This window comes from Pinus tabuliformis, chromosome J (assembly GCF_031772625.1).
Source record: "Pinus tabuliformis cultivar Carrire ecotype Pingquan chromosome J, CPIR1, whole genome shotgun sequence".
NCBI classification, from domain to species: Eukaryota; Viridiplantae; Streptophyta; class Pinopsida; order Pinales; family Pinaceae; genus Pinus; species Pinus tabuliformis.
The window spans coordinates 604,217,244-604,289,332 of NC_142295.1; positions in this window are offsets into that span (position 1 = coordinate 604,217,244).

The following is a 72,089-nucleotide window of genomic DNA, read 5'->3' on the forward strand; positions in this document are numbered from 1 at the left end:
AGGTTACATATGATAAAACTACATGGCCAACTTTGTAAAGAAGAACGAAAAACCCCTCAAGATGATTCAGGACTGGAGAGTACTAGAGAACAAGTTCAAATTTGATAAAACGAGTATGTATCCTATAGCCTCTTTGGCAAACCCCTACAACCATGCACCTGATATGTTATCTAGACTACAAAGGTTACCTAATAATGCTAAGTTTTCCATAGAATGGATTCCTTTGATTGATGCCTATGTTAATTCCCACATTATTAATTGTGCCACCATCCTATCCGATAACTTAGCGACTGTCATCACCAAATATCGACAGAAGAGATCCTCCTCTCCAGAGAACCTTCCTCCATTCTATTTTAGTGCCTACATTATGGACGCCATCTATTTCTGCACTAGATTTCCAATCATGTGTTGGAAATAGACCTTGTAGGACCCCTACCCTATCCATCTCAGCCATAAGCAAATTTTGGAATCCCATTATATACCCCATTTCTATAAAATATGCCATATTGTTATTTTGCCATTGCATCAATTAATTTTCAATAAGAAAGCCCCCAGTTTTTCCCAAGAAGCCACTACATACCTTCTGGCTATCAGCAAATATTTTGTTGAAGAATGGTTCACCTACATTAGGGTTTTTGGTAGCACAACAATCCCATGTGTCCTCCCTTTGTATTTATTTGATAAATTGTTAGCAAGAGAAATAGCCCACAAGACTATGGAAAAAGGCCTGACCAAAGTTCTGAAATAAAGAAAGAAGTTATTATGGCCATATTTTCCTATTAGGTGTCATTCCTTTTCATTAGAACATTTTAATCATGCGATAAAGGAGTCAGTAAGCTTGGAACATCTCGATCTCCATACTTTGCCCAAAAGGAAATTTTATCTAAACAAGATAGCATATAACATCACAACTGCAGTAAAGATTAAGCCTTATAACCATGAAGCTAATAATTTTGGGGACCGTTTACAGTCAAATCAATCCTTCGAACAATCATTTGAATGGGTGAGGAAAAATCCGAGTCCTGGAGATTTTGAGAGCTTTCAAGAGTTTAGAAACAAAAGGCTCAAGGTAATCCCACTACATTTCTTGAAAATCGAGGACAAGCCCACCCCCAGTGTGACTGTTAACAACAAGGGACCTGATTCTCGCACAGAGTATCATGTAGATATAGGGAAAGCATTGAATACAGAGAAATACCAAGACATAGAGACTATTGCATAATCAAGCAGGAAATCAATCGAAAAGCAGGGTATGAGTACCCCACCTAAAGATATTGATTTGGAGATAAAAAGCAGTAGTATGGAGCAGGAGTGGGATCAATTCAATAAGAAACTATAAGACACTCACAAGGTAATAGATGCCTACGAAACTACGGAGTATCAAACTCTTGTGCATGTTCAGAAGAATACAGAGTTTGAACCGATGGATGAGCAAGTGATGACATCTCAGTAAACTGAAATAATCCCCACTCTGACCACATCATAAATTGTCTGGAAGGTGACGGAAATCCATCCTATTGACCTGTTCTACAGCCTATTGCACAAGGCTGTAGTAAGGAGACAGAGGAAAAGGAGAAGGATAGAAACACCCAAACTCCCACCTGGGAATGAGCAAATGGACATAGTTTGGAATGACGTTCCTTCCAACCTAGATGAAAATTTGACTAGATTTTCACAGTTTACAGGAGCATATGCAACTGCTACCATACATAAAGCTACTGAAATATATGTTTTGTTGAAGGAAAAATAATAAAATATTGCACAGCTCGAGTGGCAACTTGAAACAAAGAGGGAAAGTGTGAATGGCAGGTCACTGAGAAGCTAGCCCAATTACAATAGAGCATGGAAGTGATGAAAATAAGCCACAAAGCAGACATTTCGACCAAAAACATGCAACTCCAATACTTGCAACAAGCCATGGAAAGATATAAGGATGTTCCTACTGTTGAGGAATTCATTAAAATAGCAAGAACAATTTTGCCAAAAGATGTCACATATCGCTCCTTATCTGATCTCTAGTGACCAACTAACGGATAAAGTGATTGACCAAAGAACTGAGTTTACTGATCTGAACACAATAATCTTAGAGTTCATCGAATGGAAAGAAATAGAAGAGGGGAGGAAATCCAATCTGCCTTTGGTCGAGGAGACACACAAGGACATTCTTTTCATAGATTGGGACGCAAGGATCAAACAAGATAAAATAGCAGTGGTAAGAGTGGTCGGGGTGTCAAAGAATATATTAAAGGTGGTAAACCATACGTAGTTTGCCACCAACTTGGTGAAAGAAGACAACCTGAAAGAACTACCCAATTTGAATGACTTGCATAACATATGGAAGGAAAGAGCAAAAAATCAAAGGGAAGCAATCGAAAAATTAGCAAAGACTGATTGGGAGTCGTATTGACAATACCTCGTCAAGACACATAGTAAAATCATGACCCTTAACTGCTCTCTCCATTCAACTCAGCGAATGTTGCCACCTCTCACAGATGCAATTTTCACAGGACAGGTCAGAACACAGTTTGGGGCACCTCCTCAAGTCAAACTGATGACCGATATATGCAATTTGAAGGACAAGCTGGCAGACATCAAATCATCATCATAGCCTCTACTCATCAAGCCACTGTTTATTTTTAGAGTTAGTTAACTAGTTATGAGGAAGGTTGTTTGAAACCTCCTCAAATTTTTGTATTATCTATTTTTGAACATTAGTTAGAATAATATTTATACCCTTATCATGCATTTAGAGAAGGGCCTAGAATTTTATCAAAAACATTTGCAAAGAATGCACTATTGTAAGTTTGTGAATGCTTTGGTGAAATTATGGAACATGATCATTTATTTTAAATATCAGACTACTTTCCTTTGTTGATGTACTTTTGTATACTTGGAAGATAATTTGATTTGAAGAAAGGAGTTGATCTATGTCATTAGTCAAATGAGCATAGCTTCACATATATGGTACTTCTATCTTATATGATTAGCCATGTTTTTGTTTAATTAGTGACAACACTTTATTTTCATGAGTTGTATATGAGATATGTTTTTCTGTTAAAGCATTAGTTGCACTATTGTATGATGCCTAGCTGAGATTATCTATTTTCATATTCATATATATATATATATATATATATATATATCATCACATATGTGATATAGTTTATACATTTCTTTGACTAACTATTTATTCAAAGAAATTATTTTTACACATTATCATCTATGTTTTATGCATGATTGATCTTTATTATCAAATGTCAAGCATAGATCTTTGTAGATCGCATATTATACAGAAATACCCAGGTTTATATTAGATTAAGTTAGCTAGATATTTGCATGATAGAATAGGTCATTTGAGTTCTCATTATTCTATTTGCAATCATTTGTAAACCACCCACTCTCATTTTAAAACGCATACTGGGAAGCTGGTCCCATTATCCCTAGTTAGAGCCACCACTTTAAATGGAAAAAGAGTTGTATTAAGGTCCAGACTAGGTGGTTATCCCCCATGTTGGAGTAGCAGAAATCTGAGGCCTCAACAGGGTGATATCTCTCTCATCTTATTAATAAAAGGAAGCATAAGATCATGATGAAAAATCCCTTTCTCTTGATTTATAAAGAGGGTAATGATTGTAATGAGGAGAAGCATCAATTCAAGGGGAGAAAACCCTTGCGATTGAGGTGAAAGGGGAGAAGTTATAGAAAAAGAATAAATTTTAGATAGAGAAGAAGTTTCATATAGGGGGAATTACGAAATAGGGGCAGGTCCAAAACGTTTTACAAAAATTGTCTAAAGGTTGCCATTAATGAAAAGGAGAAGATTGTTGAATATTTTGTTGTCATTGATGTCAAATTTTTGGGGAGACATAGAATGAATACATCCCAATGTTAGTGGAAGACCCAAAGTTAGCGGGATATCCAAATGCATACTCTGATGCAGGTAAATTCTATTTGCGGGCACAAACAATTCCTCTAGCCCGAGAGAGCAGGTCTAGTCGCAAACATACAATCTATGGAATATTTCATTAAGATAGAATCAATTAAGAGGGCCTACCTCTTAGAACGCTATCCTCTTGGTGATGATCATGCTTCCTCGCTCCATCTATCTTTTGTTTCCTTCCTTCACACACCTAAAACAAGAAAACAACAGCAAATAGAAAATGTAATAACATAAAATATTGTATTCAGCCTAATTAACAAGTAAAGGAACATTAAGCCATAAAGATGTAAAATGACACTTCATGTAGGAAATCCATCGATAGTTGCATTTATATAAATAAGAAAGAGATTACAACTGGTGCCTTGAAATTGTTGGTCTCCTCTGACGTATCCAGGTTCCCACACTTCTGCTAGCACTTCATGGATAGCCCTAACAATAGAGGTTTTAATGCCTCTTTCCCTCTAGTCTCAAATCACACCAACACACACTATTCTTCATTAAAAATACACTAGAAAACTTCATACTATAGATGTCTTGTTGATTATTCTAACTCCAAACTAAAACTAGCTTTTTCTTGGGAAAAAGAGAGGTTTATATAGCTTGGATGGATGGGATATGGTTCCCCTTCTCATGGGAGAAGGCCTTATCTCTTGGATTAATTCCATCCTAATAGGGGAAAGGAGCCCAAACTAATCTCCTCGACTCCATCTGGCCTAACCATTTACCAAACTTCTGTTACAAAGCTTCTAGAGCTGGAAGTTTCAGCTCCATATTAAAAAACTTTTCAAAAGAGGATCGACGCGACTGAGAAAGGGCTCAGTCAATCTGATCAACGCTAGGGATAGTTGTAATCACTACATATCAGTATGAGGAGGACACAAGTCATTAGCATTGGTCTTGTAAACTAGGGTAAACAAAAGATTTTTGGGAAGTGATGTGAAAGGGAAGTGTTCTGCTAATGAAGAGGGACACAATGGGAGTTTCTTTGTGATGGGAAAGCATGTAGGTTTCATTGTAGAGGTTCTCCAGGATCATGGAACAGGGAGTATAGGGACAGTGACAAAATGTTGTGTAACAGATGCCCCCTAAAGCATGAAGGCCGAACTAGAGTGAGGAGTGAAATTCTTTACAAGTGCATGTGGGGAACCGGAGTCCGTCATCGGAGAACCTGAAAGCAAGCATAGATACATATACATAACTAAAAACTCTAAATAATAATACATGAATCATGGTATGAATGCAGCCATCCAGAGAATGATCATGTAAATGGATCCACGACATGGGTGCAACCATCCAACAAAAAGGATCATAAAAAACCAAGGTATGGTCGCAACCATACAGTAATGAGAAGGATCACATATAACAACTCATGGTATGGTCGTAGCCATCCATCTGAAAGGGACATGTATATCAACATGACCATGTCACATTGCCTTGCAACCTAGATTTGCACAATCTTAGCCCAGCGTCCTACGCTCCAAACGATCTGATCAAAGTACAAATCCTAGCATGTGAATGAATGTGTTGAAGTCGAACATGCTACGAAGTCGCTTGATTACTGCTCAATGATGTGAACCATTAACAAGCATGAGAGAAGCCACAAATAATGAAAATGGCTCTCAAGGTACTGGAAGCATAGTTCACAGAATGTGAATAAAGGAACTGATGTCGAACACCCATGAAATCACTTGATCGAAAACCAATGACGTGAACTTGTCATTGAGTGTGGAGAAATTGCCATTAGGGCGTGCAGGCTCTAAGGTATTGGATGTGAATCTCTCGGTTAGCTTCCTGGATAATGATATGAATTCAACAAGAAGTGACTGTGTCGAAGGAGGGCCATGATGTATCCCACATCATCGACACGAGACAAAGGAATGCAAATGATTTCAGATGGTACAGAGAATCAAGAGTAAGTGTAACTTCAGAGGGACTAACTCTTGAACATATCGATGACACGATTCTGGAGTTTGCAGCTTTCAGATCCATGGGGTCGGTGGTCATGATGATGTGGCAGAGATAAAATGGAAGGTCAAGTGAATGGCCCAGCCCAGGAAAGTCAATGATGAAGGGAGGATATCCCAAACTGACACAAAATAGAGAGTGTCATGTTCAAGAGTGAGATGCCGACATGACTAATGGGATTTCCAATTTTTCCCCCACGATTTCTGGCAGGTATCCCAATTATTTTTTATCGCAAGCTTGAATGGGATAGCATGTGATTGCACTGAAAGTTCATCCTTTGGACGAATCTGACGTAGTATGTTTAACAAGACCCAGGAAGGAGAAGCTCAAGATCATCATGGCGACGAATCTGATGTCGTTTAATGCTTTAACAAGTCTGAAAAAAGGTTTAACTCAATATCTTTTTCATGTTTAGAGAGTTTGAAAAAGACAGAAAAGAAAACTCCACATGGTCCCTTTTCATACATTTGTGTCTCTGAGCCCAAAAAGGTAGAAGACGATACTTGAGAGAACCTCTTGAGCATTTTTGTCAAGGAGTACCTTTTTCGTAAATAGTTTATCCCAGCCTGAGAAAGGGGTAAACATATACTAGGTAAATGACATTTCACATCCTTTAACGAGTTCAAAATGACAAGAGCTGAGTAATATTTTTGTGTTTAAAAAGTTGGAAAAGAGATAAAAGCAGACCCCCCAATTTTATTTTCCTTAACAAGTCAAAAGGGCAAAATACTTGGCAATCTTTTCATTTGAGTTTTACGAGCCAAGAAAATAGCTTAAACGAGACTCGAGTATCATCATCGACAATTCGCCACCTGTCGCTGCACAAGAAAGGTAAATGCATTATGTAGTTCTGAGGCAAAATAGGTAAGAAAACACTTTAAAACCCAAATATTTTCATAAAAAATGAATAAAAAGGGGAAAAAGTAATTATTTTTTACCATTTACCATTTTACCTTTGTGTGAAGAGCTTTATACCCTTTCGTGCCCTAACTTTTCTGGAGCAGATTGTAGGAGATCCAGGAGGTCATTCTCTGAGTCGTCAGCTGCAGGTAAGAGCGAAGACCTTAAGTTCCATTTTCATATTGTTTTTACCTATTTTTATCCATTTTTTTGATTTCATGGGACTTCAAAGGGACTAACTCTTGAACATATCGACGACACGATTCTAGAGTTTGCAGCTTTCAGATCCATGGGATCGGTGGTCATGATGATGTGGCAGAGATAAAATGGAAGGTCAAGTGAATGGCCCAGCGCAGGAAAGTCAATGATGAAGGGAGGATATCCCAAACTGACACAAAATAGAGAGTGTCATGTTCAAGAGTGAGATGTCGACATGACTAATGGGATTTCCAATTTTTCCCCCATGATTTCTGGCAGGTATCCCAATTATTTTTTATCGCAAGCTTGAAGGGGATAGCATGTGCTTGCACTGTAAGTTCATCCTTTGGACGAATCTGAACTAGTATGTTTAACAAGCCCCAGGAAGGAGAAGCTCAAGTTCATCATGGCAACGAATCTGATGTCGTTTAATGCTTTAACAAGTCTGACAAAGGTTTAACTCAGTAACATTTTCATGTTTAGAGAGTTTGAAAAAGACACGGAAAAGAAAACTCCACATGGTCCCTTTTCGTACATTTGTGTCTCTGAGCCCAAAAAGGTAGAAAACGATACTTGAGAGAACCTCTTGACCATTTCGGTCAAGGAGTACCTTTTTCATAAATATTTTATCCTAGCCTGAGAAAGGGGTAAACATATACTGGGTAAACGACATTTCACATCCTTTAACGATTTCAAAACGATAAGAGCTAAGTAATATTTTTGTGTTTAAAAAGTTGGAAAAGTGATAAATGCAGACCCCCCAATTTTATTTTCCTTAACGAGTCAAAAGGGAAAAATACTTGGCGATCTTTTCATTTGAGTTTTACGAGCCAAGAAAATAGCTTAAACGGGACTTGACTATCATCATCGACAATTCGCCACCTGTCACTGCACAAGAAAGGTAAATGCATTATGTAGTTTTGAGGAAAAATAGGTAAGAAAACACTTTAAAACCCTAATATTTTCATAAAAAATGAATAAAAAGGGGAAAAAGTAATTATTTTTTACCATTTACCATTTTACCTTTGCGTGAAGAGCTTTTTACCCTTTCGTGCCATAACTTTTCTGGAGCAGATTGCAGGAGATCCAGGAGGTCATTCTTTGAGTCGTCAGCTGCAGGTAAGAGCGAAGACCTTAAGCTACATTTTCATATTGCTTTTACCTATTTTTATCCATTTTTTGGATTTCATGGGAAGGATTTGGTGCAAAAATTATGCCCTCGTTCGGCACAATTTCTGGGCATGCATCCGCACCAACTTTGGGTTAAGAAAACTGCCAATCCCGTTGTTGGCGCCAATGCTTTTAAAGCAGTCATGCTGATGCCATGAGAAAAGAAAAAACATGTTTTTTGCTCAATTTGACTACTTGAATCCAAATTTCTCTATCGAAAGATGATCATTGACATGATTAAATGGTTTTTGCAGGAAGAAAACCATTGAAAATGGTGGATTGGAAAGAACGAGAGCATGAGGATATCGATACTCAAGTAATAGCTTATCCAAATTGCTTGGAGGCTTTGAGGAAGTGTGGGATCCTCAAGTTCTTTCTCACATTAGGGATGCGGGCTCAGCCCGAGCTACTATGATACCTCATTAGTCTCTAGGACATAAATCGAGAAATTTTTATCATTGGTGACCAAGAGCTGGAGTTGGAGACTTCAAATATTTATTTCATCACAGGATTGTCCCAGAGAGGGGAACCAGTAAACCTATATGGGTCGAGGCCTATTGGGGGAAGTGTGTCCATGCTACTTGCTGAACATTTCCCAAAAGCTCTCAAATCCAAAACTGGCAAGATCAAGATCATGACTATACATTTTGTGCTCAGAGTGTTACTGTTGACCATCAACAGATTGGCTGGTTCCCAAGTGCCACATGAGACTAACAAGTTGAAGTTTCTGTATGCTATCGAGTGCACAATGCCCACTATTTTTAACTAGGAGGAATCTATGAAAATCAACATGAAGCACCAACTATCAAAAGCTAAGGTGGGAAACCTGAAGCAGTTTTGCTTTGGGTCTGTGCTAGTAACCTTCTTCTTGGATTGTGTTCCCTCTATGGACGGAGGCAATCCCTCTAGCCCTAGAGTGGGTCTAGTCACAAACAAGGACAGATCAATAATAGCTTTCCTTAAATAGTCATAGTTGGAGGCCTACCTCAACCGATGGTCGATGGAGTTCCGTTGAGCTGCTCCATCTTCTGCTTCCTTCTCCTAATGAGTAATCAACCTAAAAAAATGCAAAGGAAAGACAACAAAGCACATAACTGAAACAACAATGATCTATTTACTCACAAAGTCAATAAGTCATGAGCTATCAAGTACATTACATACAAGACATAGGAAAACATCATTGATTGCATTAATAATGAAATAAGAGTAAGCTTACAACCAAAGTCTTGACGTCACAAGCCTTCTCAGAAGGATCCAGCCAGCATGTTCCTCAAGCATTCACTCTTTGAAGATGGATCTCCCAACATACAAGTCTCTCTCACTCACAAGTTTTACACAAGATTAAGTGCACTTCACAACCTTCCTCAAGCTACAGTGGGTCTAGTCACAAACAAGAACAGATCAACAATAGATTTCCTTAAACAGTCATAGTTGGAGGCCTACCTCAACCGGTGGTCGATGGAGTTCCATTGCGCTACTCCAGCTTCCACTTCCTTCTCCTAATGAGTAATCAACCTGAAACAATGCAAAGGAAAGACAACAAAGCACATAACCAGAAAAACAATGATCTATTTACTCACAAAGTCAAGAAGTCATGAGATATCAAGTACATTACATACAAGACATAGGAAAACATCATTGATTGCATTATTAATGAAACAAGAGTAAGCTTACAACCAAATTCTTGACGTCACAAGCCTTCTCAGAAGGATATAGCCAGCATGTTCCTCAAGCATTCACTCGTTGAAGATGGATCTCCCAAAATACAAGTCTCTCTCACTCACAAGTTTTACACAAGATTAAGGGCACTTCGCAACCTTCCTCAAGCTACAGTGGGTCTAGTCACAAACAAGGACAGATCAACAATAGCTTTCCTTAAACAGTCATAGTTGGAGGCCTACCTCAATTGATGGTCAAGGGAGTTCCGTTGCGCTACTCCAGCTTCTGCTTCCTTCTCCAAATGAGTAATCAACCTGAAACAATGCAAAGGAAAGACAACAAAGCACATAACCGGAACAACAATGATATATTTACTCAAAAATTCAAGAAGTCATGAGCTCTCAAGTACATTACATACAACACATAGGAAAACATCATTGATTGCATTAATAATGAAATAAGAGTAAGCTTACAACCAAAGTTTTGACGTCACAAGCCTTCTCAGAAGGATCCAGCCAACATTTTCCTCAAGCATTCACTCTTTGAAGATGGATCTCCTAACATACAAGTCTCTCTCACTCACACGTTTTACTCAAGATTAAGGGCACTTCACAACCTTCCTCAAGCTACAAACAATCCCACACTTTTCACACTCACACCAGCTATCTAGCAAACTCACAAACACTAACATCACTATCAGCAACCATTCCAAAGACCAAGAACTAGCAGCACATAGCAATGGTGAGAGTTTGAATAAGAGAAGGAGTCTCCATGAAAGATGGGAAGGTAAGTTTATCTCCAAGGAAGGTAGCACAAATGATGGAACAACCACGCCAGAGAAAGGAAGGCGACATAAACTATGCCAACAACTAGGCCTGGAGTCATCTGGAAGGTCGACTATTGGAACAAATTCGCCCAATCTAGATCATCGCGGGCATAAAACTGGTCTTCCGCGTTGACATCACTATTGAATAACGTAGCTAGTCAGATCATCGCTCAGGATTACAAGTGACAGTCACGCTAGCACATAAAATCCGACCATCATGGGAATCAGGTGTACTTCCGCGATGGCAGCGCTTCCGGACTATTTTGGGGTGCCCTTCAGCGCATTTATTTAGCCAACAGACGTGATAAGGCAGAAACCTTTGGAAAAGTGGGTCATTTGGCAACATCAGAGAGAATTTGTATAACATGAGCATGTATGACTTGGACACATGACATAGTAGGAAGATTGGAGTGAGGACCGTGAAAAATTACTGTGTAACAGATGCCCCCTAAAGTATGAAGCCCGATAGAGTGGGAGGGGTGAAATGCTTTACGAAACTGACTGAGCTAGAACACCATCTGGAAGAACCTGCACGCAAGTACAACTGATATCTCTAATAATGAAGTACATGTAGTCTAGGCATGGGTGCAGCCATCCAAAAGACATACGAACTAGGTTTGTGGTATGGACGTAGCCATCCAGCTAATGAGACCATGACGATAATAAAGGTATGGTCGTAGCCATCCATCAATGAGTCATGTAATCATAAACCAATCCACGCAGCCCGAACATGTGTAATCTGAGTTTGGGGTCTTGAACCCATCCGATCATAGTACAAATTCTAACATGCGAATAGATGTGTTGAGGTCGAGCATGATAGAAAGTTGCTTGATTATCAGTCAATGATGAAAACTATTAACAAGCACAAGAGAAACCACCAATAATGCCAATGGTTCTCAAGGTACTATCTAGCAAAATCCATGAAGTGTGAAGAAGGAGCTCAAGTCGAACACTCGTGGAATCACCCAATCGACAACCAATGATGAAAGTCGATTGTCGTGTGCGAAGAACTTGCCATTGAGGCATGCAAACTCTAAGGTATTGAAGGGGATCTATAGATCAATCTCCCGGATAATGAGCTGATGTCAACAGGAGACGACCCATCGCAGGAGGGCCATAATGTTTCCCCCATCAATGACAAGAGATAAGGAACAAGTGGCAGACGGTGAAACAGAGTATTAGAGGAGAAGATGAGTGTGTAAACTGTAGAAGGATTATACTCTTGAACATGTCGGCGACACGACTTCGGGGGGGGGGGGCAGCATTCAGGCACCAAGGGATCAGAGGCTCGAAGGAGACGGCATGAATCGGATGGAATGAGGCTAAAATGATAACCTAAACCCACGGAAGGCCAAATGACGATGTATGGATGTCCCAACCCGATAAGAAGTAAAAGTGTCGATGTTCAAGAGTGACTAGCTACCATAGACAATCAATTGATAAACCTACTGTTGAGTCCAACCTAGTAATAGTTCAACGAGCCCTAGGAAGGAGAATCTCGAGTCTCGTCATGGTGATGAGTCCAATATCGTCAGGGTTTAATGGGTCTGACATAGGTAAAACTCGGAGTCTTTTTCATATTTAGAGAGATTGAAAAATACATGGAAAAGAGAACTACAGGGGGGTCCTTTTTCATAGATTTGTGTCTCTCGAGCCCGAAAAAGTATAAAACGATACTCGAAAGAACTGCCTGACCATTACGATCGAGGATTACTTTTCGTAACTAGTGACTTTGACCCGAAAAAGTAGAAAAGTGGGCGGAAGCACATCATTTTGTAACCAATAACGAGCTTGATACGACAAAGGCCCGACAATCTTTTCACGTTTAAACAGTCGAAAAATAGCTTAAAGGTGACCGCCTCTCGTTTCTTTTAATGAGCCAAGAGGAAAACTCGGCTATCTTTTCATTTTTCAAGTCATAAAAGAGCTTAAAGATGACTTTATGGATCAAGTGTATATGAAACTGTCATAACTCTGCTACCTATAGCTCTGCACAAAAACACGTCACACGTAAACCCATTCAAGATAAAATGAACAATATACATAAAAACATAGTTAAAAAGCCAAAATTTGACTGTCCATGTGGAAAAACAATGAGGAAAAACCCACATTTACAAAATATAATTTTTTAATTCCCAAAAATTACTATAAAAAGGGGTTAATCCAACCATTTTACCATATTTATTGTTCATTGTACTATGGAGCACTTTGGAGCACTGAAGTTGGCGAGCGAAATTCAGCCTTGTTCATCCATCATTCACCCTGAAACGTGTTCTAGGTAAGTAGTCCTTGTCCTGTGCTTCAATTCCATACCTTTTTCATGCATTTTGAACCTTGAATGTGTTAATTTGGGCGGGTATATGAACCGAGCTCTGCCACTCGGTCCGCGATGGCTGAAAAAATTAACACGTAGCGTGCTCCGATCATCGCGGAAAATTGGTGTACTTCCACGATGATCGCGAAAAAAATGAACTAGAGACCTCACGTCATCGTGTCTGTTTTTAAAAAAGATGCGATGACGACGCAAACTTATGTTTTTTACAAATTACGCATTGAAATTTGATAACTGAAGCGCTAATTCAATTTCCTTCATCATGAAGGTAATAATGGCGTTTGTTTGGCAAGAGCGAATGCATGATGACATCGATATAGAAGCTTTCGCTGAAGTGGGGTGCCAAAATGCATTATGGGCATGCAGATTGCTCAAATTCTTCCTAACTCTGCATCTCCGATCACAACCTGATTTGCTGGAGCTACTGATTAGGGCCTGGAATCCCACATATGGGAAATTCATCATCCAAGGTTGGGATATTGAGTTTGATGCTACAAACATATATTTTTTGACCGGGTTCTCTCGTCGAGGTGAGAGGCCCATTCTGGAGTTGCAGCGGCCCGAGGGGGATTCCTTAGAGATGCTAATGGCTCAGGTGTGCCCACAGGCATGCAAGACAAGGAGTGGGAAGGTGGCAATCTGAACAGTGGAAAATGTAGTCCTTCGTGCTATGCTTTTCATAGTGACATGGGCAGTGGGCTCCCAAGCCCAACATGAGGCTTCGAAGACCCATCTTCGGCTGGCTCTTGAGTGTCTGAATCCCACCATGTTTAACTGGGCATAGACGGTGACGACAAACATGAAGAGGCAACTCACCAACTGCCATTGAGGAGAGATGAAGCAGTTTGGTTACGGATCCATCATAGTCTCGCTCATGCTGGAGCGGGTGCTGGCACTATAGTTATCGGACATGGATTTGGATTTACCCAGACCACGTGAGACAAGGGCCACACGATGGGCTCACGTCATGCCACGAGGAGGTGGCGGAGGACCAGTGGCATGGGGGACATTGTTCCGAGAGTGTTTGGAGCACCAGACGATCTTCGTGGAGGATTGGCCATCTGCCGGCATGGACTTCCATGGAGATCCTAACATGCAGCTGCCCGCTGGAGAGTAGTGGGATGATGGTGGTAAGACACTTAACCACATTTTTTACATTTTTATTTTTATGATGCTTTTTTATTTTTTTATGTATATGTCCTAATGATGAATGTTATGGTATGCAGATGTAGGACCAGTGAGACCCATCGAGCTGGCTACAGAGGTGCGGAGGGATGCGCAGGGCATTGCAACACTAACCTTGGCTCCTCTAGATGACGGTACGGTGAAGACAGTGGCCCGAAACCTTGAGGGTCTGACGGCAGGGATCCCTGACTACATGGGGATCAAGGAGGTCCCCAAAGCATTCCATATCCACACAGTAGGAGTGGAACCCAGGGTGCACCGCCTATTGATGCGGGTGACACGAGTGGTGGTATGCTTTAGGGAGCATAACCCACTGCAGTAAACACCTAGGTTTTTATTTCCTGCTGGTGATTTTTTGAGAGACATGTGTCTTAGATCTTAGGAGAACATAGACCCTATTGGGACATGTACATTTATTTTTTAGCACCTCGGTGTGCCATGTTAGCCTCTTGCTGCAGCAAGTATTCATCTTTCATGATCGACATTTTTACATGCCAAATATGTCATACTTTGCATGCTGCAACGTTCCATATTTGCTACAGAGGCCAAAAGAATTGTCCATGAGAGTGTGCTAGTCTAAGTGCCACTGCTATGTTCCATTTTTGATGAGTTGATCCATTTTTGATGAGTTTTTCAGTTAAGGGAGGGCCAAACAGCTTAATCTTGGTCTCCCTAGGTTTCAATTTCCTGTTGTAGAATATAGAGAATAATTATCTGTCCAAACAGCTTAATCTTGGCAGATTTGTAGATAGGTAGAGAAACAAGGGTGCTCAACAGCTTAATCTGAGCCCCTGGATGAAATAAGTATAGATGTAGATAGGAGGGCAGTCAAAACAAAAGAAGATAAACAGGGTCTGCAAGTTTAAGTGCACCCAAACCAAAAAGAAGAAAAAACGTTAGGCAAGTAGGCTGGGTAGGTAGTTTTGGTGGTTGCAGAATCATGGCTTGTGACCCATTTCATCTTTTCAAGTGTCATATCTATTCAGATCACAAGTGCAAGGCAATCTTCCCTTGGAGGACTTCAAGTGAGGCATGACTAACTCCCCCTTCTTCTTATTCCCCAAATCATTCACTAACCTCCCCAAAGAGGTCAAGATCTGCCTGATATCTCTTAAGTTTCATCATTTGCCATATCATTGCCTAAGTAACGATCTGCTTTGCTTAAAGATGCTTATATTTCTTATACAAGTCATTTTCCCCTTTAATAGCCTAAGATTTACATACTTAGCGCTCTCTCATCAAATTTCATATTAACTACTAAATTTATTATGTAACTCCCTATCTATCTCCCCTCCCCCTACTAACGCTATGTTAATAACTCCCTTATATACTTATCCCTTCCTATGGTCAAAATATAACCATAAAAATCGCTTGGGAATTACTAAGTTTACTTGAAACTTAGTAATAACCCTCATTTTGCTCAAAAAAGCATCTTCCTAAGGTGTTTGGACTCCTTCCAAAACACAAATACCCCCTTCAAATGCTATCAGACTCATTCTAATGCATCAAGAACCCTTCCAAAGCTTTAAAAGGCCTTTTCCGATCACATTAACCCTCCTCTGATGAGTTTTCCTCTCCTCCGACGCGATCTCGCTGTCGGAGGTCACAACATTCATTCATCGGCCCGCCCCCTTTTATATCTTCCCGATATCACTTCGCCGATGCGATTTCGCGATCGGCAGTCGCAAGGTTTTTCTACCTATATACATACGCCCCCCTCTCATTCGCCGATGCGATATTTCTATCGCATCCGAAATCATATCGCATCACGATCCATTCATTTCCATAATATTTCCCATTATCGCATAGCAGCATGCCTTATCGCCTTTCCAAAATCGGTGATCGCTCCCATCGCATCACCTATATAAAATCCATAGTCCCCTGTCCCCGCCGATTGCCGATCTCCAATTTAATCCCCGCCGTACTCCCACGTCATCCTGCCACATCACCCTGCCACGTCACTACCGCACTGGGACCCACTGCTGATGTCATCACTAAAGGAAGGCGCGAAGGGCACAAATCGCAGTGAAGAGAGACCAGAATGAAAAACTGAGGTAGTTTTTGCGCATCGCTAAGAAAAAATGACCATAATGGAAAGCTTCATATCGCTCGGCCACCAGCAGGCCCGAAAATTCGCAGTTTTAATAGGGTTTCTTCATTTATGTTCGTATTCAAATCGGCCAGTGCCGATAGCATTCCAGAGGCCACGGAAATCATTTGCAGCAGCCATTCTTGCCTTGAAAGGGCAGAAAATGGGCAATTTGATAGTTTCAAGCATATCAGATCAAGAGAAAGTAGCCCAATTTAAGTGTTAAAGAGTATCAGAGGAAAGACGAAGCCTCGATTACATTGAAGAGTATCAGTGAAGCGGCAAAGAGTATCAGATCGAAGCAGGTGAACATTAAAGGCCCCCAAGCAAAGTCAAAGAAAGTGGTGAAGCCATTTAAAGGCTCTTAGATCACAGTTAATGCACATCAAAACCACTCAAGAGCAGGGGATCAAAACCCAAAGCACAGTTATGACCAAATGCCGGCACAGGGCTCTAAGGACATCATAGTTACTCATTTTTTAGGCGGCTGCCCCCGGCGCAACATTAGATAGATATTTTGAAGCATTTATTTCAAGCATATGTTAGGTTAAAGAAACTTATTGCATCAGATCTCTGAGATCTAATTTTTGTAGATATTTTGCTTATAAAAACCACCCTAATTTACTGTTTAAAGGGTTGGTTGGTTGATAATCCTTAGGCTGAACTCGCACTGTATGTTTTGAGAATTTCTGTAATCAAAGACTACTGAAAAGCTTGGAGGATGGACTGTCTGTCGTGTTATTGATGGCTGAAGAGTGAAATATAGAATTCTTGTGCTGCAACATGACTCAATAAGTGTTTTCTACCTTTGTTTTCCATTGATATATGCTCATATCATACATATATCACCATCTAAGTTACAGAAAGAAAGATTAGTTTAGAACTTGCATGGCTGCACTCTATGCTCAATTTTTGTGACTTCTATATGTTTTCTTCTGATTTAGGCATAAATATGAATTGCTCACGGCTCTTATTTGCTCTGTTTCATTCATGTGTGACTGTTATTTAGGAATTCTTGACTGCTCCTAGATATAGTTCACTTGCCTCCCCTCCGTTAAGCTGAATGAAAGATTCTTAGTTGCCTTTCATTCCTTGGACTTCATTTCATCCTTCAACTTAAAAGATTGTTTCACGTGTAGCTATCTTGCTCTATATTCCTCTTGTGACCAAGAAAACGCACCAGTAGCCCATTTCCATGACTCCATGCCCAATGGTTTGAAACTCTCACACTATGCATGACTCCCTACTTGAAAACATCAATCATCCCACCAAAACTTAAACAAAACCACTTAAACTCAATAACTAGCCTAAAATCATCATCAACAAAGCTAAATCATTAAGAGAGAGCCCTCTCTGACTGCAGGTGGGCTAGAACCTACGGTCCAAAGATTGGTTTGTGGTTACCTCGGCCGTATCCCTTAAGGAGCTTTGGGACAACCTGAGTGTTAACATAATGGCGACTCAACTGGGGAAATCCTCAGATAATCTCACAAATCAACGCTAAAGCTCCGCTGGGGAAAATCCTCTGATAATTTCATAGACCAAGTTGGAAAGCTCCGCTGGGAAAGAATCTGACCTTCAAAAGTTTCTTTCTAACCCATTTTTCTTAGAAAGATCCCCAAAAAACAAGTTAGAAGCTGGATCCTAAAAGGAATTCACGTTATACAAGATTAAACCCAGACCCAAATCCACCAGCTATTTTTGAAAATCCAAATTTAATCCCAAGAAACCTCAGGAAATTAGAGCGAAAAGAGGATTTTGCTGATTCTAGTCCTGAGATAGTTCAGCGAAGCTGTTTTCCCACCCCTGTCAAAGTTTTATTTCATTCAACCCCTAGTTCCCCTTGTTCTTTATCCACCTCTCCAAACACCTTTTCCACACCTTCGTTCACTGCGCATACTACCACTACTACTCCTATTATCCCAGTTATTCCAGCTATTCCATTTATCCATGTTGCTCCACTTATACCTGTTAATATGGCTAATAGATATGCACCCCTACAGCTACCTGCTAACCTCAGGGCTATGCCTCAGGATTACCAGACTAAAATAACTTATTTTGATGGCACAAGTGCCTGCACATCCCTTCAGCATACAAAGAAAATGCAGGATTACTTTGAAAGCTATGAGATTGACGATGATGGGGTGAGAATGAAGATTTTTGTCCAAAGTTTGACAAGCGATGTCAGGACTTGGTTTAGAGCACTCCTAGCTAATTCCATAGTACACCCAGAAGCCTTGTACCAGTCATTTATCAACAGATGGGAGAAAAAGAAAGACCCCTTGCACATACTAGCCGAATACGATACAATTAAAAGAGGCCCTCAAGAGTCTGTTTTGGACTATTGTGCAAGATTCAATAATGTCTATAATGCAATACCACAGAACTTAAGGCCTCCACCTGACCTTGCCTTGTATAAATTCCCTGATGGTTTTGACCCAGATATGGCCTACCAGTTAAAAGAAAGAGCCCCTAACAGCCTTGCCGAAATGCAAAATGTGGCTGTCACTGTGGAGGCAAATTTAATCGCCAAAAGAAACAGAGCCAGAACAGAGAGGAGAACGACCTTTAAGGAAGAACCCTCAACCATAGACCAAAATCTGGATGCTCTTATCAGTGGAATGCATAGGCTGGTAGATAGAGTGGACAACGTTGAGAAAAGATCATCATGGGATGGGCAACAAACCAACGCTGTTAGGAACCTGAACTTCAGAAGGAATCAAAACTCAAACGCTGTAAGAGTGAGCCCAGACAGTGAAATAAGGCCTCCTTTCCAAGAAAATTACGCTGAGACATCAACAGCTAATGAGCCTATAGAAGACACTCACATAAACCTAATGGGTTTGAGGAACGAGCAACATGTCTTCTTAACTAAAGAAGACCAAAATAATGATAATATGCATCAATTCCAAAACCAAGAGTCTTTCGACTTTGAACAAGCCTATGACCCAGCCATTTATGAGTTAAACAAGCAATATAACCTAATAACCAGAATGATTGATGTGCCCCAGCCCATCAAACCAAAGGAAAAACATCAGCCCGGTAAAATCAAAGGCAAGGTTGTTATAACAGAACACGTTGAACAATCTGTCCCAAACCTACAGCACGTAACTATAGATGATATAACTATCGAACAACCTTCTAAAAACTAGCCTGTCGTGCCTTTTTCCTCAAAGGAAAATGTGCACAGCATTCCAAAAAGCCTGCCCATAACTGAAAAAATGCAGGCAATCGCGCCCATCACTCATAATTCAAAAGAAAAAGAAAAATCTTCCATCATCAACACCAAGACTCCACTAGAAAAGCCATTTAATTTAGAGGCAGAGATTGGAAAACTTAAGATATCCATCCCCCTCTCAGAACTTGCTAAGCATGATGTTTATAGGAAGCAAATACAAAGATCGATACAAATGCCAGAGGTTAAGGATGATGTAAATATTTTAGATGATACCCCAGAACTGCTCTTTGGCCCAGAAGTCAATGGAAAAACAGTCAATGGAGCATTTTTTCCATTTATATCATTTTGCATATCCATGATAAAATTTTACATAATGTAATGCTTGACTCAGGTGCATCACACAATCTTATGCCCAAAGTGGTAATGGAAAGACTAAACCTTGACATAACGAGGCCATACAAAGATTTATTCTCCTTTGACTCAAGTCAAGTCAAGTGTTTAGGCCTAATCAAAGACTTGTGTGTCTCCTTAGTCCAATATCCCAATAAGACAATCCTCATGGATGTGGTGGTTGCTGACATTCCACCAAAGTATGGCATGCTCCTATCAAGATCTTGGGGGGAAAAACTCCAAGGATCCCTCCAATTAGACCTCTCTTATGCCACTATATCAGTCTTTGGGCAACCAAAAAGACTATATAGAGAAACACTCATGAGATATATGGTGAGTAGCGAGGATAAGCCACAAAACTTCCCCATCTACTCAATCCACACTGATATGGATTCATTTATTTTGTTTAATGATGATAGCTGCCCTTTAACTGATGTCAAGCCTTTGGCTCTAGAACAACAAGCACACATCAATGAAGAATCGGTTGCACATACCCATGAGACGGTCACAACAGCCAATACAACCAGCACACAAGAAGAACCTCCCCAAACACGAGACTCAGGTCCGCCCAATCCTAAAATGACTGAAACTCTTAATGCTAACCACAAGAAAGAAATCACATGGCATTTAGAGTTTGATGGTTCAGTTAATAAGTTAGGAGCAGGGGCAGGTGTGTGGATCCATAACACACATAACAATTATGCACAAGGTCATGCATATAGACTGAATTTCAAATGCACCAACAACATGGCCGAGTATGAGGCACTCCTCCTAGGTCTTAAGCTGCTCAGAGCTTTAGGAGCTGCCAAAGTGTCTATTCTAGGTGACTCCGACCTGGTAATCCAACAAATGAAAGGTAACTTTGTTACTAATGACAATAGAATGAGAGCCTATAGGACTGCTGCCACTAATATACTCAATGCATTCACTGAATCCAAGCTTGCCAAGATTTCAAGAAATCATAACATACATGCTCACAGCCTAGCCACTTTTGCTAGCACATGCAAGCTTCCCTTTGAGCCAAATCGCCATTTCACTGCTGAAATAAAACATAGGCCTGCTGTCCCAAATAACGTTAAAAATTGGCAAGTGTTTGAAAGCGATGAACAAATTAACAATTTCCTCACTCTTGAGCATGAGTTTTCAAATATCAACATTGACATGGATGCTATGATGGATGAACAACAGCAAACAAATGAAAATCAGCAGGTTGTAACAGCCAAACAAATGCTAAACCCAACTATTTTTGACAATGCAAACATAAAAGAGCTGAAACAAATGCATTTGGAGGAAATAGCCAAAACAGAGGTCGAGATCATTGATCTAAAGGATAACTTTCTCCCTGCTGGCCTTACTCCATTAGAAGATATGTTTGATGCAAATGATCTTCCCAAAAAGCCAAAAATGTAGCCCTTAAATGCCACTATAGAAGAACACAACATTAGGACAGCAGAGAAGCCCAAAATGATCAAACTATCTCAAAATCTACCACCTGATCAAAAACCAAAATATGTTGATTTTTTCAAAGAGTTTCAAGATGTATTTGCTTGGAGTTATGAGGACTTGAAGTCCTATGACACTTCAGTGATTCAACACACCATTCCCTTAAAACCAAACCAAAATCCCTTCAAACAAAAGCTTAGAAGAATCAATCCCATGCTCCTCCCCTTGGTTGAGAAGGAAGTCAAGAGGATGTTTGAAGCAGGTATCATAGCACCCATTAGATTTTATGAATGGGTGTCGAATCTTGTTCCCACAGGAAAGAAGACAGGTGAGATTAGGCTATGTGTGGACCTAAGAAACTTAAACCAAGTCTCCCTAAAAGACCACTACCCATTGCCAAAAATGGATGACATTCTACAAAGAGTAGTGGGGTCATCAAGGATTTCACTGCTTGATGGCTTTTCAGGTTTCAACCAAATACTTGTTCACCCGGACGACCAAGACAAGACAGCCTTTACCACACTGTGGGGAACATTTAAATACGTCAAAATGCCTTTTGGACTAAAGAATGCTGGTGCAACTTTTCAAAGGGCAATGGACATTGTATTTGCCAAGGAAATCCATGATTTCCAAGTTGTCTACCTTGATGACTTAATCCCCTTCTCCAAATCTGATCAAGAGCACCTCAAACAACTAAGGTAAATATTCATGACATGTAGGAAATATGGCATTTCCTTGAATCCCAAGAAGTATCTCTTTGGCCTTGAAGAAGGAAAACTACTTGGCCATATCATTTCAAAAGAGGGGATTAGAATTGATCTTGAAAGAATTCAATCCATCCTTCAAATTCCATTTCCAAGAAACATAAAAGAGTTGCAAGCATTCCTTGGAAAGATCAATTTTCTTAGGAGATTCATCTCAAACTTCGCCGAACTAATAAGAACGCTAAACAACATGCTTAAAAAGGATGCCAAGGTAAAATGGTCTCTTGAAACCAAGCAAGCCTTTGAGAGTATCAAAGCTGCCTTAACCCAAGCCCCTGTCCTTACCAGTCCTCAATTTGACAAAGATTTTATCATCTTTTCTTTTGCATCTGATCATACCATAGTTGTTGTCCTTCTACAAAAGGATGATCAAGGAAATGAAAAGCCAATTGCTTTTTTCAACCGAGTCCTTAGGGATGCCCCTTTGAAGTACCAAATCATGGAGAAGCATGCCTATGCCCTTGTTAAAGCAATCAAAGATTTTCGAGTTTACATTTTATATTCACATGTGATTTCCTATGTCCCAAATGCTGTTGTAAAAGACATATTAACCCAAGAGGGATTAGAAGGCAAAACAGGCAAGTGGATTGCTAACATCCTTGAGTATGACATAGAAATAAAACCAACCAAGCTCATAAAGGGACAAGGTTTAACCAAACTGATGTCCGAAACAAATTTCCAAGCCCTAGACATTAACCAACTGGGCAATGAACAGGAGCTGGCGACTCCACAAATCAGTGAAACCTTCTTGCAATCCCCATGGTATGCTGATATATGCTTTGTATTGTTAAACCTGTTTGCTCCCCCAGGATTGTCCAGAACCAAGAAAATATTTGTAAAAATGAAGGCTTTAAAGTTTTGTGTCTTAGATGGTGCATTATTTTGGAAAAATCATGAAGGCATATTTCTTAATTGTTTAACCATGAACGAAACTAACAATGTCATGAAAGAATTCCATGCAGAGGATTGTGGAGGACATCTATATTGGAAGTCCACTGCTGATAAAATTTTAAGGGCTAGTTTCTATTGGCCTTCTTTGTTCGTAGATGTAAAGAAGTTTACTACCTTGTGCCACAAATGCCAAATCTTTGAGGGCAAAAGAAAGCTGCTGCCCTTGCCTCTTAATCCCATCTCAACCGAAAAGCCTTTTCAACAATGGGGTCTTGACTTCATTGGAGAAATCCATCCCTCTTCTTCAGGCCAGCATAAGTGGATTCTAACAGCCACCGACTATTTCACTAAATGGATTGAAGCCATCTCATGCAGACAACCAATGACTCCATCATTATCCAATTCCTTGAGACCAACATCCTTTCTAGATTTGGCTATCCTGAGAAGATCATTACAGACAATGCTGTTGCCTTCAATTCCAAGAAAATAATCAGTTTTTGCCACAAATTCCATAATACCTTGGGTCACTCCACAACCTATTACCCTCAAGGTAATGGCTTAGCCGAATCATCCAACAAGAGCCTGATTAATATTATCAAGAAGATCTTAGAAGAAAACAAGAAGAACTGGCATAAAAAGCTCACAAATGCCTTTTGGGCAGACAAATTTTCAACGAAGAGATCCATTGGGATGAGCCCTTATGAGCTAGTGTATGGCATGGAGGCCAGGTTTCCATCTTCTTTGGGAATTTCCATTATGAAGCTGTCACAAGAGATCCAAGCTGAACCAAATGATGTTCAACGAAGAATCAATCAGACCATTCATCTTCAGCAAACCAGAGAGCAAGTGTATGACAAAGCTCAAATTGTGCAAGAGAGGCTGAAGAAAGCATTTGACAAAAGGACCAAGGCTGAGGATTTCTGTGTTGGCGACAAAGTTCTAAGGTGGGACTCACGAAGAGAAGGCAAGGGAAAGAATGCAAAATTTGACTTTCTCTGGAAAGGCCCATTTGTTATCCATGCTGTGCAAGGCAATAACACGTATTTTCTCAAAACTATAGATGACAACACAGTGGAAGACGACCCTGTAAATGGCCGAATGTTGAAACATTATCGAGATCCCTTTTAAGGGATACAATGCCCCTGTGTATATATTTGTATATTAGTGTTTGTATATATGTCAGTGCTGTCCTTTTTATGTTTTTTAAGCAATCTGATTGCTTGGAACAAAGCGGCGTTGTTATATCAAATCAAATCCAGTCAGAAGTACTACAATCAAGCTTCCCACTTCATTCAATAGTATCAAAACAGAGGAGCGGTTTTTTGTATTACACCTACAGCCTGTTCAAAGACAAAATTGAGAGGCGTTGCTCCAATTTGTCTCCTTTTGTGTTTATTTCAGAACGCAGGTCTCAAGAAAAAATGTATGTAATATCAAGCATGCAGAAGAAAGCAGGCGACGCTATATAGTTCACAGTAATTCAGTTGAGGAGAGTGTTGTTCAGATCTCAAGATCCCAGTTTTTTAGCAGCCAACGAAGAATTGTTTTCAGTTCCACAGCAACAATAGAAGATCAAGGCAGTCTGACCTGTTGTTCTTGGCTTTTCACAAGGAAAAGCCATCCCCAAGTGGAGCCACTGTTAGCCTCCTGCTGCAACAGGTATTCATCTTTCATGATCGACATTTTTACATGCCAAATATGTCATACTTTGCATGCTGCAACATTCCATATTTGCTACAGAGGCCAAAAGAATTGTCCATGAGAGTGTGCTATTCTAAGAGCCACTACTATGTTCCATTTTCGATGAGTTGATCCATTTTTTATGAGTTTTTCAATTAAGGGAGAGCCAAACAGCTTAATCTTGGTCTCCCTAGGTTTCAATTTCCTGTTGTAGAATATAGAGAATAATTATCTATCCAAACAGCTTAACCTTGGCAGATTTGTAGATAGGTAGAGAAACAAGGGTGCTCAACAGCTTAATCTAAGCCCCTGGATGAAATAAGTATAGATCTAGATAGGAGGGCAGTCAAAAGAAAAGAAGATAAACAGGGTCTGCAAGTTTAAGTGCACCCAAACCAAAAAGAAGAAAAAATGTTAGGCAAGTAGGCCGGGTAGGTAGTTTTGGTGGTTGCAGAATCATGGCTTGTGACCCATTTCATCTTTTCAAGTGTCATATCTATTCAGATCACAAGTGCAAGGCAATTTTCCCTTGGAGGACTTCAAGCGAGGCATGACTAACTCCCCCTTCTTCTTATTCCCCAAATCATTCACTAACCTCCCCAAAGAGGTCAAGATCTGCTTGATATCTCTTAAGTTTCATCATTTGCCATATCATTGCCTAAGTAAAGATCTGCTTTGCTTAAAGATGCTTATATTTCTTATACAAGTCATTTTCCCCTTTAATAGCCTAAGATTTACATACTTAGCACTCTCTCATCACATTTCATATTAACTACTAACTTTATTATGTAACTCCCTATCTATCTCCCCTCCCCCTACTAACGCTATGTTAATAACTCCCCTATATACTTATCCCTTCCTCTGGTTAAAATATAACCATAAAAATTGCTTGGGAATTACTAAGTTTACTTGAAACTTAGTAAGAACCCTCATTTTGCTAAAAAAACCATCTTCCTAAGGTGTTTGGACTCCTTCCAAAACACAAAAACCCCCTTCAAATGCTATCGGACTCATTCCGATGCATCAAGAACCCTTCCAAAGCTTTAAAAGGCCTTTTCCGATCACATTAACCCTCCTCCGATGAGTTTTCCTCTCCTCCGACGCGATATCGCTGTCGGAGGTCGCAACATTCATTCATCGGCCCGCCCCCTTTTATATCTTCCCGATATCACTTCGCCGATGCGATTTCACGATCGACAATCGCAAGGTTTTTTCTACCTATATACATACGCCCCCCTCTCATCCGCCGATGCGATATTGCTATCGCATCCGAAAGCATATCGCATCGCGATCCATTCATTTCCACAATATTTCCCATTATCACACAGCCGCATGCCTTATCGCCTTTCCGAAATCGGCGATCGCTCCCATCGCATCACCTATATAAAAGCCATAGTCCCCTGTCCCCGCCGATTGCCGATCTCCAATTTAATCCCCGCCGTACTCCCACGTCATCCTGCCACATCACCCTGCCACGTCACTGCCGTACTGGGACCCACTGCTGACGTTATCACTAAAGGAAGGCGTGAAGGGCACAAATCGCAGTGAAGAGAGCCCGGAATGAAAAACTGAGTCAGTTTTCGCGCATCACTAAGAAAAAATGACCTAAATGGAAAGCTTCATACCGCTCGGCCACCAGCAGGTCTGAAAATTCACAGTTTTGACAGGGTTTCTTCATTTATGTTTGTATTCAAATCGGCCAGCACCAATAGCATTCCAGAGGCCATGGAAATCATTTGCAGCAGCCATTCTTGCCTTGAAAGGGCAGAAAAGGGGCGATTTGACAGTTTCAAGCATATCAGATCAAGAGAAAGTAGCCCAATTTAAGTGTTAAAGAGTATCAGAGGAAAGACAAAGCCTCGATTACATTGAAGAGTATCAATGAAGTGACAAAGAGTATCAGATCGAAGTAGGTGAACATTAAAGGCCCCTAAGCAAAGTCAAAAAAAGCAGTGAAGCCATTTAAAGGCTCTCAGATCACAGTTAATGCACATCAAAACCACTCAAGAGCAGGGGATCAAAACCCAAAGCACAGTTATGACCAAATGCGGGCACAAGGCTCTAAGGACATCATAGTTACTCATTTTTGAGGCGTCTGCCCCCGGCGCAGCATTAGATAGATATTTTGAAGCATTTATTTCAAGCATATGTTAGGTTAAAGACACTTATTGCATTAGATCTCTGAGATTTGATTTTTGTAGATATTTTGCTTATAAAAGCCACCCTAATTTACTGTTTAGAGGGTTGGTTGGTTGATAATCCTCAAGCTGAACTCGCACTGTATGTTTTGAGAATTTATGTAATCAAAGACTGCTGAAAAGCTTGGAGGATGGACTGTCTGTCGTGTTATTGATGGCTGAAGAGTGAAATATAGAATTCTTGTGCTGCAACATGACTCAATAAGTGTTTTCTACCTTTGTTTTCCATTGATATATGGTCATATCATACATATATCACCATCTAAGTTACAGAAAGAAAGATTAGTTTAGAACTTGCGTGGCTGCACCCTATGCTTAATTTTTGTGACTTCTATATGTTTTCTTCTGATTCAAGCATAAATATGAATTCCTCATGGCTCTTATTTGCTCTGTTTCATTCATTTGTGACTGTTATTTAGGAATTCTTGACTGATCCTAGATATAGTTCACTCGCCTCCCCTCCGTTAAGCTGAATGAAAGATTCTTAGTTGCCTTTCATTCCTTGGCCTTCATTTCATCCTTCAACTTAAAAGTTTGTTTCATGTGTATCTATCTTGCTCTATATTCCTCTTGTGACCAAGAAAACGCACCAGCAACCCATTTCCATGACTCCATGCCCAATGGTTTGAACCTCTCACACTATGCATGCCTCCCTACTTGAAAACATCAATCATCCCACCAAAACTTAAACAAAACCACTTAAACTCAATAACTAGCCTAAAATCATCAACAACAAAGCTAAATCATTAAGAGAGAGCCCTCTCTGACTGCAGGTGGGCTGGAACCTGCGGTCTAAAGATTGGTTTGTGGTTACCTCGGTAGTATCCCTTAAGGAGCTTTGGGACAACCTGAGTGTTAACATGCCACATGATATATATATATATATATATATACATATTCCTATGGTCTATTATTGTGTTTTACATGCTTCTCGTATGCTGTTTTGATTACATGTTACGCAAATGTCTGTCTAAAACATGCTTAGCCAATGCATCAGTTAACGTGTTTAATCGTCGTGGAATATGCTGATATGTAATGAAATCAAAATTCCTCTATAAAAATTTAACACGTAAATACAACCTTAAAATTCGTTGGTCTCTGACGGAATATCGCCCATTGGGCTGTTGGATGACAAGCTGAGAGTCCAGGTTCACAACCAATGTATGCATACCGAGATTAATCGCCTTAGCCAGTAACTCAATCACAGCACTATTCAACGACATTGTTTTTGGTACCACCTAAACAAACACCTTGAAGGTCTATCAACTCACCATGAGGATCGTAGATCACCCATGCCGCAGAGGACAAGTTGCAGGTACTGCGGTAGGCACCATCAGCAAAACCAACGTAAGGTGCACCAGATATCTGCACATGAAGCAAAAGACACAATAAGCGGCAATCACGCCTTCACACCAAGCCAAAAACATGAAAACACACACACAGCACAGGGTAATTACGAGGTGTAGATGAGGTATGGGTTCATTTTTACACAAGCTTGAACCATGGAGAACTCTTCTTGGATTCGGTTTCATGTTTACACAAGCTTGAAATGAAAAACTATGCTTGTTATAAGTTTGCATGTCCCCAGCATAATGATGAAAATCGAGGTACATACCCCCCAAGCTTCATTGCATTCAACGAAGTGGATGGAATGAAGGTTGACTTAAAGGATGATAACCTAGTGGGGTCTCCCAGCACATACTGGACGGTACATGGGAGCACAAATCCGTGCTAGACCACTATTGAGTCACAGACGGAGGAATCACCCAACCTTGAGTGGAAACAAAAGGGACTAGGTTTAACGATGCTAGAGCATGTCTCTAGCCTAGACCTCTAAATGTGTGTGTTATGTTCCAATGCATTGTTAGACTTATTAAGTTCATTTTAGAGTTGATCTTGGATTATGTTTCAGTTCTCAGGCTTTACCGTATGTATATAACAAAACCTAGGATGCAACTAGAATGAATGAAATATCCTTTTTTTTCAATGAACACCTACCTATGGGAGGGTAGAGAGATCATTCCCAAACCAAGGAAACCAAGACAACAAAACAGTCACTCAATGCAAACAGATATCAATTTCTAAAGTGCATGAATACTACTAATGAGAGATTTTAACCATTCTCTTTTCAATATGCAACTTGAAATGCAAATTCACTTTCACTTTCGTAGACTAAATGAATGAAATCCTTTTGATTTTGATGTCCCTTAAATCTAAAAGAAACCAATGAGCAACAAACAAATGTGGAAAAAACGGTTGATCCAAACAATTGTAATCTATGTATGGGTAGTGAAGAGAAATCGAATCAATGCCGAGATTGGTCCAATAACAATCACTAAGAAATCAACCAAAAGTAAGCAAAGGGGAAGGCTCAATCAAACCAACATCAAGCTGCAAACGAATCTTTGAGAAATCAAGCAACCAAGTGAAACTGATCCAAAAGACTTGAAACAATGAAACTAGGTCACAAAGCAAAAAAAAACAAGATTCATTCAACAAAGCTCACGAGAGAGTGCCTCAACCTATGAACAGTGAAAAACAAGTTATCAAACAAGTGAAAACAGCAAGGGACTAGCAAGACTGATGGATTCAGGAGGTAAAATTGAAAAAATCAATTCTACAGCAATCAGCGTGGGTGATACAAAAGCAACAAGCGCTGATAAAGAACACACCGTAGCAACAAAGCAATGTCAATGTGGAAGTACACGACTTTCCCACGATGGCCTGATTCACGGAACTGTCACGACTGTTAAGCGTAATTACACGATGAACAGGATACTACAAAAGGGGTGACGCGATGACAGCGCGACTGTTAAATCAAAAGCCACGATGATGTTCAAAATAGTAACAGGCGAACCAAAAACTCCCAAATCAAAGGCAATCAATCTTTAATCAAATAAGGGCAATTCCCAGATTAGGCTAGGAAACTCAGAAGACTGGTAACTAATCCCCAATACTTCAAAAGAAACCGAAACAAAAATAAAGACAAGAGTAAACAAGAAAAGAGCAAAGGCCAATGCTCCCCAGTGGAATCACTAATTTGTGATGCAGGAAAGTGTTCCCTCTACGGACAGAGGCAACCCCTCTAGCCCTAGAATGGGTCTGGTCACAAACAAGGACAAATCAACAATAGCTTTCCTTAAACATTCATAGTTGGAGGCTTACCTCAATCAGTGGTCGATGGAGTTCTGTTGCACTGCTCCAGCTTCTGATTCCTTCTCCTAATGAGTAATCAACCTGAAACAATGCAAAGGAAAGACAACAAAGCACATAACTAGAACAACAATGATCTATTTACTCACAAAGTCAAGAAGTCATGAGCTATCAAGTAAATTACATACAAGACATAGGAAAACATCATTGATTGCATTAATAATGAAATAAGAGTAAGCTTACAACCAAAGTCTTAACGTCACAAGCCTTCTCAGAAGGATCCAACCAGCATGTTCCTCAAGCATTCACTCTTTGAAGATGGATCTCCCAACATACAAGTCTCTCTCACTCACAAGTTTTACACATGATTAAGGGAACTTCACAACCTTCCTCAAGCTACAAACAATCCCACACTTGTCACACTCACACCAACTATCTAGCAAACTCACAAACACGAACAACACTATCAGCAACCATTCCAAAGACCAAGAACTAGCAGCACATAGCAATGGTGAGAGTTTAAATAGGAGAAGGAGTCTCCATGAAAGGTGGGAAGGTGAGCTTATCTCCAAGGAAGGTAGCACAAATGACGGAACAACCACGCCAGAGAAAGGACGGCGACATAAACTATGCCAACAACCAGGTTTGGAGTCATCTGGAAGGCCGACTGTTGGAACAAATTCACCCAATCTAGATCATCGCGGGCACATAACTGGTCTTCAGCGCTGACATCGCTATTGAATAACGTAGCTAGTCAAATCATCGCTCAGGATTACAAGTGACAGTTGCGCTGGCACATAAAATTTGACCATCGCGGGAATCAGGTGTACTTCCGCGATGGCAGCGCTTCCGGACTATTTTGGGGTACCCTTCAGCGCGTTTCTTTAGCCAACATACGCAATGAGGTAGAAACCTTTTAGAAAAGTGGGTCATTTGGCAACATCAGAGAGCATTTGTCTAACATGAGCATGTATGACTTGGACACATGACACAGTAGGAAGACTGGAGTGAAGACAATGACAAATTACTGTGTAACAATTCCAATACCAACTGACTAAGGTGGATTTGCCAACGCCACGAGACCCATGGATGGTCCGTTGGAGTGAGTTGATCCCTAGGGATACAGGGGGCCAACAGATGTCCTACAAGTCTGCCTTCTTCTCATGGCTACGATGACAGCTGATCATAGTGGAGGATTGGCCTTACAGTGGTACCAACTTCTGCAGAGATCCAGATATGCTGCTCCCAGAGGGGGAGGACTTTGACGATGAAGGTAAAAAACAAACAATTTTTTAATATTTTGATGTTTTTTTATTGTTTTTTAAATATATGTATTCGTGACATTTCAATTTTATGAATGAAAATGTTGGACCAGAACGCCCTGCCAAGATGTCCACGATTGCCAAGCGTATTGCTCGTTAGTTCGATGTCGCTCCTTATCAGGAAGGAAGTGATAATGAGGAAGAGATCGTACCTAACCTTGAGGGATTGACCCACAATATCCCAATGTATGCCTAGGTGGGTGATATTCTGCACCAGTACCAGAGGCACATGGTGGGCATATCAGACCAGATCCGCCAACTGCTGACTCATGTAGTCTGAGCAGTTACATGCTACCATGAGCATCATGCTGATTACTACATAGGCCTAGAATTCCACATTTTTTTGAGGCCTGCGAACCAGGAATATATAAGGCCTGCGAGCCATGGATGTTTTTGAACACAAATATTATTTTTTGGGGCTTTGATGTATGGAAAACATTATTGACACACACACACACACATATATATATGCTATATTTTCCTGCTTACTATGATACAAATTATTTTTTTTATTTTTACATGTTTCACAAATGTATATCCAAAACATAATTAACTAATCCATCTATTTCAATCATATTCTTTCTGATTTGTCTGATGATGGACCCCCTTTGGGGTTTGAAACGTTGGCAGAATGAACTGAAAACTGTGGATAATCCGGATCATGAAACTACAAAAAACTTCCACAGAAGCTTAAAATCTAACAATGTATTCATATTTCTAGGAATATGATGATATGTAATGTAATCAAAATTTCTCTCCAATAGATGAATACGTAGATACATTCTCAATATCTGAGGGTTTCTGATGGAATATTTCTCATTGAGTTGAAGAATGACAAGCTGTGAATCAAGGTTGACAACCAAATCCCGGATGCCAAGAGCGATAGCTTCTGACAATAATTCGATAACTACACTATACTCAGCGATGTTATTAGTTGTTTGACCTAGAAAAATACCTTGAAGATCAATCAACTCACCATGGGGGTCATAAATGGCCCATGCTGTAGATGATAGATTTTGGGTACTTCGGCAAGCACCATCAGTGAAACCGATGTGAGGAGACACTGACATCTGCAAAGCAGGAAAAAACATAATAAGCAGGAAAGCTACTTGCAAAAAAACATGCCAAACCACACTGCACAAAATCATAATGACACACTTATTCTACAAAAGTAACCATGCAAGATGACCTAAGCATAGTACTTTGTGAGAGAGTCCATGCTCAGACTCGAGTAATTAATCAACACAGACGAAAACCGGAGTTTTACCATTGACAAGATGAGTAAGCATTGACTCGGCCAAATAATAGAGTAGAACTCATACAAGGCTATGCCTCCATGCCCCCTGTGCAAGGGAGGGTTACAAGTCATATGACAACCCCATTGCAATAATGGGAAATTGGTAAAAACTCAGGGAGGGAGAAAAAACCTGAATCCATAAAGAAATAAAGGTTCCCTTAGTTGAAAGATATTAACAATGTTATGAGAAACTGACATGTCAATAGGCAGTGGAGAAGAGAACTCCTCGAGACACATATACATGACCACCAAGTCAGGACCAAGCCATGGGGAATGATAATACACATCAAGATATGTTCTCGAAATAGGATGATCAAAGGATATCGAAGGTGAAGCTGAAACAATTTCCACGCAATTAATTTCAGTGGGACTTAATGGCATTACCTCACCCCACGTGTCAATAAGATATGGAGAGGGAATGACCCAAGGATGAGAATTGACCAAAATCATGTTAATAGAGGCAATATGAGGAGGTGGGAGCGGAAAGATACCCATCAGAGCAAGATCTTTTTGAGTCCTGCACACACACTCTCATAAGGAGCATTGGTGTGCGTGACAGATGGACCATTTCCATCTGAGGAGGAAGAGGCAAAGAAGGACAGTTGGTCAACTGTGACTATCTTCCCTTAATGGGGAAAATGGATCATGTAGAACAAGGATGAGGCTACAACATGCATGGAATGGGTCCAACTCCATTCGAGTAGAATATTATAATTGAGATTAGCGTCAACAATCTCTACTTTGATGTGCATTGTCTTTCCCTCCAAAGTAATGGCAAGATTGGGTAAGACACCGAATGGTCATGAATCACGCCCATCAAAAGCTTCCAAAGTGTTAGGGGACTGGTTCAGAGTAGGAGAACCAATTTCCTTCCAACAAGAAACAGACATGATGCAGGTGGAAGAACCTTCATTGATGATGGTTCTGTGAATGGTTTTCTCATTGATGATGACTTGAATGAGAAAGGAAATATGATGAGGAAGACACAGAACATGGTTTTCTAGATCAAAAAATATAAGACTTGAATCAACAGGATCAATACCCCAATAGCTGACAATAATGATTTCTGTTGAGATGGAAAAATTTGAAGTATCTCAAGGGTAGACATAGCCGATGGCGACTGAGCCAAATCCTCAACAACATTATAGTGTTGAGCAGCATGAGCATTGGGATTGTATGAGGACTTGCACAATAGACCTCGAGAAGGTGGTTGAGCGGTAGAATCAGGGTTAGGTCGCTCTATATGAAGAGGACCAGAACTTGACGGGGTAGAAGAAGAAGGGGCAGCTTCTTTTTCTTTCCCTGCTATCGTGGTAGGAGTTTGATAATCTTTTGATCTAGTAACCACATTTATGGGCATACTCATCATGAACACTTGTGCACCTGAGGAAGTAGACGATTGAGGTTGGTCTACCATTTGGGTTTGTTGGGACAGAAATGGCTCTTTAAGGACAACTGGGGTCCCTTTGAGAAAACAACTCACTTAAGATCGTCTAGGAAAATCCTTAGTATAGTGATCCTCTTCACAAATGAGGCATGTATACTTAGGCTTCTATTGGGAAGCATCACCAATAGACGAATTATGAGGACCTTCTTTTGGGGCATCGACTTTACCTTTTCCTTTTCCTTTCTTCTTACCTTTCAAGGATTTATCTGCTACTGTAGACTAAACAACATGGATCTCTGAGGTTTTACCAAGGCCAGGTGGATTCTGAGAGGGACTATTGGAAGCAGTGTTTGAGGCTGACTTCTGTTTGGAATAAGATTTTGCAGGGGCCTAAGACACTGAACCAATTACTCCATCAACAAGAGTTGTAGCCTATGACTTCGATGTCGTTGGATTGGATGAAGGACTTAGAGCATTGGGTAATAACTCATACAAAGTGCTAGACTGAGAGTAAATGATATCTACATACTGAGAATGAGAAATGGCTTTCTCCTCTTTGATTCACCCACCCATAGCGATATCGCAAGAAATTGGAGCGACGAATGACTTGGTGAAACATTCGGTCAGTAACTGATCAGCAATATTGAATTTGATCAGGTGACGCCTACATCTCCATTCATGGATTTGATCGGAGATATGGGTCACAATATTTTTCTTGAGCGATGTAAGCAAATAGGTGTTGTTCTCATAGTGAACCATCAATTGGAAATGCCTGAGGAAAGCCACGGCTAAAGAGTTGAAGTCATAATAAGTACCTCGAGGGAGCTCGATGTACCACTTGGTTGTAGCACCTGTGAGAGTTCGTTGGAAAAGACGGAGACGAATAGAATCATCCACATAGGAATTCGAAGAGCACCAGAGGTGATATGTCATCACATGGGCTTTAGGATCTTCTTTCGCTTTCCCATTGAACTTGGGACATCGCTCGGGATCTTGGATGGGACTAGAGGCTAGTAGGGAAAATGAAGAATGGGATCATTCATGATTCAAGACACATATGGCAACTCTAGTGTAGCCAAGAACGACAATTGAGTATTAAAAGGAATTGGAGGTCGATAAGCGGGTCCAATTAGAGGAGCCCATCCATGTTGGTAAGGATTTTGTTCCCATATTAGAGGGTTTTGTTCGTATGGCATTTCATTTTGCCCCCATTATAGGTTACCTTGTCTATATGGAGGATTCTGACCTTGAAAGCCTTGAATTTGTCCAACCCTAGGTCGTTGATAAGCAACATATGGGTTAAAAGGTTGTTGAGCCTGTTGACCTTGGACGTATGGGTTTTGTACCTACTGTCCATAGACATACGGGTTTTGAACCTGTTGGCCCTAGACATAAGGATTTTGGACTTGTTGTCCTTGGACAAGAGCATTTTGAACCTATTGCCCTTGGACATGAGGATTTGGAGCCCATTGCTGCAAGACTTGACCCTAACCTTTTCCTTTCAAAGTTTGACCCTGTTGATATGTATATAAGGGTTGGAAGTACTGCTACGAGGGTTGACCTTGTGGCTGCAAAAGATGCCCCTATGGCTGTAGAGGTTGGCCTTGTGAAGACATAGGTTGGTAGGTTTGCTAAACATACTAAATTTGCAGTTGCATGGTTTTCGGCAACTGTTGTGAGTGTTGCTCATGCGACTATTGCAGTGGTCCCTGCTGCTGCATCATTAAAACATGTTGTTGCATGGATGTCCCTTGCCGCAACGAAGGTTGCCCTTGTTGCTACAGAGGTTGTCCTTGTTGTTGCAAGGGTACTTGGATAGTTCCCCGATTGAAACCTTGAAAATTTCTGAATTGTATCTAGCCATAGCCACCGGGAATGGTAGTCGTACCAGGCTAAGTTTACTGTCTAGGCTAAAGGATGTAAGGTGGATTTATCATTCCTTGGGAACCATATGGAACATAAGTAGTTTGGTACTGAACCTATGGCTCATAAGGCTATTGATATTAGAAATTTCTTAACCCAGATGGACCAATGGGATTTTGGACATGTTGGTACTAGACATTTGTTGATCCAGCAAGACCAGCAGGGTTTTGAATGGCACCAAAAAAGGTTGGTTTACCCTGTTATGTTCCTATACCAATAGGTGTCATAATTTTTGAATGGATGAGGTCAAATATGGAATATTTACATACCTTTGCTTTCTACAAATGTTTTTCATATTAAAAATATCAAAAAAACTAAAAAATGTAAAAAGGGTATGTCCCAAAAGAAAAATCAAAGGACAAAAAACGTAAAAAGGTCACAAAATATGAAAAAATGAACCTCAAGAAAGAAAAAGACCATGAAAGTGTGCAATTCCAAATGCCACTACTATTTAATTTTTTGCATAATAATGATTGTGTGCAATTCGTTATTCATGCCAAAATCCATGGTAACCAAACAATTTAATCTTGGTTATTCCATGTTTTGAATTTCATGTTTAGAGATAGAGAATAAGATCTGACTGAACTGTTTAAACTTGGCGGATAATTAGATTAGGTAGAGTGAATAAAAGGAGATCAACAATTTAATCTGAGCCCTTGGATGTAATAAGGATAGACTTAGTTAGAATACCATTGTAAAAGAAAAGAAAAAGGTTTTGATAAGGTTTTGCCAGTGTAAGTGCACCCTAATAAAGAGTAGAAAAAATGGTAGGATGAGTAGATGGGTAAGCAGTTGAATGGTTGTAGAATTCCAATGAATGATTAGCTAAGATCATATCATTTACTTTCATCATCAAGTGCTAAAGTATGGCTGATCATTGAGTAGTTACATAAAGTCAAGTGATTAATTTCCCCATTCATATTACCCTTAAATTTACTAATTTCCCATAAGTAAAGTCGAAAGTACCTAAAACCTTAAGTTAAAGGGGCTCAGAGCATTTCTTTGACTTTTGGAGGGACCAAACCCTCGATCCAATAACTTATAGGGTCTAAGTACTAAAGCCCCCTCACCAACATTCACCCCCTCCATAATTCATTCATTTCATCTAAAAAATCCCTTTTCCTAAGGTAAAATCACCATTTGCCTAGGGAAAGTAATTACCCCCATACAAAACCCATTTTTTCCACAAAAACCCACAAATATGCATTTAGCCTAAGTTATAATGTTTAAATGTGAAAATGTAAATAAATTTCAAACACATTATACTTAGCGCAAAATCCATTTTTCTGCTTTCATTTCATATTAACTCCTAATTTTAATTATATTTATTAACTCCCAAAGATAAACCCTTTCCTATATATTTTATTAAAACCCATATGTTAATATCCCACCCCGAGGTTTGAAACATAAACCTTATTAATAAACTAATTAAAGGGATTAATTAAGTCGATCAACGACTAATTAATAACTATGACCCACCGCTGAATAAAGAAATTAACTAATCAATCAGTGATTAATTAATAATCTGTCCCCGCCAATCAAATCACCCCCAATGTCATTAAGCCTCCCTAATCCATAGTTAATTAATCCTTCCACTCATTAAAACCCTGTCGGGCCCCTCCATTAAACCTTCGATCAAATCATCATCCTAATCACCGTGCGATCTGATCCCTTCAGATCCAATGGTCGACACTCATATCGGGTGGCCTCCAAAGTCTGACCTTTACCTGCCCAATGTGAGTGGTTTCACTGATCACCCCGCTGCTACATGGCGCCTGATGAATGGCATCAGGCGGCCTCCCCCCAAAACCACTTATCCCAAAAAGTGGTGCAATGGATTCTGCTTACCACCTCTACTACACGCCAAAATGTCACATCCCCCATTGGTGCCAACTGTCCTATTCCCAATGTACCCGCCATAGTCATTAACTTTACGAATAAAACCAAAAAACTTATAGTTTTTTCATTTTATCATGAAAAAAGAACATTCTAACCTCGATGCAAGCATAGAGTACATGCAACTGTCAACCTGCTACCAACCACCAACTTACTGAACCTGCTGAACTCTAGACCACCTTGCAGACCTGTGTGCTTCCTGCAAATAGTGCATAGTCACCATTACTCAGTTCAAAAGCTGAAACCAGGTATTTACCCCAAATTCACTAAGAAACCCTATTTTCTTACCAAACCTGAACTAAATTGCTTCAAATACTAAGTAATTTAGTAAAATAAGTTGCCTGGTGACTCTAAAATACGCTAAAATAGACCAGTTTTTCCCAATTTCACTGAAACCCTTTGCCCCTGTCCTTGAATCCACAAGAACCAAGGATGGATGCCCCAGTTTCTTTAAATTTGATGCCCATTACGACTCCTCACAGGGATTTAGACCATCTCCCACTAGCATACAAATATTTCCAGATTAAAGATACGTCTGTCTCAGAATCCCCTTTGAAGCTATTCTACAGGTACAGAGACCACTACTTGAACCATGCAGATTACATAGGGCTTTGGGAATCAGGTTTACCCAAGTATCAATTCCCTAGATTTCACATCTTTCCAGAGATTGTACATTACTGCCACATGAATTATGATCCTATCCAAAAGGCAGTAAGGACCCCTGACCAGTCTGTACTATTCACCATCATTGTTGAGTCAATTAATGAAATGCTACAATTACAACCAAGCTAAAGCCTGATCCTTTTTCTATTGGGGATACACTGAACAGATACCCTACATTCACCTCAATCAAACTTGCTAGGTTATACCAACTCTTCACCAGAGAAGAACAATACACCCCAAAGGACTCTCCTCCTTACCTGTGGACTATATTATCTGACCTTGGCCGAGACATCATAGACATGATATCCAGTGTGCTACGTTATACTACAAGTGAGTTTGTTGATGAAATCATTATAGCCTTTATGTCTATCTACACTGCCGGACAACCACCAGCCATCATGTTTGACTATGCTAAGTTCATTGCTGATAAAATGCATGACTAATTCATGAGGTTGGATAATGAAAGAGTGTTTAAGTATTCTTCAATTCTATATCATTTATTCTTGTATTATCAAGCTGATAGATTTCCAATCACCTTTCAAAAGCTTGATACCATAGGCAACTCCAGGTCAGTGATCTTCTGGACTTCATTAATCCATCAATTTGATTCTCAATATTCTTATACCGATTTCATAGATCGCTTTGTGTACCCAGTGACAACTATGCTACTAGGAAGCCCTCCCCCCAGAATCAGTTCAGACATTAGGAGGGTCCTATAGTTGTCCAAACAATATAAAGTTGAGGATTGGTACTTGTACCAAAACCACACTAGAATCAGAATCCATGGTTGTGAGCTGGCTTCCTACAAACTGGCCAGATACCTCCCTATGAGATTGTTTTCCTTGGAGTATTATAGGCAAATGATCAATTCAGATGAGGTGCATTTTTTGAAAGCCAAGAAGAAAGCTCAACTTAGGATAAAAGATCAACTTGGCCCATTTAAATGTAATAGTAGAGAAGCAAGAAAGAAAGCAGAGGAAATCTTCCAGAGGTTGGGACTGAAGCAAAGTTTTATCTAGAATTATGATCCTTTTGACTTCATTTACAATAGGAGACAAAAGAATAAATTATCTCCTTACATCCACCATAGAATCCCTGAAATTGAACTTTATGCAAATCAGCTTGAATGGGTGGAAAACACTTTGATGGACTGGGATAGCACAAAAGTTGTCATCAATAATGTTTTGATTAATTTAGATAGAAGACTTGATGAGGATTCATTTTTACAAGTGCTAGGAGAAACTCAATCTCAAAGGAAATCACTGGGACACAGTGGGAAAACAGCAGAAGAAGGCCCATCATAGCAACCAGGGCCATCAGAGTAGCAAGAGGAATCAGATCAGCCTGAGATTTCAGAGGAACTTGCTCAAGAGAGATAGAGAGGAGGCCACTCCTTCCAGTAGAGCTGTTGCCAAAACCTATGCTAAGAGGTAAAGGTTGAATCCATCTTTAGAACAGGAATATACCGAGGAGACAGCAGGAACTACAGGTGTAGAAAGAACAAATTGCAGGCAGACCACACTTTTAGGAGGTACACAAGAACCTTCCACCTCACAGGCTCAAATGCTAGAAAGGCAACAAAGCATGGAAGTATCCTCCTTCAGGGCTCTTTCTAGCGAGAGCCAAGATATCAAAGATAAATACAAGGAAATCAAGGCAAGAAATGAAAGATTAAAATCCCAAAGTTATGCACACTACTTGAAAATGGATCCAACAAATCAAACAAGGATAATGTTAGCCTTTGACATAAAGGAGAGTAAGATGCATATGATTTTTTTGAAACCAACTACACAACAACCCAAATCAATGGTAGATTATTTGAAAACAAACTTTGAAGTATTGACAAAGAATATTCATCCTATTGACCAAATAGAACTAGACAAGCAGACTGGTGAAATGGTGTACTCCACCTTGACCAACAAGGCAATTGCAACCCACCAACTCCAGAATTCACTGAATAATATATCAACACAATTCCAGTTGGAGAAGGCCTCTTCATATGCCAAGGACACTAGAATAAAGTCCTTAGAGGACTTGGTCATAGAACTGGGACATGATCGTAAGGATGTGAAAGTAGCAAAAAAGCTTATCAAGAAGAAAAACGATGACATAGCTACACTGAAGAAGCAGCTTAAAATTCCTCCTCTACATCATCCTCAGACAGCTGAAGTGTTGGAAACATAGAAGGAGGAAGAGCTTATGGACCTAGTCCTTAAGCTGAATGAACAGTTAAAGGAGACTAAAAAAGAATTAGATAATTTGATACAATCCAAACAGAGTGAGTTGGCCACCACTCCTCAGACTGTAATTCTTACAGTTTCCATAGTAGTACCCTCCACCTTGGATGTTGCCTTAGCACCTACACTTCCACCAGCTACAAATTTTCCAGTAAAAGATACATCAGCAAGCGCAGGGGCATCTACAAGCGTAGGTACTTCCATAAAAAAAATAGCTGAATTGGTAAAGGCCATGGAGGAAAAGAGTATCCAGGCCACTGAGCTTAAGAAACTCAGAGAAAAAGTGTCAAATCAAGAGACTGATTGTAAACTTGCACAGATACAACAAAAAAAAGAATCTCAAAAGAACCAAAGGATGGTAGAAAGAATAAAAGTCCTTGAAAAGGACTTGACATTTCAAGAGCCAATAGGAGACATGAAAGAAATTCTTTGGGCCAACATCATTGATTCCATCAATGATGTTTGGCCTTCTATTCAAGTTATTTTTGAATAGACAGAATTGGTCAAAGTAGCCACAGAGGCAATCCACAAGACAATGGAGGAATTGGGAGATAAACCTGAAGAAGCCAATCAATTGATCACATTTTTGAACAGTAGAAACAGGAACCAACTTGATGAACTAGAAATTGATGATAGAACAACAACTATCATTGAAATAAAGAAGGTTCTCACCAAAAGGAAACTAATGCTAAATCTGGAGAAAAGATGTCAAAGCATCCAGCAGGCATTGATAGTTTTATGATAAATTATGGCATATTAAGAGAAAAGGGATTTCCCAGTCCTATGGTAATACATGACAAGTTGATGACTCAAGAAGACTACATTGAAATATTAAACAAGCTGGCCATAAACCAAGATAGCACTTCAGGGGTGAAATCTTTGCCCGTTGGAAAGGTACTTTATGATGGTCTTGAGAATCTATTTTACATAGAGCATGAGGTAAAGCACTTATTTACTAGCAAGCCAAATTTTTCTAAGTATACAAAAGCTAATGAGATATACAGAAAGATGATAAGGATGAAGTTACCTGACAGTGAATGGTGGACAAAACTTACCGATTTAATATAAATTTACTGTTGTAAATCTACCTAGTAAAACATGGATGCCAGGTAAACCAGACAATATAGAGTCAAAGCAGAACAGGTAGAGAGTATCATTAGGTAGAAGATAAAAAGTGATTCCAGCACACAACTACAAGCAACTGAAAGAGCCAAATCCGAATTACAATAGCCAACACAGTCACAATAAAAGGGACATCAAGAAGACAGTTCTCCATCTGTCTCTATGTTCATGTTGAAGATATTTTCTATTTCCTAGAATAATTTTCATATTGTTATGAGATATTTTGTACCAATTTTTGTATAAATACTTCACAAATTTAAGTAATTAGGGTGGATTAAAATACATTTCTATAGATGTTCTATTTTGAGCTAAGGAGCTATTGTACTCAAGACTGGACTGGTTTTACTGGATGTGAAATAAAGCTGACATTTCATTGGATACTTGTGCATAGTTGGAACAAATAAGTATTATCTCTTCATGCTATAAATATTCATATGTGTCTCTTATGAAATCTTAAAAGCAAACAAGGAATGATATCATTAGAATTAGCTTAAGTGCTCTATGTTTTTTTTTTTTTTTTTTTTTTTTTTTTTTTTTTTTTTTTTTTTTTTTTTTTTTATGTTTTCTACTAAAATGTCTTGGTCTGGGAATTCTTAATTGCTCCCTTACTTCCATAGTTTACCCCCCCTTTGGTCCATAGTAAAGGATTCTTCATTGCCCTTTGCTACTGATTATCATTCCTTTCTTCATCTTAATCCTGGTTAAGGATCCTTCATTGCCCTTTGCCCTGGTTAGGACTATTTCATCTATTTGAACCTGCAGATTTTCTTTTGTTGTGCTAGACTACCTTGTGAACTCTTACCTTAGTGATTGATCAGATCCAGTTCAACCACTCTTGATTGACTCCATATCCTAATGTCCTGAATATTTTCTCTGCCCATCTGTTTCCTTAATTCCACCACCCAATCAAAACAAAACAATCATGAGCACTAAGAACTAGCCTAAAATCCCACCAAAACAAAGTTAATTCATAAGGAGAGAGCCCTCTCTGGAATTAGGTTGGCTAGAATCTGAGTCTAAAAGATTAGGTTTGTGGTTACCTCAGACTATTCCTTCTTTGATAACTTCTAAAGAAAAAATATGAGTGATAACATAGTGGCGACCATACTGGGGACTCAAACCCCAGTCTTAATAAACCTTTGAGAAATTCAAAGTTTTATTTTTAAGCTTCTTAAAGGGTTTATTAAAAGTTATTTCAAAAAATTCATAAAAAGCAAAATAATTAGAAAAAGCTTGAAATATGGCTTCAGGGAGAACTCAATATACTAGGGCCAACCCTGATCCAAATCCTCCCCCTGTATTTGACAATCCCAACTGTTATAGACATATTTGGGCGCTTCAACCCCAATCTTATATGTCGATAAACTAGGGCTCTTTAACCCCTAGAAGAGTTGTTTTATACCCTAAAAGAACATGGTCATCTGATTACATCATTCCCCAAAAGTTCCACCTGAAAAACCATCCAAAAATGACCTAAACTAAACCATACTGACTGCTATACTGGCCAGATGCGATGCATACTGAGTGATACACTACTTAGGTGTGATGCATACTGTTTGGGCCTTCTATAGGGTGTGATGAGCAAGGATGGACAAATGTCTGGGATAGTTTGCTAAGTGGATGCTCATAGAATCTTCTAGAAACTTCCCTTCTGACACTTGCCTCTCTGAATTCACCCAAGGATGAGTAAGAGATCTAAAACTTCAGTTATCTCCCCTCTTGTGGAACCAAATGTAACAAGTGAAATGACACTAATCAAACCCCAAAGATGACTCTCACCCTGGCACACATCTATAAATGGATCCCTCATCTAAGAGATCTAGAGGCTGGAATATTGTGAATTGTAAGTCCGTCCTAATAGTTTGAGGAAAGAGCATTGTATTGTTGGTGTGATCTTGCTATTTCATGAGGTGAAGAGGGCTTGATGCTGGGAGGATTATGCTGGATCAGACAACTAGGTTGTAATTGTCCCTTCTATTTAATAAAGTTCTTCGAGTTTTCTTCCATATAACTATGCAATTGTGAATGTTAATATTTGTGAATGCCATTGTATGTTCATTATATTTCTGATTTTGTAATGATTATGATATAATATATCAAGATTCTTTGATGGTTCTTTGTTACTGTGTTTCTACAGGTACTCTCCAAGCAAGATAAGTACGGAGAGGAGTTGCAAGTTCTATCAATGGGGAGAGAGATCAAGAAAGGAGTTAAGCGAAAGATCCAGGTTGGTTCCTTTGTCTTTCTCTTATCTATTATACATAGAATAAATCACGAATTGCTTTAAACTGTTGTTTCTAGGATAGCTGCCAAACCTAGGTCTAGTCACTAAAAAAGACACTAGTTTTCCTAGAAACAAATTGGCGACTCCACGGACCGAATAGATGTTTGTTTGTTGTTATTGTTTGTTTTATAAACTATAGATGGAGCCTGAAGTCAGCCAAGAAGCCTTCGAACTGCTCTTGCTTTGCAATTGCATAGTAGATGAATGCTGCTTCAGTCAATCTCCGGTTTAGTTTATGAATTAAACATTTTAATTACAAGCACTCTAGATTCCCTTTTCGTAGCTCAGTAACCTCTCAATATCATTCCTCTATACTTTTCTCTTCACTGTCCATCATAGCTTAGCTTAACTCACTGAAATCAGCCGCAAATTTTAGCCAAAACCCACTTCAGTTGTGATCCCTAGCCCATCACACTGTCTGTCACTATGAAACAGTATGAATCACACCTCCCGAGCCTGTAAAGTGAAATGAATCCCTATTTCTATGAAGCCTAGGTGTGATGACTGACTAAACCTATTTCCATTCTTGAAATTTGGGGATTTTGTCCTTGTTTTCAGTTCTATTTAGTTTATTTGCTACTTATGAACAGTGCCTCCTTACAGAAGCTTTCTTGTATCACATAGATCAGCCTCCATTAATTAGGATTAGTAAATATTTTTATGTATTTGTCCATCATTTGCAATCCTTTGTCAAAAAGTTGCTTAAATCGATCTGTCGTTTTGGTACAAAAAGTGTCGTAACTGTCGTTTTGTGTCAAAAAGAGAAGTGTCGTTGAGTCTTCCTTCCCTGGATAGTCAATTGAAATTTTTGTCATGTACTTGATTTGATTTTTTGATATTTGAAGTGTCGAAAGCATTTTCTATTCAAAATGGAAAAGTGTCGTTTAGTCTTCCTTTCTATTTTGAAAAAGAAATTGTCAAAGCTGTCACTTTGAGTGAAATATTTCAGATCTTTGTTGCATTTAATTTTCTTTTTTGGCATTTTTCACATTAAAGAGAACGCAAACAAATACATGCATTTGCATTTGCATTTAGTTTTTGTGCGAAATATGATTTAGGAAAATGAACTAGTGTGTGCTCTTTGCTTTTTGTTTGAAAGAAATTGTAATCTTCTTTCCCTAGTAGCTAGGATTTTCATTGCTCAAAATAAACAATGATTGTTTATCCAGATTACATTTTTAGGAATTTCAAATCAAAATCATGCGGTTAACCATCGAAAGGAAAACTTTAAACAAGATCAACTCTAAAATAAAATCAATGAACTTAAAAATGCTTTGGAACCTAACGCAACACATCTAGAGGTTTAGGCTAGGGACGTGTTCCAACGTCATAAAATCTAGTAACTATCATTTTCATTGAAGGGTGGGTGGTTCCTCCTCTTTGATATGATAAGTGCTAGTACGGACTTGTGTTCCTCGTACCGTCGAGTATATATTGGGAGACCACAAAAGGCTTATATCCTTTATCCATAGGAAGCTGAGTTTGCTGCCCTATCGATCGCAATGCACTGAATACAACATTCGGGAAGATTGACTATCGTACATAAGTCCTTGGTAATTTCTCTTTAATTTATCACCAAGGTGTATTTTGCAGTTTTTCGATTGGTTTGGTAATCCCTCTATCTAGATTTCCAGAGTAGTCACTTTCATTCCTTTTCGACTCTTTAAAGAAAAGGTCCATCTGAGCACTTGTCACTTCAGGCTCATTAAAAATCGAAAGGGACTAGATTCATCTTTATATTTTTCTCGACTCTTAAAAATTGAAAAAGCAAAGTTGTGTCAAAGCGTCATTAAAATTAATTAATTTGGAATAGCATCCTTGTTCCTTCGTTGATCTTAGGTTGAGATAATGGAGTCCACCAATCAAGGAATCCCTCTTGAGGGGAATCCTAGTCCATTTTCTTCTTGGGGAAATATTGGTGCTCCATATATGGCCACATTGTCCCTCCCGGGAATTACAATTGGCCTGCCAGTACGGCTGTTCTCAACCTCTGTGTTCAAAATACCGTGATTCCTATGCAATCGAATTAGCATCCAGTTGATACTGAAGTTGACCCCTCACCTTCCTCTTCATTTATTTCTACCTCCCATTCTTCCTCTTCGCTTGGTGAAAATAGTGATGCTAGTAACCAGGTGGCTGAGAAGAAGATGAAAGGGATGGAGAACAAGAAGAAGAAGCCAATTCAGCAAGGGGGAAACCATAAATCATCTAGTGAAAATCCGCACATTAAATCTCCTAAACCCAGATTTCCATGCATAATTTGTAGAGGAGACCATTTTCATAAAGACTGTCCATGCCTCCGTCAGATCTTGAGAGAATGGTCCCCCCGTTTGCACAACCTCTGGTGACCATGTTGACAACACACCATCAACTAATAATAGTGAAGCTCATGGATAGAAAGGAAAGGTCAAAGTTCCATGTAGGTTATGTGAAGGAGACCATACCCTTCACTGTTGTCCTTTTTTGGATGAAGCCAAAAGATTCTTGGATAACCGTCTTGCTTCACCACAGTGACTCCCATCTGGATATAGGAAACTCTCCCCAAGTCCTTTACTAGTTGAAAAATTGACTGACTTAACTCAACCATCGGTTGAAACACTGATCACTGAAAGTGAATCTTCTGAGTCCATACCCGATGAAAGTCAACAGGTCGAGGTGATAGTTGACCCAGTTTTACCTTCAGAAGATCATACCCTTCTAGAAGAGAGTAAGAAGGATACCGTTCAAATCCTTTTTGTTACTTTAGAGTTATATTAACTTGGCGGAAATCCGCCCATTCCTTCACAATAGGAGGAAAATACCCCAGTTCCCACTACTCAAGGAGTTAATTCAACCATTTATTCGGTACCCCCTCTAAGCAGTCTAGCCACTTCCTTTGATTGGAATCGACTAGCAAGATCCTGCCTTCCATCTTACGTACCTTTTCGGATCATAGTACAAGTTTACAAAATGATCATGTCTGGCACTATCATAGATGAAGGGGCATTAGTGAGTATCCTTTCCTCAACTGCTTAGAAAGCGCTTGGTTCACCATCGCTTATGCTTGTTACACAAAATTTTTCAGGCCTTAACAAAGGAACCAGCTGACCAAGGAATCCTTCCTAAGTTATTGATAACTTTGGGAAGGAAAACTGTTCCCTTGAATGTGATGGTAGTCCCAGGACCGTTAGATTACAATCTACTCCTTGGACGAGACTATGTTTATAACATGGAGGCTATCATTTCAACACTCTTCTGAGTGATGTGTTTCCCACATGAAGGCAAAATTGTCACTGTTGACTAGCTTTCATTTCCCGGTTCAAGCATAGCTCCAAGTCGATCATCATCCCTAAATGGTCCTTGTATATCAACGGTATCTCTTCAACCTTCATTCCATCCACCTAATTACCACGAGTATTCTGGTGAATGTAATGAATCTTAGGGGGCATGCACCCTTGTCTATTTGGAGGACGAACCCAGTTGAAAATATAAGTTTCCCTGTAGAGATAAGTTTCCATGTAGGTTACGTGATTGGTCTGACACACCATTCACCTTTGTCTGCTCTGCAGACAAAGCCAAGGAAGTGTTTTGTCTGCTCTGTGGATGAAACCATCCTACATAACCACAATATGTTTCCATATATCTACTGGAGACTCTCCTTTTCACCATGCTGGGGGCATGCAAACTTTTCATTTCTTTTTCAGTTTTCATTTTCTAGCTTTTCAACTTTTTCATTTTCTAGCTTTTTAGCCTTGTTTCTAGCTTTTTAGTTTTGAGCTTGCATAGAAATAGAAATTAGACCAAGAATATGTTTGTTCATTTAAAGCTTGTAAAAACAATGAAACCCACACCGAGCATAGTTCCCCCAGGATTCAAGCTCATTAAAAAATGAATCTTCGAGTAAATAACTTTGTGATTGCCATGTTGTCAGCCTTTTGAGCCTTGGTTGTGTACCCCCCATCACCTCCATTCTTTTGGCCGATCATATGCTTCCACTTGGTTGTTTACCCTTTTAAGGAATAGTTGTGATGAGTGGTCTTGTTAGCCAACCTCTTCCCAGAAACGACCGCGTTTTGAGAAGTTCCCAGCTTACCCAGAACCAGTTGCTACCCTAAACACCACTCGTTCCCCAAAAACGAGCCTTCTTTAAACCCTTTTGAGACTCGTTCAATATGAAAAGATAGTCTAGTCCTCGTTAAACCCTTTTAAAACTCATTAAATATGAAAAGATGATCGAGTCCCCGTTAAACTCTTTTCAAACTCATTAAATATGAAAAGATTGTCGAGTCCCCGTTAAACTCTTTTTAGACTCGTTAAATATGAAAGTATTGTCGAGCACTTGTCTTTTTTGGCTCGTTAAAGTGATCAAAAAGTCACCCCCATGTATATTTTAATCTTTTTTGGACTTGATGGATTATCTCATGAAAAAGTTCGAGCGCTTGTCTTTTTCAGCTTGTTAAAATGATCAAAAAGTCATCCATTTTGTATTGTTTTAATCTTTTTCGGACTTAAGGGATTATCCTATGAAAAATAACTACTGGAGTTTCATTTTTGTCCATTTTCAAACTCTCTAAACATGAAAAGGACTGAGTTACCTTTATCATTAAACTCGTTAAAACAATAGCAACAAACTTTTCCACCTAAACAAGAATGAGTTTCACTGTCGCTAGACTTGTTAAAACATAGCGACAGGTTTGCCCAAAGGGTAAATTATAGAACAAGCATATGTTATCCTCCTCAAGCTTCACAAAAAAAAATAGGTACTGGTCAGCAATGACTCGGGAAAAAGGGAAGAAAACTTGAAAACTTTATGGTAGCAGGTTGCTCTTGAACATGACACTTTCACTCCATCACCATGATTGAGTCAGGTTGGGTTACTCTGTTCATCGGTCACTTCATCATTGGTCTTTCACACCATCCATTTTTGGGGTTAACACTACCAATCCATCTCAGTGTCGCCTATGTTCGAGAGAAGTCATTCAGTTGAGAATTCACCATCCAGTTAATGCCTCATCCACTGTAATACCTTCAACCTCCATTTTTCATGACCGCCATTCCTAAACTTTGTGTCGTCAGATCGTTTTCACCTCCAAAAAATCATTTGCTTCATTTTGTGTCGAAGATGTGGGATACATCAAAGCCCTCCTATGACGAGTCACTTCTTGTCAACATCAGCTCATTATCCAAGAAGTTGACTTAGAAACAACCCTTTCAGTGCTTTGAAGCTTGCATGCCTCAATGGCAAGTTTCTCACTTCCAGCAACAGGTTGACATCAATGGACTTTGATTGAAAGATTTTGCGTGGTGTTCGACATTGAATCATATATTCAAATCACGTAAATTGTACTATAGTACCTTGATGGTCATCGTCGTTATCGATGATTCCTCTCGTGTCTGTTAATAACTCACATTATTGGCTGGTAATCAGGTGATGCCTTTCCATGTTCAACTTTAGAACATCTTTTCACATGGATTGACTTGTACATCGGGCGAAGATTGAACGAGTTTGAAGACCCCGGATCTAGTTTCATCCATCTAGGCTGTGATATATTTAGGGATATAAAGACATCAAATGTACACAGAAGCTACACAGATGGTCATCCAAGCCAGGGAGGATGACTCTACATATGAAGAATCACCAATCTACAACTGCAGATGATTATCTGTTCTATGTACATGAAATGAATTTATAAAGCTGAGCATGGGAATGCCCACCTCAGCTAGATCATGAAAATTATATTATGATGATGTATTGTATTGTATCTTATATAGGTCACCTTCCAGTTTCAAAACCTCGGATCCTCATGATAAAGCATTTCACCTGACATCAAAGATTTACGACTTCATGCTTTAGGGGACAACTGTTATAGACATATTTGGGAACTTCAACCCCAATCTTATATGTTTATAAAATAGGGATCTTTAACCCCTAAAAGAGTTGTTTCATACCCTAAAAGAACATGGTCATTTGATTACATCATTCCCCAAAAGTTCCACCTGAAAAACCATCCAGAAATGGCCTAAAATGAACCATACTGACTGCTACACTGGCTAGGTGTGATGCATACTGAGTGATACATTGCTGAGGTTTGATGCATACTGTTTGGTCCTTCTATAGGGTGTGATGAGTGAGGATGGACAAATGTCCATGACAGTTTGCTAAGTGGATTCTCATAGAATCTTCTAGAAACTTCCCCTCTCACACTTCCCTCTCTGAATTCGCCCAAGGATGAGTAAGAGATCCAAAACTTCAGTTATCTCCCCTCTTGTGGAACCAAATGTAACAAGTGCAATGACACTAATCAAACCCTAGAGATGACTCACACCCTTGCACACATCTATAAATGGATCCCTCATCTAAGAGACCCACAGGCTAGAATATTGTGAATTGTAAGTAAGTGTTGATGGTTTGAGGAAAAAGCATTGTATTGTTCGTGTGATCTTGCTATTTCATGAGATGAAGAGGGCTTGATGCTAGGAGTATGATGCTGGATCAGAGAACTGGGTTGTAATTCTCCCTTCTATTTAATAAAGTTCTTCGAGTTTTCTTCCATATAACTATGCAATTGTGAATGTTATTATTTGTGAATGCCATTGTATGTTCATTATATTTCTAATTCCGTAATGATTATCATATAATAGATCAAGATGCTTTAATGGTTCTTTGTTACTATGTTTCTACAGGTACTCTCCAAGCAGGATAAGTATGGAGAGGAGTTGCACGTTCTGTCAAGGGGGAGAGAGATCAAGCAAGGAGTTAAGCGAAAGATCTAGGTTGGTTCCTTTGTCTTTCTCTTATCTATTATACATAGAAGAAATCATGAATTTCTTTAAATTGTTGTTTCTAGGATAGTTGCCAAACCTAGAGGGCTAGTCGCTCTAAAAGACACTAATTTTCCCAAAAACACCAACCTTATTCCGAGAATAATCAGAAGACAAGAAAGTTCAGTAAGCCCTAGACTTGTTTTTAGATCCAATTCCTGCCCTGATGAGTGGTTTTTGATTGAAGACATTCCTTTTGATGAGTATTTTGATCTTTCTATTTTTAGAACCAAGTCTGAGAGTGAACCTGAGGACACAATCCTAGATCCAGAATTCACAAGAGAACTTGAATTCCAACGAGCCAACTTGTCAATTGATCAGTACATTCTGAGCACCCCTTAGTCATCCCTTACCATTGATAGAATCCCTGAACTTTCTGAAACAACTGCAACATCTTTTAGCTCACCAGTGTTTCCCCACACTTCTGAATATCATCCCTCATCTCCATTCATACCTTCACTCCCCCATCAGCCCATCACTACCCTTCAAATACCCATTACCCTTGTTACCCCAACTCCCCTTGTTGTCCCAAATCCTCCTGTTACCCCAACTCCTATTCTCAATCCTGTCCAACTTAGAGCTATGGCACTCAGATATGCCCCCCTTGTGATGCCTGCTCCTCAGGGTGCCTTACCAGCAGATTATCAGAGTAAAATTACCTTATTTGATGGCACTAGAACTTACACAGCACAACAACACACAAAGAAAATGACAGATTATTTTGAACTGCATGAAATTGACATAGGAGATGTCCAAATGAGAATCTTTGTCCAAACTCTAGTTGGAGAAGTGAGAACATGGTTTAGATCTTTGCCTCCTCAGAGTATAGATAGTTTAGAAGTTCTTTACCAGCAATTTTTAAATAGGTGGGAGAAGAAAAAGAACCCCCTTCAAATTCTTTCTGAATATGAAAACCTTAAAAGAGGACCAAACAAAACTGTTCAGGACTACTGTACTAGGTTTAACAATGTACATAGTGCAATCCCACTTGACCGTAGGCCTCCACCTGGCTTAGCCCTGATTAAGTTTCCAGACAGATTTGACACAGATATGGATTTTCAACTTAGAGAAAGAAATTCCCCAACCCTAGAAGATATGGAAAGTGTAGCAGTAAGTGTAGAATTTAATCTGCTATCCGAAAGGGCTAGGGTTAGAAACGAAAGAAGAACACCCTTGAAAGATGAAACTTCACCCTTTGATCAAAAAATGGATGCTTTAGCTAAGGGAATGGAAAGGTTGATGGATAGGATAGAAGTCATTGAAAGGAAACCTCACTGGGATAACCAACAGGCACCTCCAGTTAGGAATCCAAATTTTAGAAAAAACCAGAACCAAAACACTGGTAAAAACGGGCCTGATCAGAACATTAGACCACCTTTCCAAGAAAATTATGTTGAAACTTCCCATCAAGAAGACCCTGAGATAGACACCCAAATCAACCTAATGGGATTAGATGATGAAGAGACTGTCTTTCTTACTTAGGATGATTAGGAATTATACATGCTTCAATAATTACAGACCCAAACTGGAGAATCTTTCGACTATAAGAAAGGGTATGAATCTACTATTTTCAAAGTGCATAAAAAATACAATTTAAGAAGCAAAAAGAACACTGATGTTCTAGATAAAAACAAGAAAGAAGTTCCTAATCAGCCTAAGAAAGTAAAAGCTACAAATTAGAATCCTCAAGTTACAAAAACTCTACAAATCCTTTCTAGACCACATCAAAACCCTCCCAGTCCCACCATTGAAGATGTAACCAATTGCCAAACTTCTAATGAGCAACCTTCCACTTCAGTCCCCCTTAAGGGAACAGTGGAATAACCTCCAGAAATCATAGTAGAAAACCCAATTAAGAACACTCCAAACACTGAAAAAGAAGAAAAGACTACTCAGAACCTTGGTTCTAAAATTTCAAATGTTCAAACAGACAAATCCCCTCTACCTTTCAATTTAGGAGCAAAGGTGGCCAAACTCAAAATCTCAGTGCCTCTGACAGAATTGGTTAAACATGAAACTTACAGATTTAAAATAAGTAAATATTTAAACTTCGTTGAGAATGAAGACTCTGTGAACCTATTTGATGATCAACCTGAGTTAATTTTTGGACCTGATGTTAATGTAAAACCAATGGAAGGAGGGATATGACCCTTCTACATTGGCCTTAACATCCACAATAAAATCCTACATAATGCCATGCTAGATTCTGGAGCTTCACACAATCTTATGCCTAAATCTGTTATGGAGAAGCTAAACTTGGATATCACTAGACCTTACAAGGACCTATTTTCCTTTGATTCAAGCCAAGTTAATTGGCTAGGACTTATAGAAGATCTATGTGTTTCCTTAGTGCAGTACCCTACTAAGACCATACTTATGGACATAGTTGTTGCTGATATACCACCTAGGTATGGTATGCTGTTGTCTAGATATTGGGGTGCCAAACTCCAGGGATCTCTGCTACTTGACATGTCGTATGCTACCATATCAGTCTTTGGACATCCCAAGAAACTGTATAAAGAGACTCTGATGAAGTATGTAGTGAGTACCCGGGAGAGGCCTCAAAACTTTCCTATATTGATATTCAGTATATTCTGATATTGATTCTTTCATACTTTACAATGCTGAATCTAATCAAGAAGACACTTCAAATAGCATAATAGTAGAACCAAAAGAAATTTCAGTATTAAAATAAAATCAAAATGTACAAATTCATGAGATTTCAGATAACAAATATGACCTAGATACCTTAGTCAAAGAAGATTTTGTACCCCCAGACAGTAAGAATTATGAACAGGAAATTCTTTGGCATCTTGAATTTGATGGGTCAGTCAACAAACTAGGTGCAGGAGTAGGTGTATGGATTTACAACTTAGAAAATGATCATTTGGAGGGTCATGCCTACAAATTGAACTTTAAATGTACAAACAACATGGCCGAATATGAAGCACTTCTGTTAGGTCTGAAACTGGTCAAAAGATTTTGAGCCATAAGAGTCTATATTATGGGAGATTCTGAGTTGGTAATCAAACAAATTAATGTTGTTTATATGATTAGGGATCCTACGTTAGGATTTTAAAGAAGTACAGTTGTATAAATACTTAATATTTTTTTAGAAACCAAGCTTGATGTTATTTCAAGAAAAAACAATATGCAAGCTCACAGTTTAGCCATGTTTACTAGTACTTGCAAATTGCTATTTCAACCCAACCATCAGTACACTGCTAAGGTTAGGCATAGGTCTACCATTCCCGACAACTTAAAGAATTGGCAAGTATTTGAGAATGATCAACAAAATAACAATTTTTTGACTTTAGATGATGAATTTGTGAATAGCAACATAGATATAGACATAACATTAGATTTTGATTACATTGATGAAGTAGAAATTAACAAAGTAGAAACTGATCAGATAGATAGATTTCATCCCACAAAGTTTACAAAATTATATATCTGAAACCTAAAATGAATTGAAATTGATGAAGCAATCGATGAAGCAATTGATGAAGAATCTGAAGTCATTAATCTTAAAGACAATTTATTTCCCAAAGGATTGACTCCTTTGGAGGACTTATTTGATTCAAATGATATTCCTAAAAAGCCTAAAATGGAACCCTTGGAATCTGACATTGAGGAATGTAACATAGGTTCTGAAGAAGATCCCAAACTGATAAAACTTTCAAAATCATTGCCTCCCAATGAAAAAGTGAAATACATAGAACTGCTAAAAGAATTCCAAGATGTTTTTGCCTGGAATTATGAGGACCTTAAGTCTTATGATACCAGCATAATACAACACACCATTCCATTAAAAGAAAACCAAAAACCTTTTAGACATAAGCTTAGAAGAATTAATCACGTTCTATTGCCTTCTATCAAAAAAGAGATCAAATGAACGTATGAGCTAAGATTATTGCACCAATTAGATTCTCAGTCTGGGTTTCTAATTTGGTACCTACAAGAGAGAAAACTAACGAAATTAGACTGTGTGTTGACCTTAGGAATTTAAATAAAGTTTTACTTAAGGATAACTATCCTCTTCCTAAAATGGATCACATATTACAGAGGGTAGTAGGTTCCACCAAAATCTCACTACTAGATGGGTTTTCTGGTTATAACCAGATCCTACTCCACCTAGATGATCAGGAAAAAACTACATTCATTACACCATGGGGCACTTTCATGTATGTGAAAATGCCTTTTGGGTTAAAGAATGCAGGGGCCACCTTTCAAAGAGCAATGGACATAGTCTTTGTTAAGGAAATACATGACTTCCTGGTAATCTACCTAGATGATATCACAATATTCTCTAAATTAGATCAGCAACACCTAGATCATCTTAGGCAGGTCTTCATTAAGTGTAGGAAGTATGGAATTTCTTTGAATCCTAAAAAATCCTTATTTCGGTTGGAAGAGGGGAAATTACTAGGCCACATTATCTCCAAAGATGGTATTCAGATTGACCCAACAAGAATTGAAGCCATTTTGTAGATACCACACCCTAGGAACATCAAAGAACTTCAAGCATTTTTGGGCAAAATAAACTTTTTGAGAAGATTTATCTCTAACTTAGCTGAACTGATTAGATTACTAAACAACATGTTAAAGAAAGATTTGATTATTAAATGGACTCTAGAGTCTAAAAAGTCATTTGAAGATATAAAGTTAGCTTTAACATAAACACCAATTCTCATCAGTCCAATGTTTGATAGGGATTTCATCATTTTTTCTTTCGCCTCAGAACATACAATTGTTGCAGTCCTATTGTAGAAGAATGATTAGGGTTTTGAACAACCAATAGCCTTCTTTAGTAAAGCCCTGAGAGATGCACCTTTAAATTATAATATAATGGGAAAGCAAGCTTTTTCTCTGCTTAAAGCTATTAAAGATTTCAGAGTTTATATCTTGTACTCTCATATAGTAGCTTATGTTCCCAATGTTGTAGTTAAGGACATTCTAACACATGAAGGACCTGATGGAAAGAGAGGGAAGTGGATAGCTACCATATTAGAATATGATTTAGAAATTAAACCTACAAAATTGATCAAAGGCCAAGGTTTAGCCAAGCTCATGGCTAAATCAAACTATCAGGCCCTAGACATAAATTTCATTGTAGAACTGGATAACGAAGAGGAGATGGTGACTCCACAGATCAGCCAAGCCTTTATAGACTCACCATGGTATGCTGACATAATATACGTTCTACAAAATCTTCAAGCTCCTCCAAAATTGTCTAGGACCAAAAGTAGGTTCTTAAAAACGAAATCTTTGAAGTTTTGCATAATTGACAATGCTTTATTTTGGAAAAATCATGAAGGCATCCTCTTAAATTGTTTGTTAAAGGAAGAATTTGACAAAATATTGCAAGAGTTTCATGCAGGTGACTGTGGGAGACATCTTTATTGGAAGACAACAGCTAATAAGATTTTAAGTGCTGGTTTTTACTGGCCCACTCTATTTGTTGATGTAAAGAAATTTGTAACCTCATGCCACAAATGTCAGATTTTTGAAGGAAAAAGAAAACTACTGCCATTACCTTTGAAACCTATATCTACTGAAACACCATTTCAACAGTGGGACTTGAATTCATTGGTGAAATTCATCTCCCTTCCTCTGCCCAACACAGATAGATCTTGACTGCCACAAATTATTTTACAAAGTGGATAGAAGCCATACCCTCAAGACAAGCCACTGATACTGTAATAATAGGTTTCCTTGAGGCCAACATTCAGTCCAGATTCAGTTTCCCCACCAAAATCATCACAGATAATGCAATAGCCTTTAAATCAAAGAGGATGATTTATTTCTGCAACAAATATCACATAACCCTTGGTCACTCCACAACCTACTATCCCTAAGGAGATGGACTTGTAGATTCTTCCAATAAGAGCTTAATGAATATCATCAAACAACTGTTGGAAGATAACAAGAAAACCTAGAATAAGAAACTAGTAAATGCCTTGTGGGTAGACAGGCTAACCACAAAGAAATCCATTGGCACTAGTCCCTATCAGCTAGTCTATGGAATGGAGGTTGTCTTCCCATCTTCTTTGGGAACTCCAGTGATGAAATTACTCTAAGAATCATAGGTTGAGCCAAATGATATTCAAAGGAGGATTAATCAGACAATTCACTTGCAGTAGACCAGGGAAGAGGTGCACATCAGGCCCCAAATTGTGCAGGAGAGAATCAAGAAAGCTTTTGACAAAAGAACCAAGGTAGAAGATTTCTATCTAGGAGATAAAGTTTTGAAATGGGACTCAAGAAGGGAGGATAAAGGTAAACATGGGAAGTTTGACTTCCTATGGAAAGGCCCTTACATTATTTATGCTTTTAGAGGTAATAATGCTTATTTCCTCAAAGAATTAGATGGTGCAGAAGTAGAAGGAGGACCATTCAATGGTCGAATGCTTAAGCACTATATAGATCCCAGTCACTAATTTCACTAATCACCTATACATAATATATCTTTCACAAAAATTTAGTGTGGATTGGATGGTAAATTTTGGAGTTGAAGCCTGAAGAGAAGGCCTTAAGCTTCAAAAGTTTCACTATCAATAAGTATCAACAAAGTAGCAAAATAAAAGGGAAAGTTGCAGAGTAAAACCATAGTAATTCAGAATGGCCATTGATCTACTAGTTCTTGACATTTCACCAGGAAATGCCATCCCCAAGTGGAGCCACTATTATGTTCCTATACCAATAGGTGTCATAATTTTGAATTGCTGAGGTCAAATCTGTAATATGTACATACCTTTGCTTTCTGCAAATGTTTTCCATATTTAAAATATCAAAAAAATTAAAAAATATAAAGAGGGTATGTCCCAAAAGAAAAATCAAAGGACAAAAAGAGTAAAAAGGTTAAAAAAGATGAAAAAATGAACCCCAAGAAAGAAAAAGACCATGAAAGTGTGCAAGTTAAAATGCCACTACTATTTACTTTTTTTCATAATAATGATTGTGCACAACTTGTTATTCATGCCACAATCCATGGTAACCAAATAGTTTAATCTTGGTTATTCCATGTTTTGAATTTCATGTTTAGAGATAGAGAATAAGATCTGACCAAACTATTTAAATTTGGCAGATAATTAGATTAAGTGGAGTGAATAAAAGGAGCTCAATAGTTTAATCTGAGCCCTTGGATGTAATAAGGATAGACTTAGTTAGAATACCATTGTAAAAGAAAAGAAAAAGGTTTTGATAAGGTTTTCTCAACATAAGTGTAGCCTAATAAAGAGTAGAAAAAATGGTAAGATGAGTAGATGGGTAAGTAGTTTAATGGTTGCATAATTCCAATGAATGATTAGATAAGATCATATCATTTGCTTTCATCATCAAGTTGCTAAATTATGGATGATAATTGAGTAGTTACATCAAGTCAAGTGATTAATTTCCCCATTCATATTACCCTTAAATTTATTAATTTCCCATAAGTAAAGTTAAAAGTACCTAAAACCTTAAGTTAAATGGGCTCATAGCATTTCTCTGACCTCTAGAGGGACCGAACCCTCGGCCCAATAACTTATAGGGTCTAAGTAGTAAAGCTCCCCCACCAACATTCACCCCCTCCATAATTCATTCATTTCATCTAAGAAATCCCTTTCCCTAAGGTAAAATCACCATTTTCCTAGGGAAAGTAATTACCCCCATACAAAACCCTTTTTCCCACAAAAACCCACAAATATGCATTAAGCCTAAGTTATAATGTTTAAATGTGAAAACGTAAATAAATTTCAAACACATTATACTTAGCGCAAAATCCATTTCTCTGCTTTCATTTCATATTAACTCCTAATTTTAATTATATTTATTAGCTCCCAAAGATAAACCCTTTCCCATATATTTTATTAAAACCGATATGTTAATATCCCTCCCCAAGGTTTGAAACATAAACCTTATTAATAAACAAATTAAAGGGATTGATTAAGTCGATCAGCGACTAATTAATAACCATGCCCCACCACCGAATAAAGAAATTAATTAATAAATTAGTGATTAATTAGTAATCTGTCCCCACCAATAAAATCGCCCTCAATTTCATTAAGCCTCCCTATTCCATAGTTAATTAATCCTTCCACTCATTAAAACCCTGTCGGACCCCTCCATTAAACCTTCGATCAAATCATCATCCCGATCACCATGCGATCTGACCCCTTCAGATCCAATGGTCGACACTCATATCGGGTGGACTCCGAAGGCTGACCTTTACCCGCCCGATGTGAGCAGTTTCACTGATCACCCTGCCACTTCGTGGTGCCCAATGAATGGCATCGGTCGGCCTCCCACCAAAACCACTTATCCCAAAAAGCGGTGTGATGGATTCTTCTTACCACCTCGGCTACACACCAAAATGTCACATCCCTCGTTGATGCCAACTGTCATTTTCCAAATGTACCCACCAAAGTCATTGAATTTACAAATAAAACCAAAAAAATTATAGTTTTTTCATTTTATCATGAAAAAAGAACATTCTAACCTCCATGGAAGCATAGAGTACTTGCAACTGTCAACCTGCTACCAACCGCCAACTTACTGAACCTGCTGAACTCCAGACCACCTTGCAGACCTGTGCGCTTCCTGCAAACAGTGCACAGTCACCATTACTCAGTTCAAAAGCCAAAACCAAGTATTTACCCCAAATTCACTAAGAAACCTTGTTTTCTTACCAAACCTGAACTAAATTACTTCAAATACTAAGTAATTTAGTAAAATAAGTTGCTTAGTGACTCTAAAATACCCTGAAATAGACCAGTTTTTCCCAATTTCACTGAAACCCTTTGCCCCCATCCTTGAATCCACAAGAACCAAGGATGGATGCCCCAATTTCTTTGAATTTCATGCCCATTATGACTCCTCACAGGGATTTAGACCATCTCCCACTAGCAGACAAAGATTTCCAGATTAAAGATACCTCTGTCTCAGAATCCCCTTTGAAGCTATTCTGCAGGTACAGAGACCAGTACCTGAACCATGCAGATTATATAGGGCTTTGGGAATCAGGTTTACCCAAGTATCAGTTCCCCAGAGTTCACATCTTCCCAGAGATTGTACATTACTGCCACATGAACTATGATCCCATCCAAAGGGCAGTAAGGACCCCTGACCAGTCTGTATTATTCACCATCACTGCTGAGTCCATTAACGAAATGCTACAATTACAGCCAAGCCAAAGCTTGACTCCTCTTTCTATTGGAGATATGCTAAACAGATACCCTACACTCACCTCAATCAAACTTGCTGGGTTATACCAGGCCTTCATCAGAGAAGAAAAATACACCCCAAAGGACTCTCCCCCTTACCTGTGGACTATATTCTCTGACCTTGGCTGAGACATCATAGACATGATATCCAGTGTGCTAGGTTATACTACAAGTGAGTTTGTTGATGAAATCATTATAGACTTTATGTCTATCTACTCTCCTGGACAACCACCAGCCATCATGTTTGACTATGTTAATTTCATTGCTGATAAAATGCATGACCAATTCATGAGGTTGGATAATGAAAGAGTGTTTGAGTATTCTTTAGTTCTATATCATTTATTCTTGTATTATAAAGCTGATAGATTTCCAATCACCTTTCAAAAGCTTGATACCAGAGGCAATGCCAGATCAGTGATCTTCTGGACTTCATTAATCCATCAATTTTGATTCTCAATATTCTTATACCAATTTCATAGATCTCTTTGTGTACCCAGTGAAAACTATGCTACTAGGAAGCCCTCCCCCCAGAATCAGTGGTGACATCAGAAGGTTCCTACAGTTGTTCAAACAACATAAAGTGGGGGATTGGTACTTGTACCAAAACCACACTGAAATCAAAATATATGGTTGTGAGCTGTCTCCCTACAAACTGCCCAAATACCTCCGTATGAGATTGTTTTCTCTAGAGTACTACAAGAAAATGATCAATTCAGATGAGGTGCATTTTGTGAAAGCCAAGAAGAAATCTCAACTTAGGATAAAAGATCAACTTGGCCCATTTATATGTAATAGTACAGAAGTAGGTAAGGAAGCAGATGAAATCCTCTAGAGGTTGAGACCGAAGAAAAGTTTTATCTAGAGTTATGATCCTTTTGACTTCATTTGCAATAGGAGACCGAAGAATAAATTATCTCCTTACATCCGCCATAGAATCCCTGAAATTGAACAGTATGCAAATCAGCTTGAATGGGTGGAAAACACTTTGATAAACTCGGATAGCAAAGAAACTACTGTCAATAATGTTTTGATTGATTTAGATAGAAGACTTGATGAGGATTCATTTGTACAGGTGCGAGGAGAAACTCAATCTCAAAGGCAATCATAGGGACACAGTGGGAAAACAACAGAAGAAGGCCCATCAGAGCAACTAGGGCCATCAGAGTAGCCAGAGGAATTAGAACAGCCTAAGATTTCATAGGAACTTGCTCAACCATAACAAATCATGAGAAATCCTCCTATTTTACGGACTCCTCTAAATGAGGAGTGGAACCTCAAGAGAAATAGAGAGGAGGCCACTCCTTCCAGTAGACCTGTTTCCCAAACCTATGCTAAGAGGCAAAGGTTGAATCCATTTTCATAACAGGAATATACTGAGGAGACAGCAGGAACTACAAGTGTAGAAAGAACATAAAGTAGGTAGACCACACCTTTAGGAGGTACACAAGAACCTTCCACCTCACAGGCTCAAATGATAGAAATGCAACAGAGCGTGGAAGTATCCTCCTTCAGGGCTCCTACTGGCCATAGCCAAGATATCAAAGAGAAATACAAGGAAATCAATGCAAGAAATGAAAGATTAAAAGCCCAAAGTTATGCACACTACATGAAAATGGCTCCAACAAATCAAACAAGGCTAATGTCAGTCTTTGACATAAAGGAGGGTAAGATGCAGATGAGTTTTTTGAAACCAACTACACAGCAACCCAAATCAATGATAGATTATCTGAAAATAGACTTTGAAGTATTGGCAAAGGATATTCATCCTATTGACCAAATAGAACTACACAAGTAGACTAGTGAAATGGTTTACTCCACCTTGACCATGAAGGCAATTGCAACCCACCAACTCCAGAATTCACTGAATAATATATCAACACAATTCTAGTTGGATAAGGCCTCTTCATAGTCCAAGGACACTAGAATAAAGTCCTTAGAGGACTTGGTCATAGAACTGGGACATGATCCCAAGGATGTGAAAGCAGTAGAAAAGCTTATCAAGAAGAAAACCGATGACATAGTTGCAATGAAGAAGCAACTTAAAACTCCTCCTCTACATCATCCTCAGACAACTGAAGTGTTTGAAACACAGAAGGAGGAAGAGCTTATGGACCTAGTCCTTAAGCTGAATGAACAGTTAAAGGAGACTAAAAAAGAATTAGATAATTTGATACAGTCAAAACAAAGTGAGTTGGCCACCACTCCTCAGATTGTAATTCCTAAAGTTTCCACAACATTACCCTCCACCTTGGCTGTTGCCTTAGCACCTACACTTCCACTAGCTACAACTTTGCCAGTAACAGGTACATTAGTAGTGACAAGGGCATCTACAAGCGCAATTACTTCCACAGAACAGATAGCTAAATTAGTAAAGGCCATGGAGAAAATGAGTATCCAGACCACTGAACTTAAGAAACTCAGAGAAAAAGTGTCAAATCTAGAGATTGACTATAAACTTGCACAAATACAGTAGAAAGAAGAAGCTCAGAAGAACCAAAGGATGGTAGAAATAATAAAAGTCCTTGAAAAGGACTTGACATTGCAAGAGCCACTAGGAGACATGAAATAAATTATTTGGGCCAACATCATTAATTCTATCAATGATGTTTGGCCTTCTATTCAAGTTATTTTTGAATAGACAGAATTGGTCAAAGTAGCCACAGAAGAAATCCACAAGACAGTGGAAGAATTGGGAGATAAACCTGAAGAAGCCAATCAATTGATCACATTTTTGAATAGCAGAAACATGAACTAACTTGATGAACTAGAATTGATGATAGAACAACAACTATCATTGAAATAAATAAGGTTCTCACCAAAAGGAACCCGATGCTAAATCTGGAGAAAAGATGTCAAAGAATCCAAGCAGACATTGATAGTTTTATGATAAAGTATGGCATCTTAAGAGAAAAAGGACTTCCCAGTCCTATGGTAATACATGAAAAGCTGATGACTCAGGAAGACTACATTGAAATATTAAACAAGCTGGCCAGAAACCAAGCTAGTACTTCAGGGGTGAAATCTTTGCCCACTAGAAAAGTACTTTATGATGGTCTTTAGAATCTATTTTACATAGAGCATGAGGTAAAGCACTTATTTACAAGCAAGCCAAATTTTGCTAAGTATACAGAAGCTGATGAGATATATAGAAAGATGATAAGGATGAAGTTACCTGATAGTGAATGGTGGACAAAACTTACTGATTTACTATAAAGTTACTGCAGTAAATCTACATAGTAAAACATGGCTGCCAGGTAAAATAGATAATACAGAGTCAAAGTAGAACAAGTAAAGAGTATCAGTAGGTAGAATATAAAAAGTGATTCTAGCACACAACTACAAGCAACTGAAAGAGCCAAATCCAAATTACAACAGCCAGCATAGTCACAATAAAAGGGACAACAAGAAGACAGTTCTCCATCTCTCTCTATCTTCGTGTTGAAGATATTTTCTATTTCCTAGAATAATTCTCATATTGTTATGAGATATTTTGTACCAATTTTTGTATAAATACCTCACAAATTGAAGTAATTAGGGTGGATTAAAATACATTTATGTAGACATTTAATTTTGAGCTAAGGAGCTATTGTACTCAAGACTGGACTAGTTTTGCTGGATATGAAATAAAGCTGAGCACATTTCACTGGATCCTTGTGCACAGTTGGAACAAACAAGTATTATCTCTTCATGTTATAAATATTCATATGTGTGTCTTACATAATCTTAAAAGCAAACAAGGAGTGATATCATCATAATTAGCTTAAGTGCTCTCTGTTTTAACTGTTTGTTTTTTTTTTTATGTTTTCTACTAAACTGTCTTAGTCTAGGAATTCTTAATTTCTCCCTTACTTCCATAGTTTACCCCCCCTTTGGTCCATAGTAAAGGATTCTTCATTTACCTTTGCTATTGATCATCCTTCCTTTCTTCATCTTAATCCTGGATAGGGATCCTTCATTGCCCTTTGCCCTCGTTAGGACTATTTCATCCATTTGTACATGTAGATTTTCTTTTGCTGTGCTAGCCTACCCTATGAACTCTTGCCTTAGTGATTGATCAGATCCAGTTAAACCACTCTTGATTGACTACATAGCCCAATGGCCTGAATATTTTCTTTTCCCATCTGTTTCCTTAATTCCACCACCCAATCAAAACAAAACAATCATGAGCACTAAGAACTATCCTGAAATCCCACCAAAACAAAGTTAAATCATAAAGAGGGAGCCCTCTAGGTGGTGGCACAACCTGTGCACTTACTGGAGGGACTGAAGGACTGGCAATGGCAGGACTCGAGACCATCGGTTGCACCGGACGAGTGACTTGGACTGACGAGACAAGAGGGTTCGGAATGGTGGGTTGCACTGGGACTGCAGTAACTGTAGAAATCAACATATGTTTAGGGATCAGATTCCAAATGAACGTACCCATCGTAGGAATAGTGCTAGATTCCAAAACAGGATTATGATAGAGCGAAAAGACACTAGGTGTACCTAAGACAAATTGTGCTAAAGTCACATAATTAGGAGTTAAGTCCCAATAATCACTAATGGGAATGCTTCCTCTTTGACAATGAGTGGAGTGGAAACCTTCGAGTGGCTCGGAGATTAGACTGGAAATTCACCTTTAGGTTCCATGGGTGGAAACAAGTGATGACGAACGACCAAAGATGTTCTAGGGGATAATTCCAAAGGAATACCCGGCTGATCGTATAGACTGTACAAACACCGCAGTGATATCACAACAGGTTCAAACAAAGGATTCCAAGGATAAACAACTAGTCCACGCTGACCGTCATGGGTCAGATGACTGTCGGGAGTCTAGATAGGGTTATCCAAAGATTTCAAGCCAATATCAAAAAGTGACCCATTATCTGAGGGAGGTGTAGGATGAGATGACAAAGTTTGACTACTCAGAACAATTCCAAGTTCAACACCTTGGTCCTCAAGTGATTGTGGTAATTCGGGAAATGGCTCCTCAGACAATCTTTCGTACAGAGGAGAGGAAGACAAACTAGGTGAACTAGACGGTTCAGCCACGATGGCTTCACCTCAAATAATAGGAAAAGAGAGATAAATTACAAGGCTTTAGATGTACTTTAAAAGGAATACTCATGATTTGGTCTAGAAAAGCCTAACAGGGATGTTATTTGATCGTGGGCAACAATTTTTTAAGACGCACAAACAAACTATTGCTCATTCATGTTTTATGAGTCGATAAAGAAGCAAAGGTGACTCTATCACTTTCTATTTAAAGCGATCGCGAAAGGACAAGCGCTCAGATGATATTTTAATCTTAAAGAGTTGAAGAGATCAAATTACTACTCAGGATGATCTAGGTAAAATGGATTAGCAGGTAACCATGAGCTGCAGAATACCTCCCGGTGAACTGAGAAGTATGGGCAGGTGATCTCCCCGAATATTGTGTTTGATGTATCACATTTACAAGGAAACCGACTCAGCTTCCTATGGATAAAGGATTGCAGCCTAGTGGGGTCTCCCTTTATATACTCAACGGTATGGGGAGCACAAGTCTGTACTGGCATTATCTAGTGCCAAAGCAAATAACAGTTGCTAGGCTTAAAGACGCTGGAATACGTCTCTAACCTAGACCTTCAAGATATGATCGTTGGGTTTCAAATGCGCCTTAGGTTAATTGAGTTCATTTTAATGTTTTTCTTGAATTATGTCTCAGTTTTTAGGGCTTAGTGATGTGACTCGAAAAATCCTACATGCAGCGAAATGAGACAAGACTCTTTCAATTTGATGAATTTTTTACACAAGAGAGGGTAGAAACACAATCAATTGCAAATAACCAAGCAACTGAAAGAAAAATGATTTTTTCACTACTTTAATTTTTGAAAACAAAATAATGAAAAATGTCTTCCCAATTCCTATTTTCCTAACAAGTGCACTTCAAGCAGTCCTTTCAAAGGTGAAGAGAATTATTTTCTTTTCAAATGAAAATGAAACTCTAGTCGTCAATGATGCTAACTAATGTAACATATTGATGCAACGAACTAGAATTGTGTACTTTTCATGAAATGACAAAAAATAATTTTTTGTAAAACACTTAAATGAAAAAGTTTTTGAGATAATCCATCCTAAAACAGATGAAAAGACACAAAAAATAACTTCTTCCAAAATAATGACGCAATGAATCTACCAAAAACAAGACAAACAATGTGATCTATGCTAGAAATCAAATGAAACTTTTAAAACTCGAATGATGGAGATCAAAGAAATAAGAGGACTACAAACGAAATGCAAGGAGTAAATTCACCAACAACTTGACTCACTGAGTTCACAGTCATTGTAATGGATGAAAACCTATATGTCCTAGAGCCACTAACCATACAAAGACCCAAGAAATCAAGCAAAAGAAGGTAAACCAACAAGCACATAAACCAAGCTAAATCAAGATTTCCAGTCAAGGAGAAATAGCCTAAGACAAGCTAAGAGGCAAAAATCAGGAGAGCAAGACACACTAGCTGAGATTTGGGGTAAACCCTAATCTCCACCTACATGCATCGGCCTGACTACCTAACCGACAACAAGGGCCAAAGGGGGTCGGTGTGACTATTTTTGAGAAACTCAATCCAATAAGTGCGACTATTTTAGAAAAAACCATGCTAGCCAATGATTCAAAGGAGAAAACAAAAAAAAAGTCCTCAGGTAAAAACCAGACTTCCTACTGTAAATTTTAGACTTAGAGCAGTAAACCAGGAAAAGCAGAGAACACTATATGGAAATGGTAATGCTATAAAAGTTCACACAAAACCATCGAAATTATAATCAATCAAACAGAAGGATAGACTCCCAAATAGAGTCACCAATTTTTGTTGTAGGTAAATTGTAAGTGTGGACACAAACAATTCCTCTAGCCTAAGAGAGAAGTTCTAGTCACAAATAGACAATCTATGGAAGATTTCCTTAAGCTAGAGTCATTTAAGATGGCCTGCCTCTTAGAACATTATTCCTCTTGGTGATGATCCTACTTCCTCGCTCTAGCTATCTTTCATTTCCTTCCTTCGCACACTTGAAAAAAGCAAACAATAGCAAACAACAAACGTAATAGCATACAATATTGTATTCATCCTACTTAACAGGTCAAGGAATATTAAGCCATAAAGATGTAAATTGACACTTCATGTAGGAAATCAATCGATAGTTTCATTTATATAAATCAAAAAGATATTACAACCGGTGCCTTGATGTTGCTAGTCTCGTCTGATGTATCTAGGTTCCCACACTTCTGCTAGCATTTCATGGACATCCCTAACAATAGAGATTTTAATGCCTCTTTCCCTCTAGTCTCAAATGACACCAAAACAAACTATTCTCCCTCAAGCAGACACTAGAAAACTTTAGACTATAGATGTCTTTCTGATTATTCTAAATCCAAACTAAAACTATCTTATGCTTGGGAAAAAGAGAAGTTTATATTGCTTGGATGGATGGGAGATGGTTCCCCTTCTCATGGGAGAATGCCTTATCTCTTGGATTAGTTCCATCCTAATAGGGGAAAGGAGCCCAAACTGATCTCCTCGACTCCATCCGACCTAACCATTTACCATACTTCCATTACAAAGCTTCTAGAGTGATGAGTGCCAATACTCCTGGGCTACCAGCTTTACTTATCAAACCCGAGTTCATACAAAGTTGGAGGTGACAGTGCTATATGCACAAGTAGAAGTGAAGGTCCTACCTATTGTCACTTGTTCCTCTGGAAAGAGACTCCAGGGGTTCCAAGCCAGACTTCTATAGAGTCAGAAGAAGCTTGATTTTTTGATGGAAGAAGAGAAAATCTATTCTAAGAGAGCTACTCTACTGTAGTAATGAAGAAAAAAACATGCAATGCTAAACCACACCGTATCCTAATTAACCATTTAGATAGCTAAACTAAGAAGAATTGCTAAATAAACACTAACCTAATGCTAGTATCTAAGTTACAGAAGTAAAGAGCATCAAACCAAACTAATGTGTAAGCAAGGAAACTAAACTAAGTTTGTTTTCGCGTTCTTGGTGTTTTAGTAAAATCAAGCATGAAAGGAGTCAAGCGGAAGAGCAAGCAAAGATTGAAATCAGTGAGAGGAGGATGTAATGAAGCAGAAGTGCATAGGAACCGTTGGATTGAAAGGGAGAAGTATTAATGGGAGATGAGAGGCAAAAGTCTTATCGTAGAAGATTACGAGAATAGATGGATGAATAAGACTGACAGAAGATGAATGGTGGAGATCTTATCGTGGGAGGCTATGTAAAGAGATGGACGAATAGGACTAATTGGAAGATGAGTAGCAAAGATCTTATCATGTAGGTTAAGTGAATAGATGGATGGACAGGGTTAAATGAAAGATGAGCGGTGGAGATCTTATCATAGGTGATTTAGTGAATAGATGAATGAATGGGGCCAACAAAAGATGAGCGATGGAGATCTTACCACGTAGGTTAAGTGCATATATGGATGAACAGGGTTAAATGGGAGATGAATGGTGGAGATCTTATCACGGAGATCAAGTGAATAGATGGGTGGATCACATCAAGTCACATGGCAACATAAGGGTAAAAAACGTGCGGAATGATAGAGCAAGTTTCCATAGGTGGTAAGTGTTGAAAATAATACTGAGAGGGGGGGTGAATCAGTATTATCTAGCAATTAATAAATCTTCCTTATTTGATCTTTGAATTATTTTTGCATGTCAGTACCATAAAATAATGAGCATGAACAAAGAAAATAGATAGTCACACCAAAGAACACAAGATGTAAGGTGGAAACCCAATGTGGGTGAAAACCACCTGCTGCAATATGTCTCTATCTTCTTTCAAATTAGATACTCCTTTTACAATGATTTTGTACTGGTGCAATCCTTTACCAGTATGCAGGTTGCAACCTGCAGAGAGCTACAACTCTCTCTCGTTTTCCAGTCTTCTCCTGGAAGGGAGCTACAACCCCCTACTTCTTTTCATAAAGCATCAAATGATCATCAAGTACATAACAGTTACAGTCCACTATAGTTATCAGATCAGTAATAACAGAACTAACCCAGAACACCTTATCAACAGAGAAATTCAATCAATAGAACATCTTAAGACAGAGACGCAGTTTTCCCTTCTGTGGCCTGCGACCAGACGCAGTTAACCTTCTGCTCCCCTGCGTCCACACGCAGCGATCCTTCTGCTGCGCTGCGTGCCCACGCACTGTTCCTTCAACTGCACTGCGTCCTATTGCTGCAGGGACGCACCCAAAAACACTATCGCGCCGCGTCCTGTTGCTGCAAGGACGCACCCGAAGACACTATCGCGCCGCGTCCTGTTGCTTCAGGGACGCACCTGAACCTTGGTCGCCCTGCGTCCCCACACAGATCTCCAGATACTGAACTGCGTCCCGGACGCACCTGAACTTCATCTACCCTGCGTCCCCACGCAGGTATCCTCCTACTGCACTGCGTCCCGGCGCACTTTCCTTTCACTGTACCTGCGTCCTTTCGGGAATGAATGATTTCAAGACTTTAAGTGTAACCCAAACAGTCAGATCTACAGATCTGATCTTGCGCCAAAGAGATCTCGGTCCTTCAGTAGATTCGCCTTTTAGATCTAGACCAGATCTCACCTCATAAGATATTCAACCAAAGACATACTCAATCCAAATGATCTCCTTTGCTTTATATAGGCAAGCTCCTCCTCAAAACATGGAACAATACCACGAGCCGACACCATAATAACACAATACCGTCGGCTAGATACCAAGAGTAAAACACAAGAAACCCCCACGTGAGCTTTTCTCTGCCTTGAAATGTGTGCACTGGGTGGACGCACCTCCTGAATGGCTGGCCTACGTCTCTGGACGCGGCTCCTGCATGGTGTACCTGCGGGTACGCACCTTCTGAACTGATTTCCTGCGTCCTTCTTAATTTTTCAATAAATTGAGAGCCTTGTCATGGGAGTTGCCATCAAGTACAACATCTGTAACATATAGCCATACCAGAAAACATAATGCCAACAATCTCCCCCTTTGGACTTGATGGCAACCTCACAAACTTTGCTTCATTCTCCCCCTTTGACATCAAGGGCAAAGGGTATGCTCCCCCTAAGCTCATGCTCCTCCTGAAAAAGGAACCAGATCTGCAACACAGAACCATAATCCATCATGAAAGAGATAGAGACATATTGCAGCTATTTCCAAGATCTCCTTCTGACCATCCTCCATAATGCCAACAATGCATTATATGCTCCCCCTGAGCTTGTACCATCAATCAGAAAAGGTTCAACAATAAGATGATGCATCAACAACCCCCAGCTTTTGCCTGAGGTATTCAAAAGTGTCCCTGGGCAATGGTTTGGTGAGAATATCAGCAACTTGTTCCTTAGAAGGAACATACTCCAACTTGACCTTCTGTTCAAGCACTTGTTCCCGGAGAAAATGATACTTGATTGGTATGTGCTTGGTTTTTGAATGCATAACCGGATTCTTTGAGATGCTGATTGCACTTGTGTTATCACATAAGATGGGGATAGGTGGTGTACAAGTGATTTGAAAATCCTGCAAAGTTTGCATCATCCAAAGGAGTTGGGTGCAACAAGATGCAGCAGCAACATATTCCGCTTCAGCTGTAGACAAGGCAATCGAACTCTGTTTCTTGCTGAACCAAGATACTAGTCTGGAACCCATAAAGAACGCACCACCACTTGTGCTTTTCCTGTCATCCACGCTTCCGGCCCAATCTGCATCTGTATAAGCATGAAGTGTAAGATCTGTATCTCTAGGATACCATAAGCCATAATTTTGAGTCCCTTGAAGATATTTGAAAATTCTCTTCACTGCCTGAAGATGAGTCTCCTTCGGATTTGCCTGAAATCTTCCAACTATTCCAACTGCATGCATGATGTCCGGTCGGGTACCTGTCAAATATAGTAAACTTCCAATCATAGATCTGTAGGTTGGTTGATGTACTGCTGCAGATTCATCATTTGCACTGAGACTACATCCTGTGACCATGGGTGTACATACTGGTTTTGCATCTTCCATGCCATATTTCTTCAAAATCTGTTTGAGATACTTGGTTTGAGATAAAAAGATTCCTCCTTCTTTTTGTTGGATTTGCAAACCAAGGAAATATGTCAGTTCTCCTAGCAAGGACACTTCAAATTCTTTCTGCATGACCGAGGCAAAGCTTTGACTCATAGCTTCTTCATTGCTGCCAAAAATAATGTCATCTACATACACAACAAGTATTAGCAATTTGTCATTTTCAACTTTTATATAAAGATTGCTATCTGCTGAACCTTTTGAAAAACCTTGTTTATGAAGATATTTGTCCAAACGGTAGTACCAAGCCCTTGGAGCTTGTTTGAGACCATAGAGAGCCTTTTTCAATCTACATACAAGATTTGGATCATTTCCAAGAATGAACCCATCTGGCTGTTCAATGTACACTTCTTCTTCCAAGTCTCCATTCAGAAAGGCTGATTTCACGTCCATTTGAAATACTTTGAAGTTTTGAAAACTTGAGAGAGCAAGGAACATTCAGATGGCCTCAAGTCTTGCAACAAGAGCAAAGGTTTCTTCAAAGTCTATTCCTTCTTGCTGCGCATACCCTTTACAAACAAGTCTGGCTTTGTTTCTAATTACTTCTCCATTTTCATTCAATTTATTTTTGAAGACCCATTTTGTTCCGATAACATTCTTATCCTTTGGTCTAGGAACCAGCTCCCAAGTGTTGTTCTTTTCGATTTGCTCAAGTTCTTCATCCATTGCTTTCATCCAACATTCATCTTTGCATGCTTCTTTCACATTTTGTGGTTCAGTAGAGGAGAGTAATGCCAAATATCTTGAGGCTTCCGCAACTGTTCTTCTTGTTTGTACACCTGCTTCTTTCTGCCCCACAATCTGAGGTTCTGGATGATTCTTCTGAACATATCTGGATGGAGTCTTTTCTTCTATTCTTGTTTGCTCCTCTGGCTCTTTTTGAGGTTCTTCTTGAGGTTCTTCTTCTTCATCA